The 69,030-nt window shown below is 43.6% G+C and overlaps 2 protein-coding genes across 5 annotated transcripts in view; one reads left to right on the plus strand and one right to left on the minus strand.

Annotated features, from left to right (window-relative positions):
• Window positions 1-8,796, plus strand: part of NUMB (numb homolog (Drosophila)) — a 34,023-nt gene extending 25,227 nt beyond the window's left edge. For 2 of the 4 annotated variants that reach the window (XM_009084322.1, XM_009084323.1), the window contains 5 exons: window positions 1,181-1,382; window positions 3,557-3,859; window positions 5,591-5,740; window positions 6,592-6,735; window positions 7,740-8,796. In XM_009084322.1, coding sequence (XP_009082570.1) covers window positions 1,181-1,382; window positions 3,557-3,859; window positions 5,591-5,740; window positions 6,592-6,735; window positions 7,740-8,455 — 1,515 coding nt within the window. In that variant the 3' untranslated portion in view covers window positions 8,456-8,796. The remainder of the gene's footprint in view (window positions 1-1,180; window positions 1,383-3,556; window positions 3,860-5,590; window positions 5,741-6,591; window positions 6,736-7,739) is intronic. The other 2 variants (XM_009084324.1, XM_009084326.1) reach the window with 1 other exon arrangement.
• A 4,562-nt stretch (window positions 8,797-13,358) lies between these two features.
• PAPLN (papilin, proteoglycan-like sulfated glycoprotein) lies at window positions 13,359-58,498 on the minus strand. The gene is made up of 27 exons (XM_009084327.1): window positions 58,400-58,498; window positions 40,365-40,480; window positions 38,997-39,057; window positions 38,288-38,390; window positions 37,335-37,465; window positions 36,872-36,995; window positions 36,046-36,126; window positions 34,865-35,037; window positions 34,146-34,269; window positions 33,005-33,131; window positions 32,240-32,305; window positions 30,039-30,246; window positions 28,117-28,293; window positions 26,319-26,475; window positions 25,609-25,695; window positions 24,802-25,090; window positions 24,571-24,688; window positions 23,762-23,891; window positions 21,958-22,591; window positions 21,072-21,209; window positions 19,537-19,661; window positions 18,553-18,691; window positions 16,991-17,128; window positions 16,214-16,341; window positions 15,545-15,653; window positions 14,075-14,250; window positions 13,359-13,531 (listed from the first exon to the last, which is right to left on the minus strand). The coding sequence occupies exons 1-27, from the start codon at window positions 58,496-58,498 to the stop codon at window positions 13,359-13,361; spliced, it is 4,131 nt and encodes a 1,376-aa protein (XP_009082575.1).
• Window positions 58,499-69,030: the final 10,532 nt, after the last annotated feature.

Raw genomic sequence — 69,030 nt, forward strand, 5'->3', positions numbered from 1 at the left:
ATAGACTGTTTTCTCATCTGAAAATGTTTACAGCCAAAACCTGAAACCGCAATGACAGTTTTTCCAGGATAAAATCATAGTGAGTAAATACAGACTGGTTACGAATGCAGTCTCTTGTTATCATGAGTGAAAAGTCATCTGAACGTTAAGGGATGGAGCTAAACTGAATTAAATTTGCATTCTGTTTGCTTCTAAGTGATAGAGACGTTTTGAGTGGAAGGTTTAAAGTAAGTTACCTCTATAGGTTTATTGCTTTGTAGACTTAAGTAAGTTATTTTACTCCCTGATCTGGCCTTTTCCTCGATCTGCTTTTTGTTGAATCCTGCTTTATATTACACAAAGTGCTTGAAACCTCATGCAAATTCATTGCGTGAACTCCACATAGCTGCATGTTCAGAGCAATGGTACTTGACAATTTATCATTTTTCTTTAAACAATGTAGTTAGAAATTCCCAGTAAAACTTAGAGCTGGAGCTTTTCTGTTTCCCTCTGTGAATAGCAGGTCAATTCACTTACTGATTATGATAGATGAGTTGAGCTACTGGTCACAATAAATGCTTCTGACTCAACTGTAGCCACTGTATCATCTGGTTGCTGGACTTCCTCCGACTTGAATTTCCTTTCCTTATTGCACTTATTGGATAGTGGATCCTTTTCACCTCACCAGTGAATAATGGAAGTGCTTTTCAGAAGGCACTCTTAACTCTTGTGCATTTGCTCAGGGCCATTAAGAGGTGTAAGTAGTGACTACTGTAGTTTTAATTTTCACACTTGCACACAAGGGTAATGTCTCTCTGGGCCCTCTGTAGACTTTCACCAAGAATAGTATTTATCTGTCCTTCAGGACTTACACCTGCTGAAGATGCCTTCAGGAAAGGGTTTTTGTGCACAGATGTAGCCAGAGGCAGAGGATCTGTGCAAGCACTGGCATTTTAGTCACAATTGAGCTAAACAGATTATCCAACAATCTCATTCATTCCTGGGTGGCTTTGAACATGGCTTGTGCATTAGTAGTTGGGAGTCTTTATGTACCAAGTTTAATTTTAGAGCCATTGGCCAATTATAGTAGTTGTCTTTAATGCCTTAATTAGATTCATCCTGTAAAGGCAGGTTTGCAATGCTTGAAGCACATGTATGTTTCTGTTCCAGTTACTGTATGATGCAATGTTGTCTTGTACAGGGGGAAAGGTTGAGTCATGCCGTGGGCTGTGCATTTGCAGCATGCCTGGAGCGAAAGCAGAAGCGAGAGAAGGAGTGTGGAGTGACTGCCACCTTTGATGCCAGCAGAACCACATTCACTAGAGAGGGGTCATTCAGGGTCACTACAGCTACTGAGCAAGCAGAGAGAGAGGAAATTATGAGACAGATGCCGGATGCTAAAGGTACGGGATGCAACTTAAACAATTATCCATAGCAAGCAAAACCAGCACCGAGGCCTGTCCAAGGGTTGAGGCTTAACATCGTTACAGCTTTCCCTCTTTTGGATCTTACTGTGTTTAAATCATATTCCCAGACACTTGTCACTTCACAAGATGAAAGATAGTCCCAGATTCACTTGTAGCACATTTTCCCACATCTGTTCTAGCAAAGGTGCAAGTGGCCTCATATGTGAAAGCTGCTTCTGCTTTGCTTTGTCAGCATGCTTCATGGCAGAGAACATCATAGGTACCAGACTAAAAGGCCTTACTAGGAAATTGTTATAAAAATAGAATAAGTCTGCCAGACATAAAGTAATCCTTTCTGTAGTCTAAAGCTTATAGTAAACAAACAGAAAATTATATGCATTTTTCTTAGAAAATAATGCATTTTGATTTTTAAGGCAGGTTGCACAATGTCTGTATGGAGTTACACTGCATGAGGGAAGAACAGCTCAATCACAGAGTGATTTCTAAAAAACCAGAACAAAGCAACCACCCCCTCCTGATAAAACACACAACCATTGCACTGTTAATTACATTCAAAACTAGTGACTAACTGATTTCAGAGAATTTAAAGTGTTCTGAAGTTGAAGTGAAGTAGGACTTCTTACTCAAATTTTTATTACAAGTACTGGAGTTGTACAGCTAACACAAAATTAGTATTATGAATGTTGTTCATAGCCCTCTTTACAGTGGAGTCAAACTTTTGTTTCTGAGGATTCCACAGCATGTTTTATGCTGCCCCCAACTGCAAAACTTTAATCTTCATTTTCATCATCCATCTGCTTGTTCCCATACTTTAGTTTTAGAATGTGCTAAATGAAGCTTAAACACAAGGCCTTTGTTACTCGAGGGCATGAGTCAAAGTCTTGACTTAATGAAGGTGTGTGAAATCCTTTCCAAGAAAGACTGATTAGAAAAGTTTCACTTGAACGAGCAGCTGCAACTCATGGGTACTGAAGCTTGCAAGACAACATAATTAGTTCCTCCTACCATTCCAGCTCCTCAGAAATCTCTAGTCTGACTCCTCTCTTTACCAGTCTTCTAGTTGTTCTGCTGAAATGTCAACAAAAAAAAGTAACTGTTTTTTCTAAAACATTTGGAAAATGATATAGGTAAAATAGGAAAAAGTTCACACCAAGGTAGTGAGATTTCTCCTTTTCCTGCTGCATTGATGAGCTGCTTTTATTGCCCCTCAAAGCCAATTCATTTATGAGTGAGAGAGAGGTTTCCTAGAGATGGAAAAATCTCCATTGCTATTCTAATCATAAGTGTCATGATTTAAACAAGACTTAATCCTACATTTCTACCATTTGGCCTGGCTGATGAAAGTATTGTGAAACAAAACCTTGCAAAATGAAGCAGCTGACTTTAAGTTGGAGGAGCTTCCAGTGCAACTGACTAGTGATTGGATGGTAACATTGCAGCTAAATTCAGTTAAAAGAATGGACATGGGAACCCACTGTAAATGTGCCTGGTGTTAGCAAGGCCTGTCAGCTCAGTGGCTGGATCTACCTTGCAGCCTACTTCCATCTACCTGTAATGTATTTCCTGGAGGAGCTGTGGGAGCTGCAGCCTGAGCACTGAGTGCAGCCTAACCTGTTAAGTGCTGCTGCTGCCTTTGGCCTGCTAAAGCTTGTGCAGTGTGTTTGGCTGCTGCTGAAGAATCTGCAGGGCTGGGAAGGTGGCTTTTAAAAAGGGTCCTAGAACTGGTTTCTGTTCCTACTGCTGCTGCTTTATGTCACCCTAAGTTACTTTATTACAGTTCAGAGTAATATTTTGGCCATGGTTCTGTGTGAGGCAAAGTAAAGGTCTCAAACACACATTTTCCAGTCTTAATTGTAAATGAATTGCAAGTATTTGTAGAGCTGGGGTCTCAGGAACAGCTAGAAAGAATACATATGTAAGGCCATTGTTTCTAGGAAGTGGCTAACCTTAGTAAGGTGTGGAGACTTGATGTATGTAAAGGTATGAAAGTATATAGAAATGATGTTTCTGCTGTGCTATTAGAAACTCATTTGGAAGACTACTAGTTATGCAAATTCCTGCAATCTCTCTCTTCAAAACAAATGGGAATAGGGGCAGGCACTTGAATAGTACTTTGCTTTGCTCTTCTAACCTCACCCTGTTTCCTCCAGCAGTTGAAACAGAAGTGAAAACAGTAGCACCAGGTGCTGCACCAAACAATACTGCCCCCTCTTCTGGCTCACCAACCTCTCCTACTGCTGAAGTTGCTGCCTCTCTGGATAAAGAAATGAGCAATCCCCATGCTATTCCACGGAGGCATGCCCCTATAGAACAGCTTGCCAGGCAAGGGTCTTTCAGGGGCTTCCCTGCCCTCAGCCAAAAGATGTCTCCTTTTAAACGCCAGTTGTCTTTGCGAATAAATGAACTGCCTTCAACAGTGCAAAGGAAGACCGATTTCCCCATGAAAAACTCAGGTAAAACCAAATGGTTCCAGTGAAACATTCTTCCTCCTTTCTTTCTCTGTGACTTCAAATAACTCCTTATTTTCTGGTAAATCCTTCTTCCTGCCTCGTGTTGATCATTTATCATGAACAAACATCATCATGTCAGAAAACTTGTGCTTTGGGAATAGGCAAGAATTTCAAATGCACCGCTCACAGGCAGAAGACAAACAGTTCTAAATCACTACCTGAGGTACTGGAGCACAGCTCGAAGTGCTCCAGGAATGGGTGTTGGTGAATTAGTAGGTGTTGGCTCTTCCCTCTGAGTCACTGAACCAGTTCTTCCACTTAATGCCTGGGCATCCCGAGAGACAAATCCCTTCAAGGCCTTAACCATTTGTCATGGGACCATGTGCAGTCTGTCCTTCTGCTTGTCTGAATTCTTTTTTTGAGAGCAATTAAATTTCTTTTCATCTTGCATTATAAGAAACTGTGCTGTTTAACTGGCTGTGCAGTGTTCACATGATGGTAGTGGGCTTTTCTAGAGTCATCCCAACCGAAACAGCTGGGGTGCTCAGTACCTTGCATAGTGTCCTAGACTCCCCTTAGCTAGGTTATCATGCAGGCCAGCTGTACTCTCAGTTGGCAACAGAGCTAGTTTGGGGGTTCTAAGCTTTGAAGTAAAAAATCACTGTGGCAAAGGCAGACCCAACAAAAATACTTAGTCTCACTTCTCTTAGAGTCGTTGTTTAGTGACCTGTACTTGAAGACAAGCACTAGATTGGTCGGTTTACAGTAATAGTGCACTGTTCACTGGTGATACTCACTGAGCACACTACAGTCTGAATTTTTCGTGATTCAGAACATTTCTGATGCATGTTCTCATATATGCCACTGCCAGTGCTGCTTACTGTCACACTACATGCACTGTATTGGAATATCCCTCAAACAAACAATTTTTGGGCATGCATCCCCTTGAATTTTAAATATGGTGCATGTTGTGTCCAGACATCTTATGTTTCTTGCACTGTTTGTGCTTGATTATGCCTGCTCACGCCGGTTCTGTGCAGTGAAGGACTGATGATTGGTACTTTTTGAAAACAATGCAATTGGTAATAATAAGAACATCTGGTAAGCTGACAGCTTTACTCCAGATGTTGCTTTACCCACATGATGCTGATACTTGGTTTAAAACTGAATGTCCATTTTATTTGAGCATTCAGCTTTTGCTTTTATGATTCTAGCACAGGAGCTGGGGATTTCACTACTGCTGAACTGGAACAATCAGCATTCTAACTCTAGACTTAACTTGCCATTGTGCATTGCTGTCAGCACGTTTGAACTTCATCTAGTTACTGTAGAAATGTGTTGTTGGAACACTTAAATCTATCATAAGTATTTTCATTTCACAGAGTGCCAAATCTTAATGCCAAATCCTTGGTATGTTTAGCACTCTAATACTGAAAGATTTAGATCTCTGCTATAAAGCTATAGAAAACCCTTTTATTTTCTGATATAAACATCCTTTAAATCTGGAATGGTGATCTCCTTACCCTCTTGACTTAGTCACGAAATACACTAATGTGGTGTTCTATTTCAGGTCAGGTCTGCAACACTAATTTTAAAAAAAGCTCTTATGCAAATCAGTAGCAAGAACATCTAGGACATAAGGGAACTAATTCTATTTCAGTTTCACATTGGTATTTGTAAATTGTTTCTATATCCTTTAAACTTCCAATTTAATGAATTCTGTTTACATTTTAGTCCCCGAGGTAGAAGGGGAAACAGACAGCATTAGTGCCCTGTGCTCTCAGATCACCAGTGCTTTCAGCACACCATCAGAAGATCCTTTCTCTTCGGCCCCCATGACAAAACCAGTGACAGTAGTCGCACCACAGTCTCCTGCCTTTCAAGGTTTGTGATTTCGTTGCGTACCGTGGTCAGGCTGGATGAGGCTTGAATGCACATAATGTTGCTTTCCAGTGACACATGGTCTTAATTTCTTGTGCAAGTCCTGTTACCAGTATTTTGGGTGAACGCATCCCGCTTTATTCATCTTGTCTGTTTAGTTTGTCTGTGGTTTTGTTTTTAACAAAACGTTTATGCACCTACCACACGATAGTTACCTGTAAGAGGGACTGGCTTTGAGATAAGGGCTAACTTATCATTCTGCCTCCTGAACTACAAAAACCTTACCAACCGTGTGTCATAGGAACCCAGTCTCACAAGGGAAGAGGTTTTGTGTTGCCACGATTACTGTTCTTCACACAAATTCTTAGATAAGTTGTGGAGAGACGCCAACTATAGAACTCATAGCAGCCACTAATCTTCATTTCACTATTCTGCTTTTACACAAGTTGTGTGAAAGAAGAACCTCTCCATGTTAAATGTAGTTATTGTTGCTCTGTATATAAAATATGTTCTTCTTTTGTATCTAAAATTAACCATACAGTAACTTCTGGCAAGCCATTTCTCTTCCTTATAAAAACAATTTTAACTTCAGCTGGTCATCAGAACGCAAGGCCTCTTAAAATAAATAAAAATCCACCATCCCACAATTATGTTAACAAGTGTTGGCTTGGTGAAATGGAATTTACTAGCTTTCTTGACTGTCAGTCCAGTTTGGTTATTTACACAAACTGCTGTCATGTGGAAGTGTCTAAAACAGTTGTGTGTTGATAGGTATGACGTGGCCCACTAATATTCCAGTCACATGCATGCCTTGCATGAATTAATTGCACTGATGTTGTCTGCTCCCATTTTAGTTAATGGCACTGCCTCTGCCTTCTGTGTGCTTGCTGCTAAACCATCCCAAGCTGCTGTAGTGTCCACAGCTATGCCAGTTCGTGAAACCAATCCATGGGCTCATGCTCCTCCTGCTAATACTGGAGCTGCAGCCATGGTCACTGGTAAGATTGGGAGTAGATCCTGGTGCATTGCTGTAAGAACGTGGATCAAAAGCATAATTGAGCCCTTGAGACAATTGTCAGTGCCACTTAATGGCAAGTGGAAGGAACAGTAACAAAAGCCGGAAGTAGTAGCCTTTTGCCTGAGTGGATAGAGGGAAGCGATGAACTCGCTGGTTCTGGGTCTATCATCTGGACTGATTCTTATTTTGGCAGCATTTTAGAAAATTCAGTGCTTAAAAAGGAAGTAATGAAATTGTGTGTGTGTGTAGGTGTGTATGAAGGGCAGAGAATTTCTGTGTACCCAAAATACTTTTTGTGTTCTTTCTACTAACGTACATAAGGAGGGATGAAGTTGGTTATTTAAAAGGCTTTAGAGGTTCATTTCTTTTGTTAAATAAATTTAGTCTGTCTCTCCAGGCCTCATCTGCAGTTATACACTGTGTAAGGGCGAAATGGTGTGAAATGGCTGTCACCCATGTGAACACATATGCTAGAAGGCTACAAACTAGCATAATTTCCTGGTGTAGGCACCACTCAACAAGAGAAACTTTGCTAGTGAAATAATAGGTACTTCTTGGCCTTGTAAGAGTACTAGACTTTGTCTTTAAAACAGGAGCTTTTTGTTCCAAGTCCACCAGTCCTAGCTGTACATCAGAAACTGGTGCTCCCCAGTTAGAGGATTTAGTGGTTATGGACTAGATCATTGCCACCAGGTTACGAGTGCAGGCAGCAGCTTCCTGCATGCTGTAAAGTCTCAGATGTCTGCTATGAAGAAAAAAAAATCTGCTGTTTACCAAAGATGCTCTTCCCTACCCCTTCTTGATGAACTTATTCCTGTAACAGAACAGTACAGTGGATGCATAAAGATGCTTCCAGTGATGGTAGCATCTTTCAGTCATGGAGGAGGAGGCCTGTCTGTTCTTGTGTACACCCTCCAGCCTTTCTAACCGATGAAAGGGCAAGGAGTGGAAATATTAGTGACTTCCCCATGCTTTCCTTCCCAGGCACTGAATGGAGCAGCACTTCCTCAGGTGCGGCCTCGCCAAGCCTCTTCCAAGGAAATCACAGACGTACTCCCTCGGAGGCAGACCGCTGGTTGGAAGAGGTCTCAAAGACTGTCAGAGCTCAGCAGCAGCCAACCTCAGCCCCAGCCCCACAGCCACTGCTCCAGCCTCCTCCAGCAGCTCCAGCCTCCCAGTCAGCACCAGCCTTCCCAGTCAGCACCTTCATTGCGCCTCAGCCTGTGCCGGTGGGCGTGGTACCACCCATGCAGCCAGCTTTCATTCCAGCTCAGCCCTATGCTGTACCAAACGGGATGACCTATGCAGCCCCAAGCGTCCCTGTGGTTGGGATCACACCTTCCCAGATGGTAGCCAACGTCTTTGGTACTGCGAGCCACACTCCAGCAGCCCATGCACATCAGTCCCCCAGTCTCGTCAAACAGCAGTCGCTCCCTCAGTACGAAAGCAGCAGCGCTACCGCCAGCCCGTTCTTCAACCCACCCACCCAGCACAACGGCTCCACGGCGTTCAACGGCGTCGATGGTGGGAAATGGGCTGCCGAGGACAAGCATTCGCAGCCTCCCGCCGCTGCTCCCCAGGTTGACCCGTTCGAAGCACAGTGGGCAGCACTAGAGAGCAAGACGAAGCAGCGCACTAATCCCTCCCCAACTAACCCCTTCTCCAGTGATTTACAGAAGACATTTGAGATTGAACTTTAAGCACTCCCATGGGGAGGGAGTGGATAAATTGTACAATAGGATAGAGGGATAAAGGGAGCAGAGGGGACTGTTCCTGATCAGTTTGCTTTGATAATCCCAAATGTCCCTTCAAGTAAAAATGAGTTAGAAAGAGGGAACAATTATGGGGAGGATATAAACATACAGAGAATTTAATGTGCAGTTCTTAAAAGAAAACCTGGAGCCACCCCAGTCTACATTCCCTCCTCACTTGGAAAGCTGGAAGTCGAATGGAGCAAAGAAAGGCACCCAGTCCCAAAGCCTGTTCTGCAGAAACACCAATCATCTCACAGAAAGGAAGGCAGATCTCGTACCTGAGTCCTTCTGATGCCCTGCGAGTCCTGGATGTTCCCCCTCAGGGAAAAATGGGGTAGGTTGGGGGGGTGAATGTGGGTGGGGTGTTGTCACCTTAGCAAAAGCTAGGTATGTGGAAAAAGTTGAGCTTCCATTTTGAGTAACAAAGTGAATATTATATGTAAAGAATAAAGTAAAGCCAAAATCTTTATTTTTATGCATTTAGAATATTTTAAATAGTTGGATATTAAAATCTGTATGAGTTGTAAGTAATCTTGCCAAAGGTTTAAAACAAAAGGGGGTTGGATGTAAGAAATTGTACATAAGATTGATTTATCTCTGATTCTTATTGTAAGTAATATTGGGGGGGGTGGAAAAAGGGGCTCTAGCTTGTTCTTGTATCTGTTCATTGTAAGTAGCATATTGCAACAACAATCACAACCAATAAGTCATTATATCGTAGTTTTAATTCATGAAAATTGAAGAACAGTATTGTCATGGTTTAAAAACCGTGGGGAAAAATTACTGTTTTTTATTGGAATCAATCTACATATTCTATATAGTATGGATTTTTTTCCTTTCATATATTGCTGCGGTTTCTTTGTCTTAATCTATTGGTTCTAACACTACTGTGACAACTTACTGTAATCATATCTACATCCTGGGGCTGCCTGGGAAACCATTTTATGTTTGTCTGTCAATAGTTCTTAGAGGTTTTTAACTTTGGTTTTATTTTTTTCCCACTGATTTGTGAAACCTTGTGGTTAAGGCTGCAGCTGGTCCAGGTTCTGCCTCTGATGACTTGTGAAAACCATCTCATTTTAACTTTACTTTTAAACTTTGGCCTTACAAGCAAATGTAAGTTATATATATTTGTACTGATGATTTATAATCTGCTTTAACAGAAATAAATGTTGGTGGTAGAAGCAGTGTCTGTGAAAGCTTTATTTCCCACCCCAATTCAGTTTTCACCATTTGCCCTTCTGGGTATCCTCTGTGTTGTTAGGTGAATGCAGATATGCTCTGCTTGCCAACCTACAAGCATAATAATATCTTAACACCTCTCATTTGCTACAAGACATTAGGTTACCTTGAACTTTAACACTGAACTTGCAAAATATCCTTGTGATCCATAACCATTTAAAGCTCAAGGACAGAGGGCTTTACTGAGAACATCAGTCTAGGTTTCTGTTGTTTCGTTTTCTAACACTGATTATTTACAGAGACAAATACGAGGATACTAACATTCAGTAAGGGCAAAAAGGAAAACTTGCCTTGTTTTTCTTTCCCCTACTACTGAAAGGAGCCATATGAGATGCTGGTGTATTTCTCACTCCTTTTCTGTTCTTTCAGTGAGCTGATATCTCCCCTGTTAGTATGACTGGTTCTTACTGCATTCTTACAGGCATCACGTCAGTTTAGACACAAGGAATAGTCAGACTACATAACCTGAAGGGGAAGAAATGCTCTCTTTGTTTGGCCCGAGCATTTGAGTTTGCCAGCAGTTTCCATTTCCAGGGGAGTACAGTGAGTCTCAGTGTGACACAGTCTAGAAAACTCTGACTTTTTACTTTACAGATTTTTACCTGTTTTCAGTATGATATGAATAGTAATGGGAACACTCCCTTATGGTATTTGTGTTGGCATCAATGCTTTGTTCAGCTTTCTAAAAGCAAATAAATATTTGTAGATATTTATAACAGGAAAGAAAGCTACTATAGCTTACTCTGTTAATTTCATATCTTTCACAGTAAGTGCCCCAAGATCAGCTGAAAATAGCCCAGTATAACTACACCCTTCTCCTGTCCTGGAGATAAGAACTTCCTACAATCCATTGTTTAGGGAAGAAAACAACCATCTTGATTCTCAAATAAAAAAATTAAACATGGAGTCAGACAATTAAATGTACTCCAGAGGCAAGAAGCTCTTCTTACCAAATAGAAGAAATGTAAAGACCCTTTAGTTAACTTTTACAGTGATGGCATGTATTAAAAGCAGGGCACTGCATGCCTGCCCATACCACCCTTACTGCCATGGTTATGCAGCTGAAAGGAGGTCAGAATAAACTCTCCCTTAACCAAAGCACGTTGTGTTGAAGTCCTGCCCATCAAAATGCAGGGGGCTGTTACAGCCTTCATGAATCTTGAGCAAGTGCTTCCTGGCCCCATCCTGTATAACCATACAGTTTAAATGATAGCTGACTACACAGAATATTTAAATATTCTAAAAATAGAGCCTCTGACATAATAGAAAGGGATATCATAGAACTGACTACTTATTCTGTGACAAAAGAGTCTGATGCACTCACGATCAACTTCTAACCATGCTCTTGAGAGCAGGTCTGCAGACCTTGACTATCCCTTGGTGCCTGCCATGTATGAACTGAAATGAAACAGCTTCAAGTAAGACTGGAACTTACAGGGTCTGTCATTACTCCCTGGGCTCAAGGGACAAAATCTTACTTTATGCTGAAATACTAAAATATCCTACACACACAGGTAAAATGGTGCTTGTCTCAGATGTTAAACACAAATATATGTACAAACAACTGGAAGTTCTCAGGACCATCTCATTGTTCTTAAATATCCAATGCTTTCTACTTCAAACCTTACACTGTAATGCTTGCCATGCATTACAGCAGGGGGTTTTCCCTAATCAAATTAAAGGGCCTTAACTGCAAAATAAGTGGTTTTGTCTGTTCTAGCAAATAGAATCTTTCAGACCACGGAAAGACTCAGCCCCAGGTACCTATGTGACTGTCACCTCTAGCTCCCTTACTGGATTGCTTCTAGGCTTCTCTGTTCACATCTTAAAGCAGTGTGTCCAATCCTGAAGCCCTACCTGTGCTGACCAGAGTGCAGTCATTAGGTCAGTAATTCTTATTTTTAGGTCCAACTGAACTGATTTACTGGATTTAGGGTACAAACCAGCTTTAGGCTGTCAAGCTGGGGATTCACACCTATGAATTGCTGCTGCCATGATAGTGCTGAGTCTGGACTGAAGGAGAGGAGAGTGGTGTGAGCGCAGTCCTGAATTAGCTGCCTTCTTTAGAAACCTTAAAGTAACATAAGTAGAAGCCAAAAGTAAAAGAAACCCCAATCCTCCACCCCCACAACCAGAATATCAGCATCTACACACCAATCTACTATTTTATAGCTACATCTGTGCAAATAATAATACATGGGAAATGGTGCTAATTAATAGTATCAACCCATCCAAGTCTCAGCAGGGAGTTTGGAATGAGGAAGAAAGGGACTGTCAGGGCTGGTGCTAGGGTAGAACAATACTGTGGAGGCTGTAAAAAAAAAAAAAAAAGCTTTTGCTCAGAAATAATTCCGTTTTGAGATACTGAAGACAGCCAAGGGCCTTAACTGGTTTAACAAATTGTGATATAATCACACTTCTTAATTCCTAAGACTTTCTCTTTCAGAGACTCATATTCATGTTTGCTGCCACTCCATGTTAATCTTGAAACGAAGGATGCTTTTCAGCTACAGCTGCTCTGCATCTGGAAGCCCTAGCTTGTTAGCCCATTGCAACAGGCACAAGCCCAGGCCACATGCAGAGCCAGGCTTTCCTGGGCCGAACAGACTAGAGCAGATCATTGGGAGGTTTATTCTGGCAAGTCAAATGCCCCTAAACATGTATTTCTATGCATGTATTATTTACCCCCCCAAGCTGAAGCTCAGTACAATGCCACCACTGAGCCCAGCCCTGAGATAAATTGAACAGCACAGTTCTGGCTCAGAGAAAAAAATTTACCTGCTGAGCCTTCCTAGAATCAGTGACACTTAAACTGCAGCATCTCAGAACAGATAAGAGTGTGGTATATTCATCTGAATTACCCCTAACATTCAGGAAGGGCTAAAAGTATTTTTCTGTCTTGTCTTAAGCTTTCTGTGAAGCATTGCTTCTGCACGTCCCTCCAAAGCTGATTACAGTCAAGTAGAAACCAAACTGACCCTACTAGAAATTTGTCTTAAGGTCTTCTGGAATAAAATAGCTACAGTAACATGATATTACAGCTGCATCCCTAGAGCTAAGTAATCTCATAGGACCTGAATACTAATTTTATATGCATCAAGCTGTTTCTCATGGCCAGAGTCCTTTGCATGTAGATGGCAAATGCTCCCCAGGATTACAAATGTTCATAGCTCATTTTTGCTTTGGTTAAGATGGTTCAGGCCCACCTTCAGACACTTCAGAGATTTATCTAATTTTAAGAGCACTTCTGTCTCTTGCTTGTATGAAGAATTGGTCTCTCCCTTTCATATTGGTTATCTGCCATCTCTAGTCAACATCATCCTTACATCCCTAATATCATCTTGTTCTGTGAACAACAGCAACTACCCTAAAGAGATGGATTAGGGTACAGCAAAGCATATGAGGGGGAAAGGAGTTTACAATAAATTTGAGGGTAGTGAGTCTCCCACATTTGAATATTTACACCCACTACATGTGGTTCAATTCACCCTCTTGAGCTTTCCAGCAGGGCAGAGCTCCTAGATCAGTTCCATGCAGTAAAAAGACAGAGTTCATATTTCCAGTCTGGCCATGGGTCACTTGGCTCCCATGGCTGTGGCGGTGTCTGTCAGCCGTGGTGCCGTGGCGGGTTGGCCCGCGCTTGGTAGCGAGCGCAGCTAGCGCAGCAGAAGCTGGAGTAGTACTCGTTACCACAGAGCTGGGCCTGCAGGATCAGGTCACAGTTGGCAAGGTGTGGCTGATCCACACACTCTCTGCTCAGGTCCACATGACTCACAGCAGCTGCAGCCAAGCAAAAGGTGAACTCACTGTAAATTTATCCTCAGATTGCTTTTCCTTCCCAAAAAACACAGCAGATTCCTGCTTTCTCCACCCCTCCAGTTCTAAGGGGATTGTTTTAAATTTAGTCCAACATCAAGGATGAGATGATGGCTTTCAAGATGAAACAGACACCTCTAATGAGATATAGGAGGAAAAATAAGTTTCTGGGGCTGATCTTCTGAGAAGAGACCACTCTACCTACACTTGGTATAAAGTCAGCTGGACAGTGTCCAGAGTCCAACTACAAATCATGTGACCAACTATTTGGTCAACCAACTATAGCATTTTGACCTTAGGAAGTGAATTGGGCTCCCAGTGCCCTGGCTGGGGGGCATTTCCACCATCCTGCTTTTCTGCTTTCAGGAAAAGCAGGGCTCATCAGATAGCACCAACCCAGAGGCTCCTGCTGCTCCCCAAGGCCTGACATGGGTGGACTGGGACATGCAATGGGCAGCCAAGAGGCACACAGTGTCAGGAAAAGCAGGAAGACCAGGCTGTACTCACTGCTAGGCCTGCTCCTCAGCACTTTCACCTCCGTGCTGGCACTGACAGAGTTGCTGCTGCTGTAGGCACTGCATATGTAGGATCCCTCATCAGCCTCTTGGACGTTGCTTATGATCAGGCTTCCGTTCTGGGACAGGTGGATGTGGTGGCCATCCCCTCGCATGGGGACTCCATTCCTATGGTGAAAAACATTTTGTATCACTATTCCCACCCGTGGTGGCTGAAGGAGCTCTCTGTGCTCTTTGTAAAATGATGTTCTGTGAAAGGGGTGAATTTTTACAAATTAAGAAGAAATCTTTTGCCACAACCTGGCCCTACAAGTGGGTAGTGACATGAGCCTGAGTGAGTCTGCATCTGTTAGCCCACTGTCTGCGTAGGAGGTAGCTAGCTGTGTGCTCTCTATAAAGACATTGCCCTTTCTGCTATTACACATTTTTGAGGTTTGAGGGACTAAGAGAAAAATCCAATGTGCCTTTCCCTCTCTCCAGGTTGTGGTCTGGCAGTACTTGTTTGGCTGGCATTGATAGCAGCTCATATTGCTTGAGGAGCATATGGGATAGTGAGCAATGCGCCCTCTTTCCTCTCAAAGTTTGTTTAAAAAAATTGTTTCAGTTATCAGCAAGATTGTGTCTGTTCTGTTACTCCTGGAATAATCTGTGCCCAGCAGGAAAACTGCCTGAATTATGAACTCCTAGTTACCAACAAAATGAAATTTGTTTCACTGAAGAGGGTTTCATTCAGACTCTGAAATGTGCATCATTTTGTTGTCTCAAATACCAAACACTTCTGTATGGAAGAGAAGCTCTCTCTGGCCCACTTCAGTCCTAACCCTTGGAGTAGTAGGATTTAAACAGTCACTAGTCCATCCCTCTGGATTCCCTGTAAGAGGGCTCCAAAACAGAACTGATTATTTCAAAAAGGATAAAGCACCACCAAACACTTGCACAAAATAATTTTCCTGGTAAACTATCAAGAGAAAAGGACACAGCTTTTCACTTTAAAATCTCCTTTGCTCCCACTTGACAATATATGGGGAGAACTATTGCAGCAGGAAGCTAGTAGAAGTGTTGCTGCTATTGTAGGACCTAAAATGTTTGTTAGGGTTAGGCAGGGAAGGTTCTATAAAGAGCAACTAAGCACTTTCCTCTGATTACTAATTTTAGTTCTTGCTATTGTCATGTCACCATCTTTCAAGCACAGAGCCCTTCTGAACTCCATGAAATACTGGTTTAATGTCTGCTTTCCTCCTTATTTGGCTGGAAAATGAACTTGATGACCCCCACACCACACAGGGAGCTTGCCCAGGCTTTTTGGGTAACATCCAAGTTTAAGAAAGGGTAGGTGATACTAGTTGGGCTAAGAAATGTGATCCCTGCTCTACCTGGCAGACACCCTGCATTAGTATTTGCAGGGTAAATTATGAGGTTTGAGAAGAGAAGGAAAGGGAAGTTCTGTCTCATTTTTGCTTACCTTGACCACCTTATATTCACGTTGTTGCCAGTCACTGAACAATGAAGCTGAGCAGTCCCTCCCTCAGGTACTGTGACGCTTGGCAGAAGACCAGTGATCCTCAGCTCTCCTAGTCCAGAAGGGAAATCATTGCTAGCAGGAAGACAATGCCATGCTGCCCCAGGAAGTAGGAGCATTCCCTCACGGGAAAGGTCCAACACATCCCATGACAAACTACAAGACCCTAGGCTTTGGAATAGCATGTTTGAGGCTATGCCCCTCTTGCTATGGGAAATGTGGATTTCCTAAGGACTTTGGCCCAAGCAAGGACAAGAAGCAGAGGCCTCAGTGAGCTTTTTTCTCCAGCTGGACACATGCATATCACAAGTACAGAAGAACCATCTCCTTAGTTTCTCTTGCTCCTATACCAATTCCACACCAGTGTCACAGAAACAAGGCTCTGAGTGTCACTCTTCCTGTGCTATCAGTCCCCTTTCCCAGCTGCCTGGAGCACCATGATGCACTAGACATGTATGCTCAACTCTTCGCTTGCCCTGAGGCCACCTGTTAAACATTAGGTGCAAAGCAAAGTGGCATGGACAGCCAAGAAACCCACACTGTCCCTGCACAGCCTTCCCTGTTTCCCCCTTGTGTGCACACATGCCATGCATCTCTCCACCCATCCAGTACCTAGAGGTCGGACCAGGACCTGGCGCTGGTCCTGGTCACGTCCATTTGAGGCAATGCAGGTAAAGAAGCCGCTGTCTTCAGAGCTGAGCCGGCTGATCACCAGGGCCCCATCTGACTGCTGCCTGTATCTGGGGAACAAAACCAGAAAGTCCCTCATCCTGGGCTTGGGTCAGGATGGGACTCAAGCCAGCAGAGCTGAAGCAAAGCCTCATGCACAACTTCCTAGTATCACTGAGCAAAGGTTTAGCAACTCAAACGCTGCAGGGATTGTCATACAACCCCTAGTCCTCAAATCCCAACACTAGTGCTGTAAAGACTGGGAAAGCTTGCTGTTAGAGCAGGTTTCTGGGAGCAGAGTGTGGGGAGCTACAGGAGAGCAGCACCAGTAGCTGTGGAAGTTCTCTGCAGGCACCCTGATCTCTGCTGTGAACCTCTGCTCTTGCTTACAGACCAGCCAGTTTTTGGCAAATTTGGTTGCCTTGTGTTCTTTTTTTCTGTTAACTTTGTAGGTGAACAAGTTTCAGATCTGGCTGACTTGTAGGCCCTGTATCACAGCTCTTCACTCAGGGATTCAACATTCAGACTTTGATCTGTGAGTGATGCTAGGACAGGCAAGCAGTACAGTCTGGCTCTGTCAGAGGAATCTGGCCAGCATAAAGTAGGACAGGCCCTGACTGCATGGCCAGCAGCTCCATTCTTTCAGAAAAGCAACATGGGATGAAAGGCAGGGAGGAGGCTCTTCTCCACATGAATGGCTGGAGCTGCCTGGGAGCTCACCTGGGAGAGGAGAGGGGCTGCCCATCTTTCTGCCACTCAATGGTGAGAACTGGCAATGCTTCCACTTTGCAGGGCAGTCTGACTCTTTCTCCGATGTTGGCCTCCACTACCGTGGGCTCACTCTTATCCATTCTCAACCTGCAAAGTCCACAAGCACAGCAAAAGATGCAGAAACTTCCTCATTCATCATTTGACCTTCAGTACAAGGCTTTTTTAATCGCAAGCCTTATTTTTTGCCTCTAACGGAAAAGGGCGGTCTCTGCACTCCTGTCAGAGCTCTGACGTGTGCCATTACCAACAACCACTCCCAACATTCAGGAAAGAGCAGCCTTCATCAAATCCTCCTCCTGTTCAGCACAGCTTGGTGCTGCACTCCTGCCAGCCAGCTTAACCCATTACAGACAGCAACCCTGGTTCTTATAGCAGCCCTCTGGATAACAGCTGGGGAAGTGTTAACAACTTGAACACATGGCAAATGGCACAAAGTCCTGAACAGGGCACCAAACAAGCTTCCCCTAGGGTGCTTATCAGGCACACAAAAATGAGCTGTTTTGGGGTGTGAGGAGCCCATTGCCATCACCTGACTGCACGCAAGGCCCAGGAGCTGGTCATCCACTTCATGCAAGCAGAAGGGTTGAGATCAGGCTCTCACACCACCCATCTCCTCATGCTCTTTGCTCTCTTTTAACTATAGCTAGACATCATTTTAGAAGGGAATGAAACCATGATATTCACAGAGTAAAGTAAAACATCATCTCCCCCACTCCCATTCTCTGACCTGAATTCTTCATCTCAAGAAACAAAACCAAAGAGCCTTAATTCAATGCTCTTAATTCAATGAATCACTTATTATTGCTTTTAGGCAGAAGCAGCTAAGGGAGTTGCTGGGGAGTTCATCAGGTTGGCTGGGTTTTAGGCTGTAAACTCAAAAAAAAAATAAGGAGGGATCAGATCATAGTCCCATTTAATCTGGAGCCCCAACATGCCACATTTAGGGCAAAAATAATTCGTCCCGTTTTATTTCCGTGGGACCTAGCAGCACCAAAAAACATGCAAGAGGCTACAAAATATGCCAGTACATGAAGAGATAGTTTTGGGTCAAACCAGTTTGTTCACAAAATATGTAAAATAAATGGGTGGAGGTTAAAGGAACTGCAATCTTTTTAATACACACATCTATTTAGTGATAATTAAGCAGTTCCTATTTGCTTTGGGTTTTTTCCAGAACAGGTTTCTCTTTCTGCCTCTTTCTTTGAACAGCTATGTATGCTGCCCCTGGTACATCTTTTGTTTGAACCTAGCTCCTTTGCAGTCAGCTTGCCTGTGCATCTTTGCTCAGAATATGCTTCTTTCAAGAGACCCTTGGGGAGGATAGAAGACAGCTTGCGACTGGGATCTTCTCCCATTCCCTTTGTCAGCAGTTCAGTACTGTTTGCTTCCCAACAGTGCCCCAGAACAGCTGACCCAGGGCCTTTCCAATCTTTGGCTTTTCTACATGAAGAGATGCCATATGGTTCATCAGCTGGGCATGGTGGACAAACTGTTGCTGTACGTGACCTTACCGGTATGTGAATTGGTGCTGCGCAGAGGAACCGGCTGCCTGAACAACCTGCCTGCCTCTGGATAGCTCCCGATGTTGCTGATTTTCCTTGTGAAGGACCCGACCTCTCTCACCCTCTGCCAGAACAGTGCTCTGGTACTCTATTCAAAACAAAATGCCATATGTGAATAAAAGGACACTTCTTATTGTGACCTCTTGCATAGGGTTTCAATGAGCTTGGGAGAGCTTGCTGAACTGGAGCCAAAGAGCCCTTCAGCCATCTGCTTTCTGGCTGACTGGTGCAGTAAACCTGCAGTCTACTAATGAGAGTCACAGACGTGCAGGCAAGCAATTTTAGACTCCTTTCTCTCCTCTGTCAGTGAACGTGTTGCAACATCCTTTAATGCCACAATGCTTTCTGTCCCATGTGCCATTGCTGTGACAAAGCACAATTCAGAGATTGAAGGCTACAGGGTGCCTTGCTGGCCCATCCTTTGAGACTAGTTTTTCGTATTTTTTTTTGGTTTTGTTTCTGAAATAAGGCACCGAGAACCATTTGTTACCCAGCAGGACCTGTTTGAGCAAAACACAAAACATAAATGCACCAGCACTTATGTTTTGGATCAGGAGGTAGCTGGTGGCTCTCAGGAAGGAAGACGTGCTCATTGTGCTCAAAACAGGGCATGTTACAGGCAAGCCACAACTCCAGTTATGGGGTCACACTGCAGGGGAGGAAGTGCTTTAAGGCTAAGGCTTTATCACAAGGCAAGACCAAAAGAGGCCCTGCTGCCTCCACACTCCCTCTTGGCACCCCTACAGCACAGGACCAACTGCTTGGACTAGCTTTTGGAACACCACTGCCATGGAGGGAAGGCAACTCTGCTGGCAGAGTGCGGCAGTGGAGGAAGTTTGCTCCAGCAGCTGACTTTATTGAGCCTGTGCTCAGTAAACATTAACGAGGAGCCCTAAGCTACCTCTCTCTGGTCTAAAGTAGAAGATAAGTCACCTGTGATCTGTAACTGAATCTGTTGGCTCTCTGTCCTCCTGTCAGAAGTGAAGCATGTGTATGTCCCAGCATCTTCGGGCTTGACGTGGCTGATCACTAAGGAGTTGTCAGACTGGTAGGTGTGCCTGCAACAGGTACAAGGATTGACTGCCTCTGCCTGGCCACCAACAGCAACAAGCCAAGGCAGAGCAGCCCTTCATGCTGATGTTACATAAAACCATCACCATGTAGTGTTGTCCCTGGCTTAGAAAAAAACAAAACCCTGTTGACCACAGAAGGGTCACAGGCAGGGGAAATAACTGCGGCAGAAAGGAGGTCAGGAACAGAGAGGAAACTGAGATGGGAAAACAGGGAACTGCTTTCAGTAACCCTCTCCCACGTGGAGGCAAACTGCCCTTCCAGACTGGAGCTTGAGTCCCACAGTCAACTGCAAAATGAAAAGCATAAGTGGGCTTTTCTTAACTGTGATTTTTCATAACACAAAGGGACTGACTGGCTCCAAACTCTTGCTGGAAACAAACTTCCTAGGAAAAACAGGTTTAAAAGTAGTTTTTAAAAAACTTTATGTGCCAGAAACTTCCAGCCAGAGGAACTCTGGGTTACTTGGCTATAAGTTTCACCCCTGACTACAGACTTAGTGCTGCCCCAAGGTGAATTCAACAGAGACAACATTTTTCTGCATCACTACCCACATATCAGCTTCCATCAGTGCCTTGTTATGGGACAGCACTTGGTCTGCCTCGTAACACTAGTCAACACCTCATTACTGGTGCAGACTGTATCTGTTTCTGCTGTGCACAGAGCAGGTGGACAGTTCATGCTCTTAGGTCATTACCTGGGCTTGTTTATTTCTTAAAAAAAAAGAAAAAGGGATGAATAATGTGTGCTGGTTTTGGCTGGGATAGTGTAAATTTTCTTCACAGTAGCTAGTATGTGGATGTGTTTTTGATTTGTACTGAAAACAGTGTTGATGTTCTCTTTACTGCTGAGCAGTATCTACACTAAGTCAAGGCCTTTTCTGCTTCTTGCCCCACCAGCGAGTGAACTGGGTATGCACAAGATGTTGTGAGGAGACACAGCTGGAACAGCTGACCCTGACAGACCAAAGGGATATTCCATGCTACAGGAAATCATGCTTGGCAAGTAAAACTGAGGAAAGAAGAAGAAGCGGAGGATGCTATGTTCAGAGAGATGGCATTTGTCTTCCCAAGTCACTGCTATGTGTGATGAATCCCTGCTTTCCTGGAGGTGGCTGAACACTTGCCTGCCCATGGGAAATGGTGAATGAATTCCCTGTTTCACTTTGCTTTTGCCCACAGCTTTTTGTTCTACCTATTAAACTGTCTTTATCTCAACCCACGAATTTTCTCACTTTTACCCTCTCCCCCATCCCATCAGAGGTGAGTGAATGAGTGGCTGCGTGGGGCTTAGTTGCCAGCTGGTGTGAAACCACAACAGTCCTTTCTGGACTGCATGTTTGGAACTCTGCCCAGCAAGGAGCCCATCTGCTCTACACTGAAGGGAGCTGAGCTCACCTGTCAGAGGAGACCGGTCGGCTGTTCTTCATCCACTCCACTCTGGAGAGGGGGGACATGCCTATCTTGCAGATCAGTTGGATGTTTTGTCCCACAACTGCTGTCACAAGAGAGGGCTTGGCTTCCTCCAGGTTTGTTCTGAAAGAGAAAGGGATTTCACTGGCACTTTTGCTGCCCTCCTCTCCTCTGTGTCCTCTAATGTGACTCTGGATGAGTTACAACCACAAGGCAAAGCAGGGCTGACTCCCTAGTTATCTGAGTAGATGCACCAGGCAACATGTGGGAAGCCCTCTCCTACATGACAAAGGCTGCTCTGGACAGACTGAATGCCACAATATCTCCTGGAAGAGAGTCCTGCAATCTCTCTCTTCTGAAGGAATGACATTCAGCTCAGCAAACAGACAGATCCAGTGCAGACACATTTAGATCTAGCTTTATGCACTCTTGATTTTCAGGGTAACACTGTCTGGATCCTGACCCAAACCCTGCATCTTAAAAGTTTTCCCTAGAACAACCCACTGCTGCTCCATGCAGTGCTGAGATAAAGGCTCTGAAGTCAGAAAATCAGCTGAATTTGTTAGTCAGAGCAAGAGAAACACCTATGGATTCTCATTTACAGTGTAAGAAGGCCTCCCAGACAAAGACCCCAGGATTCTGCAGTCTTTTCACACACTGTAGTTCAGTGCTGTCAGAGAGCAGGGAGAGTGCAAGCAAAAAGACAGCAGGTAACTCCAGGGCCTGTTCAGCCTTAATTTACCAAAGGCCCACATGTATAGCTAATCCATCACATGGTATTCCCAGTTAGCTGGAGAAACACTTTCACTCCAGAGGAAGCTGTATTGATGCCTTATAATGTGCTGGCAGAACAGGGGCGAAAAATCATCACCTGTGCAGAGCCCGTGCTGGGAACAAGTCTGCAGACTCCTGGTGCCCAAATCCCTCCGTCATGGAAACATCTGCTCCAAAAGCCTTATGCCACTGCTTGCCTTCACGGGGCAGCACCTGCTGGGCACTGCTGCTCTGCCTCTCCGAGGGCCGAGGCACTGCTCCTTCCCGCCCGTGCAGCTGGCTCAGGCTGCCCAGTCTGCTTCGCCGCGTGTTCCAGTGCTGGCTCCCCAGCACCCCAGTCCTCCGTGAGGACTCTGGAAGCTCCTCACTTCTCCGGCTGCCCTGTCTGTGGCTGTCTTGCGTGGGGTGTGAAGCCCTTCCTTCTTGGCTGTGACTTGCAGACTGTCTTGTGGGTGATTGCTGCTCACCTCCTGAATCCCCTGTGTGAGAGTGGGAGCTGGTCTGCTGGCGTTGCAGGGCTCCTGTTCCAGAAGAGGGCTGATGACTGACCCCCCCAGAGTTGTGGCACACTCTCATGCACTCCTCCTCCGAGGCAAAGCTGTTTTTATTGCCGTGACAGCCACCATACCAAAACCGGTTGCACTTCCCAACAACACTCACAAAGTACCAGCGAGTGGTCCAGTTTGTGCAGGGGCCATGGGCACTGGGCAGCAGGCACATGACAGGGTATGCTACCAAAAAGAGCAGAACATAGAGAGATGTGAGGGACATGAAGCACAAAGGTCCAGGTGCTTCAAGCCGCCTACCTAGATGATCTGACAGCCCCATGGGCAGAGAGCATGTGGGAAAGTAGGATAACTGGGTTTTGCAAACTGCTCTGGTTTGAAATTGGACAGCTGCTCACATGTTTCTTTTTACCTCAGTTTTGCCTCTGATGGAAGAAGAACCAACCTCAGAGACATTTCTGAGTCTGGATACTAGACAGATGGTTTACAGCCTTGCTCGGGGAATTGTGCAGCTGCAAGGCTGGCACTGGGGCTTCCTCTCCTGCAAGGGGCAGGTGTCTGCCATTTGCACATTTCCAGCCCACAAAGCAAGTGGATTAGACCCAGTTGTGAAGACTCATGCATTACAGAATACCTCCCCACACACTGACAAAGAGGAGCACAGGCCCATGTCTCTACAAACCAAGCACTGTGCTCTGAGAGGAGTCCTTTGCCAAGCTGTGGCTCAGCAGAGAGGATCCAGAGAGCTTTTTCCTTCCCCAAGGCAGCCCCACAGGGGTGGCCACCAAGCTGTCTCTGTGCTGCAGCAACAGGGCAAGGCCATGTGGCAGCAATGTGTCTGCAGAGGGTACAGCTGGGCACAAAAGGAGCAGGAGATGCTCTTGCCCTGCAGCTCAAGTGCCCTCATAGCACAGCAGACACTGGATTGAACCAAAGGCATCCATGCAGCCCTGAGCAGCCCCTTCATCCTCACATAGCTCTTATTCCACCCCTGTCCATGGGTCTATAAGAAGGCTGAGCACAGCCCTGATTCCTCAGAGGGGCCCCACTTCCCCTAAACCTGGGTAAATAATTTGGAGCACTCCAGGCTGCATCAGGATGTCTCCTTGTGGCAAACAACTCCTCAGTAGTCCTACAGATTGACAGAGATCACACAAACACATTTCTGTCCAACCATTAGCAAAGCTCTACAAGAATTTCTGCAGTAGCTGATGGAACTGAACCCTCTGACTGCTTTTCTCCACTCCCTCCAATCTTCTGCTGCCCCAACCACCAGGCAGAGTTTCTTTTCAAAGAGACAATTTGCTACATTTTACACAGGAAGCTTCCATATGCTACCAGATCCCACAGGACTCCTCCTATGTTTCTAAACCAAGAAGCCAAAGCATCACTTACGGTAGTTGGGCCTATTGAGACATCCTTCCCCTCGAGGACCCGAAGCTGAAGCAACATTGTCAAAACAGCAGCCGTACATGGAGCTGCGGCACTCACCCGAAAGATGCTGCTGGGACAAGGCTTGGCTTGCCTTAGAGACAGGGATTGAAAGCCAAAAGTTATCATTCATACATGAGGACAGTAGCACATGCAAGGCACCGCGTCCAAGCTGTCGGCTGCAGAAGACCAGCTGTTAGAGGCACCACTACTTATTTGCCTCCTAGAGGCTTTCATGCTGGGAAGGGGTGGGAAACTTGGCTGTCAGCCATGGAGCTGGGGCTGCACTTCTCTGCAAGACAGACCTAACCAGCCCAGCAGCAGGCTAGTTTTTTTCTGCCGGCTCCAACAAGCACCCCAAGCTATGAGATGGATTACCTCCCTGCCTTCAATTAATCTGCAGAGCTGACAAAAAAAAAGGCAATTAATAGTCATCATGTTTTTCCCATTATTTCTCCTAGAAATTGCATGGCAAGTTTCTGACCAACAGAAATTTGATTACTCAGGATTATTCAATCAGTTCTACACAGGATGGTCTTTTTCTCAGACATCTCCCCACCACCCACTCTGTTCCCTGCTTATAAAGGACAGTAGGTGGATGCTCCAGACTGAACAGGTGGGCCAAAGGGCTTGTTGCCATGCCTGGAGTATTTGTTCTGCAGTGTTACTGGCAGAGATAAAGCCCAGCAGAAACCCACAATGTGAGTCATCAGGGTCAAATCTGAATCATCATATCTGATGAACTCCCAAAATCAAAGAGCTTTTGTACTTACTGTTGGAATGGCTGCACTGGACTGATTTTGGCTCACTTGAACATCACGGTAATATTCTCGGCATCCCATGTTGTTTGGACCCTGGGCAGCTGATACTCCATCAGGGCAGCACCCATACCTACAGACAGAAGGACTGCAGTGATACTTGACCTGCTCGGCCCGAAAAAGCACCTCAGGAAGCCCCCATGAAAGGCAATGCCTCCCTGCTCAGGGCTATTTACTTCCAGCTACCTGTTTCGGTGACAGGTGCTGGAAGGGCAACCTCTCCCCAAAGGGCCTGAAGCTGGAGTGTGCCCATCTGGACAGCAGCCATGTGGGTTCTGATGACAGTCCTGAGAGCCAGTCCCTGCAGAAGGGTCCAGAGAGAAGCCAAGCTGATGGGAACCTGATGAGCGGGACTGGGGCTCCCAGCGAACAGGAAACAAGCTGATGCCATGATCCTTGGTGGATGGAATGTGGTGATTCCCAGAGGCACTGTGTATCATGGTGCTCCCAGGGAGCATCCTTTCATCACCAGAGTCTGGGGAGAGAAGTCATTAAAGCACACAGGTAAGCATCAAAATCTGGTCAGTTTTCCTCATCTCTGCTCTCTTTCGTCTGCTCAAGGCTATGTCACAAACTTTTCTGCATCACCTGGCCCACCCTTCCAGATTTAGTTGCCCTGAGGTTCTTTGCTCACTGCCCTGACAATTCTTTCTGCTGTCCCATGAGAATCCACCTGTCACATTACTGTGGTCCCTTCACATCATCTCTTTTCTTCCTACAATCTGCTTTGGGCATCATTTCTCTCAGCCAGCACTTCAGTCACACTGACAGAACCCAAGATCTATATACTGCACAAGGTCTTCTGCATGGACAGATTCAAATAGTGCTCACTACTGGTGTAAAAGGATTTACATTTTGTTCCTGGAGCCCTGAATTTCTAGAAGCCCATGAAAAGAATGGCAGAAATGAAGAAAAAGAGGAACCTTCCCCCTACCACAGCCTATTCCAAGTCCCTCCTCGTCAAAACCCCAAATTAATAAAATTCCTCCAAACCTGTGGCAGGGCTGTTTGGGTTGTAACGTGTCAGCAAGGATTGGCGAGTGACATCATACCCCATAGTGTCCTGTGTACTGGGGACCTCTGCAAAGACAAATAAACACAAAGTGAGTGCAGTTAGCCCAGCCCTATGCTCTAATAATTACAAATATATCCAGGAGTCAGCAGGAGATGAAAATGCTTCTCTTCTCCTGGAACAGCTGCTGAGCAGCAATTGGATTTGATTGGATTGTCAGGACAAGCAACCTACGATGGGCAGGCAGAGAAAAAGTCAGCATTTCAGCTCTGATGTGAAGACTAGACACAGACAGCAAGCAAAATCTTCTGAAGAGTCCTGACTTCTTTATAGCTGGTCCACAGAGGGATGAGAGTTGGCTATAGTTTTTAGCTACTGAGCCTGCCCAGGTTACCATCCTTCTGAACTGGGAGTCCTGGAGTCATTCTGCAGCAGACACTGGATGAGCCATCACAGAATACTGAATTCCAAATGGACACACACCAATGTTGTTCCCAAGCCTGTTGTGTCCATTTCAAACAGCGCAGGTACTGTGACTCTGAAGATGCTTTGTGCACATAACCATGGCACACTCACAGGATGGAGACAGGTGGGCAAGAAGCCAAGAACATAAGCTGGTACAGAGCTGGGAATTTCTATTCCTGAACTAAAGCAACTTGGGAAAAGCTGGGTGTACAGCAATACCACTCACGTTGTGGCAGATAGCAGGGCTGCACATTGCAGCTACCCAGGGTGGCTGGTTTCTGTGGCTGGATGGCTTTGCATGTCTCAGGACTGTAGAATTTGGAGTTGCCGTCGGCACAGATGACTTGGCGTGTCCGGATGCCTGAATCGCAGCTCTTCGAACACTTGGGCACAGAGACAAGGCAGTGAGCAGGCAGCAGAGGCTGAATGCAGAAACCCCACAGACCAGAAGCATGAACAGCTGCATGATTAGCTGCAGGCTGAGCACAGCTTCCTCCACCAAGGCAAAGCAAACAATATTTCATCTGGATTCATCTGAACAATTAGAAAACCATACTTTAAACCATTTTACCACACATTTCACCCAACCCTGAAACATTAGGCTCTGAGCCATGCTTGGCCTGTAACATCCAGATGAGCTGCTGTTACCCACAGTGGTGTGGCAGAAAGGTGGAATGAATTGTCTCAGCCTGAAGGCACCTCAGATCTCTCGGGATCCTCCAGCTGTGAGGAGGTCAGTTTTGAACTACGCATATAAGAACAACAAACTGGAAAGCAAACTGGTGGCTTTCTTGTAAGCAGCTAACTGGAGCTCCTCTCACTGGAAGCTGTGAATTAAGTGGGAGCAATGAGCAGCAGCTCAGGGGAAGGAATAGAATGAGGTATCTGTGTAATCCACCCAGTTTGTGGCAAGCTCTATAAACACTGGGAAAGTATGTCTCTCTTATTCATAGAATCATAGAATTATAGAATGAAGTGGGTTGGAAAAGACCTCAAGGATCATTGAGTCCAACCCTACTGTCATTACTAAGTGCCACATCCAGTCTCGTCTTGAAAACTTCCAGCGATGGTGAATCCACCCCCTCCCCGGGCAGCCCATTCCAATGCCGGAATTGGAATTAATGGTTCACCCCCTGCCTTCCCACCCCATAAAGGTTGTGTAGGTCTGGTACAGCCTTCCTATTTTAGGACTATCTTGTGTTGTATAAAAATGCTACAACATTGTCGGGATTAAATATTTTCTTCTCCTTTTTTTTTTCCCCATACAGCTGGAATCAGAGTTCTTTTAGGTTTGGTTTCTAAAATATTCCCAGACTAAAACAAAACAGGGGATATTAGAAGGCCAGCAGAGATCAGATTAAGGTATGCAAATTCTTTAGCTGTTATTAAAATTTGCCCCACATCTCATGAAGAACAAGATGTAACATGTTTTAACTCAGAACAAGCTGATCTGGCTAGCACAGAAGTGAAAAAGTGTATTTGGAAGTCACTTGATGCATTGGATCTACCTGTATCTCCACCCCCCGGCACTTTTCCTGGGTTGAACACAGTCTGGCTTCCTCCACAAAGGCAAGACTAATCCAGCTGAGGCACAGTTTATCTGAGTAGTTATAAAAATTCACTTTAAACCATATCACCAAGCACAATGACCTCAAGCCTAGAACTCTAAGCCATACTTGGTCAGAGAGCTGCTCTGCTGGTCACAGCAATGGAGCGAAGAATGGGCATAAGCAGTAGGAGTGGATTGTTTCAGCTTATTGGCTGCATTTTGCCACTGTCACTGAAACTATAATCCCCCCCTCAGAAGGATTTATTTTTGTAGCAGCTGCATACAAAGCAGGCAGCAGATTAACTGGAGCATTACCAGTGCCAGTTACAACATAACTGTGAGCCAAGGGGCTGGTAATGAAGCAGTACATGCTCCCAGCCTCAGCCAACGTGCAGACTGCACGGATCAAAGCTTGTTTGTGAAGAGCACAGCAATATAATCAGTAATTTCCAAACCATGAAAGTGTGGTGCTCACCAGACCCCAGTCTCCAATGTGCCAGCCAATTTCCTGGATGCAATTCTCCTTGAGGCAGGGCTGGGTGGCTGATGGCTTTGGCTCCATTAGGCAAGCAAAGTCCTGAGCTTGAGAGCCCTGCTGTGTTCTGCAGATGACAGTCCGGGTCTGGACTCCTTCCCCACAGCTGGCTGAGCACTGCAGAAAAGGGCCCAACAATTACAGAGAAGCACCTCATTTCCTCTTGCAATTCTAGGCTGTGTTCTCTAACATTAGGGCAGAGCACCATCTGGACACTGCCTAAAACAACCACCTATCATTAAAATTATCTTCTGGGGTGGGACTTAGTAGAGTAGTTGTTTTTGCGTAGAACAGACAGTAGGATATGGGAGCAAGGCATAGGGTCTGGGAGGTCTGGAGCTCACTGGATGATTTTGTCCTAGTCATATTGATTACTCTTGATCTCCTCCCAAAGGAGACATGGAGAATGATTTTGGAAAAATATCAGTAATGCAGAATACATTGAGAACAATACATGGTAGAAAATATCTGGAAACTCATGTTATTTACATGTGATTAAAATCAGTACAAAGCAAAGAATTCTAGAGAAGATAAAAGGACTAGGTTCCTGTATTGTTCATGTCTTTTGCCTGAAGACCTTGTGCTCCATTTTTATGGTATGGAGCTGTGACACAACTTCTATACTAGTAACTCGTTAGTGACATTTTCAACACCCTTGTAAATTCACAGTGGTGTTTCCTGGAATCCAACCTACTTCTCCATGAATTACCAAGGTTTCTTACAGAGAGCAATAACTTGGGGATGGTTTAAATTACTTTAGATGAGCTTCCCAGCTGAGTTTCAGTGATTCATTTACCAGAGTGACCCTTTATCTCTGAAAGTTCAAGAAACACAATTGCTTTTGAGAACCTCACTTGGGAATCAGTTTGTAAGGACATGACCCTTTCAGCACTCTTACTCCACAACCCTGAAGTCACACCTTGCATCATACAAGAGGAAAAATATGTAAGTAAGTAAATAAATAAACAAATAGATAAATGAGTAAGTAAATAAATAGGAGTTTCCAGTTTAGGCTAGGCTGTGATGCCTCAAAGTTGCATTTTGTGCTGCTGCACAACTCAAAGTACCACCACAAGATTGTAAGTCAGATGTTGCAAGCATGCATGTACTTCTTTTAACAGAGGAAATTTTATTTGTGCTTTAGGGACTGAGTAGATACTCCCTTTACTTTCTAAACCCTTGGAATATAAAATGCCTGTTAAAAGCCTGTCTGGCAGCACTGAGCACATACAGTTTGAACTGTTTCCTCTCCTGCAGATATAAATGTACACAGGCATCAAAAATGCACCACGTGGCTGTGTCTGGAGAAGCCCCGTGCAGACACATGGCAAACAGCAGGTTACCAGTGTTTCAGGAGTATCTTGCTTACTGACTGTTGTGACTTTAGTACTGCTGTGCTGGGCTGGTAATGCTGAGGCAGCAATATGCATGGAAATAAACTGCACAGGCAGGAGCCATGAGCTCCTGTTTTACAGAGGAGTGACTGTCACTGCACATCCTCAGCTGACTGGCAGCAGCTCTCCTGCCCTCCCTCCACCTTCACCAGTGCTGGCTCAGAAACCCAGCCAGTGCTGGGTCTGGTGGATCTCATAAAAATGCAGCAGTGGGGAAAGGATTGGCAGACCAAAGGAGAGAACATGCAATGAGAGGAGCAGAGATGCAGGGGTATGCATAGTTTTGAGGAACAGGAATATGTTCATAGGAGGGCATGGGAGGGCTGCAGGGACAAGTCCTACACCTCTGCACACCACCTATCCAGGAACACATGCCTTTTACAGTCCCAGGAAAGGAGCCTGGCTCTTCATCCCCAAGTTTTGGCAGGTCCTCCTCCAGTAGATGCCAAGAGGCTGTTAGCCACTCACCTCTGACCAGGGCCCCGTGCTCCAGGTGGCACACGGCCTCACGTTGCAGGGCTGGCTGCTGTGAGGCTGCTGTGCAAAGGCCATGCACTCAGAGTTATCCACCACCCCTTGGGAGCTCTGGCCGTCGAATGCCATGCAGAAAACGGAGCGAGTCTGGGTGCCCCCACCACAGGTAGCTGAGCAGGGTCCCCATTCCCCTGTTTTCCACCTGCAGGTCACAAAATTAAGCAAAAAACATGTAAGCCCAGCTAAACTGCCTGGAGGCACAAAGGAGATCAGTGCCTTGTCCCTTTTGTAGTCAAACAGGGAAAGTGTCCCTTTGAAGGATAGTCAGAGGCAAGTTCCCATTTGACCAAGCGCTGCCCAGCTTAGTTGGCAATGCAGAGCATGAGTCCCACTCCAGAGACAAATCCCCAGCTACAAAACAGTTGTTTCTCTGGAAGTGCAGAGCTCTCCCAGAGGGAAATGATTTCTCTCCATGGCTTTTGGTCCCTGATGCCTGCAAATATGTCATTCCTGGAATAGAACATCAAACAGAAAGAAAGAAAAACAAAGAAAACAATCCAGAGCAGCTAAAAGAAGGGCAACCCTCACTAGTGTAGTTACACATTACACTCCAGACATCATCAGAAACAGGAAAACCAAGCCAAACCCTCACTCTGCCTGCAAACCATGGCAGACACTCTCAGAAGTGCTTGTGCACTTTTAGCTGACAGCCAGTAGAAAACTGATTTATTCTCCCCATCGGTCAAATTCTCTAACAGCAGCACACATACAAAAAAGCCTCCAAAATGCAAATAGATTTTATCTTGTATTTGATTGCTGAAGCTGCCACAGAAAGGACACAGCCTTGCTAACAGAAGGGGGAATGTCCAAAACAAAATCTGTTTGCGTGATAAAATTCCTGTCCATGTCTACTCCAGTCTCAGGGCTGGAAGCATAGCTTACATAGCCTGGCTTCAGGGACAATATGATGTTTCACCCCTGACTCCAGCGTGCTGTGCAGTCAAAAGGCACCAGCCCTGGAGGGGGAACATCATGGTGAGTAAAGGCTCTTCATGTTTTCTCCCCTAGCATTCCAACTACTTCCCTAGTCTGGCCCTTGCCACCCCTAAACTGAGTTCCAGCCAGCCAATTCACATTCACACCCTAACAGGAACTTCACAGTAGGCTCATCCATGTTCATCTCCTAATAATGCCCTTCTTTATTGCTAAAGATGCAAATATCAGCCCAAAACTGAATGGCCTTCACTATAAAATCAGTTGTTCCCTTTGGAAAGGGAACAAATACAACTAATAGAAGCCACTTACAGCAGTATGGTTGCAGGGCTTATAGCAAATTAATTGATAAAGATTTCAAAAGCTCCAGTGAGAATAACTCCTCACTCCTCCCCCTGTATTCTGCCTCCTGTAAAGCAAATGTACAGTCTTAAAAAGGGCTGTATCAATCAAATAGGCTCACCTACAGCTTCCTTCAATTTTGATTCAAGATTTCTCTGATACTTGTTTCGTTTCCTTTGTAAGACAAGGTCAACCATAATGCTGGGACCTTCATCAGAGCGCAAAATTTGTAAAGTCCTAAACTATTAGCTTGCTGGGGGACAACTGCTTTGCTTTTGATGCTTTTTAACTTTTCATACCTCAGTGTACATTACTGCATCTGTCACATCCTTGTACTCATCACAGTTTATAGACTCTTTTCTGCCTGCTATAGGGCCCACACCAAAGAAAGAAGAGCTTTTAAGAAACTCTGAGACTTTTGCTATGGCATGCTGGCATCCTGGCCAGTGTTTCGGTTGCCCAATCCATCATGCTCTCCCCTTCATTTATGTTCCTTTATTTATCTTGATAAATAAATTTAAAGAAAATCTTCCAGAACATCTTTTCACCTCTTCACTCTTATTCCAGAGAACAAACAACTGTTGCCAGGATAAGCAGTCAAAAGCTATAAAGAAATTGTTCTCTTCTAAGTCCCAGAAGAATCAAGTTCTCAAGAGGCACATGCAACCACCTGCGCAAAGCTACCAGCCAGCACCCTCCACCATCATTTTCATTGGCAAGAATCAAAAGCAAAGCAACACCCACTGCTACCACCAGTGCCAAAGAGGAAAGCCCCCATGGACTGCAGTGGGCAACTAGATGGAGAGCAGAAGAGAGCAGCTGCCTTCCTGTTCTTTCTGTAACTTCCCTCTCCTCGTTACCTCTTGCTCTGAGAGCTCCGTGCTCCACTGTGACTCCAGGCTTGTGGCAGATAGATGTAAGAAGTCCTTTATACACAGAACAAAGCGTTTTAAAGAACTTTAAAAAAGTAGCTACAGGCTAATATATATTCAGAAATGCCCCCAAGTGCCCTCTCAGCCACACGAGTACTCTCAAAGGCCTCCTCTGCACCCATCAGATACACAGAGATACAGCTAAGTCTCTGGTTACAGCTCTGGATGCCCATGTAAGAGCCAAGTGAAGCCAACCGTAAGGCTATGACAGCAAGGGACAAGGAGTAAATGGCTGGTTAAAAGGATTTGAAAATGCTGGAGAATGAAAAGACTCTAGGATTCATCCCTTTCTAAGAGCAAGGACACTGGGAACACAGAAAAGACATAAAATGACACGAGCTATGACCTTCTACTCTGTCTTTGCAGGCTCCATCTCAAGAGGACAAAAGCCAGAGAATCTGTTTCTTATCTCCTACACAGACTAGATGACTGTCTTCCACAATCATACCTTGGAAAGCAAATTTAACTGGTCTATAAAATGACCACAGGATGTATTAAGCCCTTCCCTTGTGCACACAGAAATGCTCATCACAGTGTTACCATCCCCATCATTTGTCTTGGGCTTTATCTAAGTGAAACACTTCCTTGGAGAGAACCATGCTGGAGGGCAGGAGAATTGAGATGAACATTCTTTTTCTCAGATCTAAAAGCACCTCAGGAAGAAGTCAGAGTCTAGAAGGAAAGAAATCCTACCGTTTTGTCTGGGGACAAGTCTGATGACCACATGTCCGATTATTGTCTGGTTGTGGTTTATTCCTGCACATATAGTCTGGATAAATTTCATTGTCAATGGTACAAAACACCGAACGGGATTGGAAACCTAGAGGAGAAGCAAGAGAGTATCTGATCAACAAAAGCTATCCAGGACTAGGTTTGCAATGCACTGGTGTTGGCAAGGCAAGTTTCTAAAATTGTATAGAATCCACACCTGTGCAGGCCAACCTGGAAAACAGACAGGTGCAGTTCTTTTTCTCTCACTATATGTACAAACAGTGCCTCCCTGAAGTAGATGTGTCCACTGGAAGGGCAAGGAAAACAGAATAATTCTGTGTAGCTGAGGGGAATTTTCCTGTTATATTATGGACTGACACTCAGAAGGAAAGTGTCATATTCACTTGTTGCTTATAAAGGAACCCTGCAAGACATGTACAGTATACAGCAGAAGAATTGGGGATCTCCTGTTAGACTTAAAAGGTCAGACTTGCAAAGACTGGATATAGGAGTAAAACTTGCAACCCTTCATGCTTCCTACAGATTATGACTGCCCAGGCAAAGACGATATGAGTCACAATATAGCAAAAGCTACCAAAATAGCTATGAGCACAGAAGCCCAGAACAGAGTTTTTTGGTTTGTTTTTCTTTAAAGCTTAAAATCCACAATTTTGCTCATTGAACATGATGTAAGGCCCCAAGAGATCTGACAGTCCTCCTGGAAGGAGAGAATCTTCCAGGCTGTGGTAGAGGGGAATGATGTGATTCAGTGATGTAGGCCAGGTCAGTTTATAGAGGACCTCTCAAGTGGTTGAAAAGACCCGAAAAGGACATAAAGAGCTGAAGCAAAACAAAACAAAGGCTATCTGTGAAGATTCTTAAGAGGTCCTAGTAATAGGTTTGAGGACTAGGGCATGGAAAATAAGACGGGACAAGGCATGGGGCACAGTCCTGTTGTGACCCCCTTGACAAAGTCTTAGCTGTCCCCTGCAGATACCTGCTCTGCCTTCCAGCAGGAAACTGCTGGGAAGCAGCTGCAGAGGGCAGCACACCGTTACACTGTCTGCAGGGTGTGGATATAAACCCCACACCAGCCGCCAGAGACCAGGTCCTCTCCCCTTACCTCCTCCACATTCAGAGCTGCACTCGCTCCAGGAACCATAGCTCCAGCTGTAACCCGAGGCCTGTCCTCGCAGGGGCAGATAATACTCATACTGTACCCCCATGTTTGGCTCCTGGCTGATGAGCTGTGAAAGCATGGGAAGAAGTTAGAGAAATAACACTTTTCCTCTTCACAGCATTTTCCCTCATATCTGAGAGTTTGAGCTAACTTGCAACCCTCCCATTCAAGAAGCACTAATTCTCTATGCTGTATTTGGTCCTTGTCTTCTATCACACTCTGGAGAGAATTACTTTTCAGAGAAGGGTGCATTCATTCCTTTTGTCTTTAGATCCATCTGCTCCTGTAGCAGTGAATACCTTTCCTGCCCTACAACAAGCAGTGACCTGGAGCCTGTCCATGCCTCAACACCATTTGGTGCTAACTCTTGCCTCTCTTAAAGTCAGAGTCCAAAGGAATATGCAGAAAGCCAACATCAAGCCTTTCCCTGCTCATTTCTGAGCAGCAGAACCAGAGCAGCAGATAGTGCTATTTCTGCGAGATGACCACCTTGGTCTAGCTAGGGGGGCCTACAGCCTTGTAAGATTCCCAGGGGCCCCATCACTACTCCAGTATTTATTTCCCATGAAGTATCCACCAGTGCACTCCCACTGCACAAAGCCAGGGCTGCTACGCAAAGCAAGAGAGCAGAGTATCAGCAAGGGGCAGGCACAGCTTCTTACCTCAATGATGAGGGGTTCTGTGGTGGGACCTCGGGCATGGAGGAGCTCTGGGGCCACGTCACCCTCTGAGCCACGGTCATAGTGCATAACCGTGCTGGCTACCTGCAGCGCCCGGCTGAAGTCGATTGTCCAATGCCCATTCAGGTAATACTCCCCTTGCACATTCTTGACAGCTGGACAAACCCACATGCCAGAGAAAGAGGATCATAAGAACTCCACAGGGCTCTGTTTCCTATTTCCATTCAACATTGTGTCACAAGCAAATGAAGGTGACCATCATCCTCCAACAATGCTGTCCTCCTATATGGCTCCCTTGCCAGTAGCTGGTCATATTCAGACAGCAGCTCTTGACAGCTTTGCTGCAGACCACATACTTTTTTGCTGCACAGACAAATGCCTCCAGCATATTCCTGCCTTGCCTCTGCATTCCCCACTGTTAGATACTGGGGCATGGCCTATGTCAGCCTTTGTCCTGCCTGCCATTAGGATGTGGGATTCACATCCCACTGCCTCTACACAACCAGCCACTTAATCAGATATTCTATTCAGAAAACAAAGATGGGTGCTGCATCCAGTTTTCTACAAAGGAAAACATTTTCTACAAAGGAAAATGTCACCAAACTGATTTGTCCAAACCAGTGGATGATGGAAGAGTCAGAAAGCAGAAGAGTATTTGCTTTCTCTGCTGACATTTCCTCAGCCCTGCCCAGAAATGTAGGTGAGGACTTTTCTTCCTCCTTTTCACCCTCTGCAGCATGACCAGAGTTTGTGGTTGTACATACACCCATAAGAAAACTATGGGGAAAAGAAGCCCACCCCACACTTTTGGATGGCAGGTGTAGTTAGGGTTTACATTCAACAAACAATAGAACTCATAGTCAAATTTTGCTATATCAACAAGATTCCTTGTACATTCCAGGCAGGAAGTCTCAATGTGGTTTGGGTATTTTTATTTCCAACCAACAGCAAGATCTTCCCAGGAGACAAAATGAGCTAAATGTGAAGCCCAGAGCTGTGCATCACTAACAATTCAAGGATACTCAATATTCAGATCCTGATATTTCCACTGCCATATCAAGCCCTCAATGTAAACATCTCAAAGCCCACACCTGAAAACCAAATTTTAACATAATGTCTGGAATCCAAATGGACTTAAACACAGGTTGTGACATCAGTCTTACCTAGGAAGTTCCTGCTGGGCATAACCTCCTTAATTTGAATGCTTGTGGCTCCCACAGGGATGATGAAGATTTGATTGTAACCTGAAAACAATAAAGAGGAGGATTATTCAATATCTGCCTGTGGCTGCCACATGGTCTCTCTTCCATGCCAAATATGTTCACAGTTGCACTGGTGCCTGAACAACTGGATGAGTTTTTTGATGGTAGCTTGGAGCATTTCCATTGTCACTTTTATTGCATTCATAATAGCTTCACCCTACATTATCCACAAGTCAGTCCACGTGTAAAAAATTCTAATTACACCTTAGAGAAGTAAGTGCAGGGATTAGTGCAAAGTCTTTTTTCCTAGATTTTAAAATCTTTGGAATTTCAGCAAGCATCATATTGGAGTTCAACAGAGAGAGATATGACCACAGGTGTAGTTGTTATCTTGAAATTTTTCAAAATTGGCCAAACGCAGAAGTTGCAGTCTCATTTCTAGCCTTGCTAATCCTGGTGAGGCTATCAAGACACAGGACAGGGGGACAGTCTTATGAAGGTGGTATATAGCTATGTTCTTATGGTACACTTAGAGCACCTGCTGGAGAGTGAGCAGGAAAAGGCACCGGCAGCATGGCGAGTACTTCAGTCTCTACAGAGACTAAGGAAGCAATTCCCAGGATAAGACCATCAGTGCATTTTCTGCTGCTAAGGCCACACACTGTACAGACATTTCAAGTGAATATCCAAGAATGTGAGCAGGTGTCTCTGCCAGACCTTGCAGGGGTTGACTTTCAGCCTAACACTCTAGTCCTCACCTGCCCAAACTACCTAGGATCATCAGTACCTTTCGGGAGGCTGGGCACATCAAAAGTGCCCTTCACACCATAGCAGGTGCTGCCATCTCCTCCACACTGCAGGCACTTGTCCTCCTTCTTGGCAGATTCCAGCTTGTTATCACAGCCAACAGCCTGTCAGAGCACAGGAGAATTAATAGGAATAAATTGTAATGACAGGGGAAAGAAAAATTTCGTCAGATGCTGGATGGATCTAATGACAAAGCCTGAATCTAGGGAGTCTGGGAAGTCAGGGCAGGGCAGGGAAGCAGTTGACAGAAAAAGGACAAAGCTGATATCTAATATTTCCCATTCAGAGGCAGATGGATGCTGCCCACATGCTCCTCAAGCGCCTTGGAAACTGAATGATTCACCTTTTCTGATGCTATTATGAAAGGTCAAGTAGAATAAAGGAAAACAACAGAAAGACTGACAGACCCAATGGTGAATGAAGGAAGCAGCAAGATGACTAACCTGACAAACTCCCTCTACACAGATGTCCTTCTTGCCAGGTTCACAGGTGGTCCCATCTACCACTGCTTCCTTGTGCCTATAGTAGAAGTTTTCTCCCTTGGGAATACAGTTTAACTCACACTTATTAGGCGCTGGCAGGAGAGAAAAAACAAATGTTATATGATAGTTTGATAATACATCAGAAGCCTAGTTTTAGATCACAGGAGCAGAAATAGAGAGGTGGACTGACATGAACAGATTTCTGGGTCACAAACTGCTGAAGGCTGGAAAAATACCCTGGTAAAGTCTCACTGTGTGCAACCATTTCCTCAGAGAACATAGGTCCAGGCAGATAGTTGGCTGATTCTTACTAGGACTGTTCTTTTGCTCCCTTGGAGTACAAGACTTCCTAGAATGAGAACAAGTGCTGGTACAGAACTGTTATTTTAACAACCAACAAAAAACCTCAAATTTAAATACATCTTAAAATTCCTCATAATTTGTTAACCAGCTGAGAATGATAACATAGCAACGCTCAGAGCAAGGACCTCTGGTTCCCACACTTGCCTTCTGAGCTGGTTCCTCAAGAATGTGTGGGCCAATTGAAGAGATGTCACATTTTCTGAAACAATCATTAATTATTGGATTTGTTTCTCCTGTGCCCTGCTAATATTCTTTTTCCAATATTGAAAAATATAGCAGAACTTCTACTTCTCTAGTATTTCAGAACCTAGCTGTAATCAGTTCCAGATTTCTTGAGCAATGTTTCTGAAAGTATAGCTGCAATGGGAGCTGTCTCTTGGCCCATGCATCCAGTGTCTTCATGACAGCAATGATTTTTTTCTATGTCACCCCCTGCCACCCACTCCAGCTAAAGAAGCATCCTGTGAGGATACAACAGTCAAAAACATTACAGTCACTTCAGAACATACTGTTGATATGAATGAAGTGCAACCCTCCATATTTATCATTACCTCCGTAATACGGAAGCCACTTGTATTTCTTTCCTTGGAATTCTGTCCCATCAAACTCTGCACACTGCTCTGCCCGGAAATCCCGGGAGCCTTCTGGGCAGCTCTGTTTGGAGGAGGAGATGTTTGTATTGCACCATTGTAAAAACAAGGAAAATTAAGTGTACAACAAAAAATCAGGGTTTATTGTTATTGCTCTCATATAAAATCAGAGACATAATTTCAATATACTTTTGAAGGGTATCATAGAGTATCATAGAGTGTTAAGGGGTTGGAATGGACCATATAGATCATCTAGTCCCAGTCCTCCCTGCCCTGGGCTGGGACACCTCCCACTAGACCAGGTTGCTCAAGGTTTTATCCAACCTGGCTTTGAACACTACCAGGTCTGGGGCATCCACTACCTCCCTGGGCAATCTGTTCCAGTGTCTTAGCATCATTAAAGCAAAAACCTTTTTCCTGACATCTAGCCTAAACTTCTCCTCTTTCAATTTGTACCCATTGCCCCTTGTCCTGTCACTGCAGTTCCTAACAAAGAGTTCCTCTCTGGCTTCCCTGTAGGCACCCTTCAGAGACACTCCTAATGAACAGCATTCACCACTGATGACAGAGAAAAAACCAACTAATAATGACATATTAATTCTGGACATTAATGATAATTGTCTGAGGAAAAAGAGTAACAGGAAGAAAAACCAAAGACAGAGCACTATACCTGAATATTACATGAACGATAACTGCGAGTTGGTCCAACACAACTGGAAGGACCTTCTGTCCTGAAAGACAGAAAAACTACATGAAGGTCTAGGAAGAATCTACATGCAAAAAGTCATCTCATGGCAGACATTATAAATCACCTTCACCTCGAGCATATCACCCTCACACAGTTACCTGAAACAGCAAAACAACTAAAATATTCTCTACCACAAAAGCAAGCTGGCACCTTCCAGTGCTATTTTCTGCCATGGTTTGTGTTCTGGCATGAATGAAACACATGCCATGAAGAATTGTGGTATAACTCTTCAGGGTCATGTTTCAGCTAAATAATGGAAGAAGGGTTTTAGTCCATTATCCACCAGCAGTTGAGGTGTCCATACAAGAAAAAGAAACATGTCATGAGCAGAAGGAGGGCAGTGGCCAATTCAGAGTAGGTACACACATCATCTGTCATGCTTTTTATCTTCACAGTAGGCCTATGAGTAGAAAGCGCTAAACACCCTTATTCCAGTCAAACTACCATATCTGAGAATTACAGAAACTAATAGCTATGGAGGAAATCGATCTGAAAAGCCAACCAATGTCTAATACCTCACTATCTTTAAAATTGAGAGAGAGGTCTCCAGGAATTCTGGCAGGTATATACCATAATGGGCAGCCTACCAAAGAGATTTTTCTCTATGCTGTGTGGGAAGCAGCAGTGCTTCATAACTCTGGATTCTTCTATTACAACCCCCGCTCACATTTCTCTAAACAGAGAGAAGCTATTTTTTTCAGGATATTATTGATACTCTGGCTTTTCCCCCCTCCTTTTATTTCCATGCATAATAGGATGTCTAAGAACCATCATTCCCAACAGCTGCAGTGCCAGTCATCATCCTCACTAGGATGCAGCTAACCCAGCTGCAAATGAGGTGGCACAGTGCTAACACTGCTTGAACCAACTCTACACTTCCATTTCTTCTGAGGCAATTTACCTTCCTGGGAATCATAAGCCTGAGAAGATCTCAGCTCAGTCACTGGCTCTTGGGAGAGAAACCAACTGCTCTGGACTGTTCTCTGCCTCCCCCAGGGCTTGCCACACTAGACCTGATTGAACACCTGCTGCCATGCCTATCACCTGATTGCACAGCCTTAGATCTCACAGAGAAAACAATGTGCTCTATCAAATAGCCAAAGCAAGGAGAGCACTATTCAAAACAGCAGTGACAAGACTGAAGCTGAAGTTGATCTCAAAGTGGACTCATTCCCCTAGGATTGAATACTCGGTCATTTTTGTTCTGAGTGTATATTGGAACATAAGTGCAGAAGCTCAGTAACAGAAAAACACATTTAAAGAAGAAAACCAAAGGAGGTCAGCCCTCACTGTTGGGAATAGCAGCGCCGTTGTCGAAAGCTGACTCCACCGCCACAGCTCCGACTGCACTTGCTCCATTCACCCCAGCTCTCCCAGACATCGACCTGCCGTTTCAGGCGGTGGCCCTGCAAATAATAAAACCCCATGGACATATCAAACAGACATGGCAACACAGAAAAAACAACAATGAAAATGAAGCAGAGGTCCTATGTGTTCTCTTGCAAAAAAGGCTGCCTTGCTGTGCAATATTCCTAGTATGAAAAGTGGCACAGAATAATACATCAAACCACTAATATCTAGAAGTATTAGCTTCCTAAAGACATATAGCACATCCAGCTTTATAATCTCCCTTAACTGTTATTATTTTTCTATTCATAGAACCTCTGCACTTTTGAATAACCATCTAAAAGAGGATAACATCTTCCTCTCAGCAAGGCAGCAAAGGCAAATCATTACTTCAGGGACTATGAGCACTGTCACTTCACACCAGATCAATAGAGCCACTTAATCCCAAATCCTTGGCTCCAAACCAGATACTTAAGAGAAATAAAGGAAGCAGAAAGTAAATCCCCAGAACACATTTTTTACTGCAACCAAATTCCATGCATGGACCTTTTTCCCCCCTTACACAACTGTGTGCTATGATGATGTCAAAGTCTGGGCCATCAGTAGCTAGAACCTTAATAAATTTTCTATTTGGAAAGTCTGAATGGATACTGACATTAGGAGAAATAACTGTGCTAATGTAGAGAAGTGCAACGGAGCCAACCGAAATACATAATTTTTAAAATAAATGAAATATTATATTTTCAGGAAAAAAAGGCTACTACAGCTGATGGGATCCACGGACAGCAGGACATGGGGGGGTTAGTGGGAAGAACAGCAATATCCTGAGGGAAAAAAGTAATAATTGCAAGATGCAGAAGGATTAATTCTGCTTGAGAAAAGAAGGTAAATGCAGGGTTACACAGTGAGAAGCCCTGTATAAACCAGTTTTGCTGTGCAGCTGCACCTATAGGGCAGTTCATGCATATAATCATGCAACTGAGAAGGTAGTGCATGCCATTTGCCACTTAGACATTTGGAGTAGTAAAGAGTGGGCAGACAGAGAAAAAAGACAATCTAATTCGCTTCCATACCCACTGTATCCCACCAAACCTACGTAACGCCTGGGCCTGAGTCCCAATCCATTTCATACAGTCCCTTGTTAACTTAACCACAGCACCCCACAGTCCCATCCTCTACGTTTCCCTGCTCATGCTTTGTTTCCATTCCTTCCTGTTGCCCCCTCTGCATCCTCACGTAAGCTATTTTCTGGTGATCACCCAAGCCAGGAAGGGTCATCATATAGGTTCTCTGCTGGAGTGGAAGAATATCCTAGAAATGGAGATTTCACCATAGCAGGAATATCAACCCTGATCAGCAAGCAATTTCAGCCCACCCAGATCACTTTCCAAGGCCTACAGAGAAGGCACTGAGGAGAAAGCTCCTCCATTTAAGAGCATAACTTTCACTTCTGTTAGCTGATACCTGCTTTTTACACAAGACATCCAAGTCCCTGCTAGAAACAGGGGCTAGTCTAATAAATCATCCAACTCAGACAAGATGTGTGGACTAATCCTCCCTTGTCATTTAGACAGGTTTCGTAATTTTCTACTCACACTTCCTGCCTGACATATATCCAAGTTACAGTCTTGTTTCTTTCAAGGATGCTGCTGCTGGCAGAGCAACAGTCAGAGATATTAGCTAATCATATCTGTGTATTTACCACCAAATTACCCACAACTATCTAGCTGCAGAGTCACCTCAAATTGTTACCTATACTGCTCTAACGTGAAATGCTTTCTTCCTAGCCCACGCTATTTAATTTTCTTCACAGAAGTTCTGTGCAATTCTTTCTAATACCTCTGGTGTTTACTTTTATCCTGCTTCTCAATGGCACTACCCAGGGTACAGCCACTTCTGCATACCTACTTTTGGCCAAGTCAACATCTCCCTGACCCCTTGCCAAACCCTTCTACCATTCTTTCAGTCCAGATATTGAGCTCAGTGTTTGTCTTCCGCATTCTCATTTGCCTTCTGGGAGTAATCCCAACAATAGAGTTTTAGCTTTCAGTAAGGCATTTTATTTTCCTAAATTCTTTCAGTCACCTAATTCCTCCCCTGTAATCCCTCCTCCCTTGCTATATGCTACCACTCTGTTTCTCTGCAGCCTTATTCCTCTGTATCAACTGACTGATTTAGGAGCTGTATTAGCTCACCCTGGAAACAAGAGGCCTTTCAGACAGCATAAGGGAGAAGAAAACATGTAGATAAAAATCCAGAGGAAGAACATTTGAAAGTCAGATTACTGGAAGGCAATTAGGATAGAAAGCCCTTCCTTGACACACACACACACGACTCTGATAAATATTCCAACATCTCTCCTACAGAACTAGCACACTTTATTCCTTCTGTACAGAGCAAAATCTACAAGGACTCTTTGTTGTAAGGCTTGTGCATCCAGAGAGTGCAGAAGGAATCACTTTTCTCAGTATCACTCCATTTAGGTACACACCAAAAGGAGCATCAACCAAAAGAATCCTCCCAAAGCTGTATAGTGTTAGAGAAACATTTTAATAGGGGCCCAACTCCCATACTTGGAAAACTGTGCACTCATTACTTCAGTAACTGCACATGTGTATATGGGCAAATATAAAGCTACATATTTATGATAAATAATAAATATATTATTACATAATCTGACAACAGGATGATTTTTTATGTTGTCAGCTAGTTTCTGTTCCAAAGGCCTCTTTCTGCTCTCCTCAGACTCTGGAATGCTTTTATCTGTTGTCAGCCAGGACAAGTAAATTCCATTCCCTCCTGGATACCAGAACTGAAAATCTCCAATCTTCATCACTATTACCTATTCATTTGGTTCCCTTCCCTCTCTTCAGCCTAGCATGCATACAAGAATGCAGCTTCTTTACCTGCTGTAAGTATATATTTTGGTGTTTCAGAAGAAGCAAGAAAATGCATACGACCACCTTACTCAACTTCTAAAAACTCCAGAAAGAACCATCAGTTAACCCCAACTGCTCTATCTAGTTTAAATGCCAGTTCAGACACCAGAAATGCCTACATTCTTAGGAATATTGACATTGCCTGTGACCCTGAAACCATAGGCTCTCAGTGCTCATTTGTACACAGGCTGCTGTGGTATAAAAGTTTAGAAGGACAGTGATTTTATTTTTATAAACACTGCACTGCTTTCATCAGTTCCTAGACAGATGAACTGCTGATGTAGTTGCAGCATCTCCTGTTACCAAGCCAACTGTATCTGATATAACCAGCAAGTAAAAAAGCTATGCCTCTGAGTCACTAGAGCTCCAGACCTCATCTGCAAAGACAATTCCAGTGTGCATCAGATACAAAAAAAGTATTCTGAAAAAGGGTCCTGGATAGCATATTATATGCCATGTAACATTATTTTTATGTATAGAAATAAATATCGATCCTGCTGGTTGAATGCCACCACCTATAATGGATGTGCAGAGCAAAGCTATGCAACTGCTGAGAACTCCAGCCAGTATGTTGGGTTCATCCAGGGGCTGGCTCAAATGTCTCTACATGAACACACATAGTATGGGCAATAAACCAGAGGAACTAGAGACGAGCATGCGACTGTGTAGATATGACATTGTGGGTATCACAGAGACATGGTGGGATGGCTCCTATGACTGGAGCGTTTGGAATACAAGGGTTTAGGCTTTACAGGAAAGACAAGCTGGGAGACAAGGAGGAGGAGTAGCCCTATATGTCAGTGAACAACTGGAAAGATTGGATGAGGGACCGATAAGGAATTAGTTGAGAGTATGTGGGTCAAGATTAAGGGCAGGATTGGAGCAGGGGATGTTATAGTGGGGGTCTCCTACAGACCACCTGATCAGGAGGAAGGTGTGGATGAAGGCCTCTATAGACAGGTATAATTAGCCTCAAGCTCACAAGCCATGGTCCCCATGGGGAATTTCAATCACCCCAATATCTGTTGGGAGAGAAAGGTGGTGATGCATAAGCAATCCTGGAGGTTCCTTAAATGTGTTAATGATAACTTCCTTACACTGATGATAGAGGAACCAACAAGGAGAGGAGCTGTACCGGACCTTGTGCTCACTAACAGGGAGGAGCTGGTAAGGAACGTGGTGCTCCAAGGCAGCCTTGGCTGTAGCAACCACGGGATGGTGGGGTTTGACACCCTCAGGGGGAAGGTGCACAGCAAGCTCACTGCCTTGGACTTCAGGAGAGCAGACTTTGGCCTCTTCAAAGACCTTCTTGGCAGAGTCCCTTGGGATGAAGTCCTGGAAAGCAGAGAGACCCAAGACTGTTGGCTGGTATTCGAGGATCAGCTACTCCAAGCTCAGGACCAATGCATCCAGACACAGAGGAAATCTGGCAAAAATGCCAGAAGGTCTCTGTGGATGAATAAGGAAGTGCTGAGGAAACTCAAGGGGAAAAAAAGAGACCTTTAGGAGGTGCAAGAGAGGAGAAATGGACTGGGAAAAATACAGAGAAGCTGTGAGAGAAGGGCCTACAAGGGACCTGGAGAGGGACTCTTTGTTAGGAACTGCAATGATAGAACAAGGGGTAATGGGTTCAAACTGAGGGAGGGGAAGTCTGGGTTGGATGTGAGGAAAAGGTTTTTTACTATAAGGGTGCTGAGACACTGGAACATGTTATCCAGGGACGTGGTGGCTGCCCCAATCCTGGCAGTGTTCAAGGCCAGGCTGGATGAGACCTTGTGCAACCTGATCTAGTGAGGAGGTGTCCCTGCCCATGGCAGGGGACTGGGACTAGGGTATCTGTAAGGTCTATTCCAGCCCCTAAGTTCTATGATTTTATGATTCTATGAAACATGCACTGGAAGTTACTCAGAAAGACAGAAAATACTGGCAGTATATAGGAACACTTTAAAAGGGGCCCTTAAAAGACTTTTCAGTCCCTTTGATGAGATAGATAGGAAACTATGCATGGGAAGAGGACTGTGCTTCCCAGACAAATGCATTGTAGGCATGCAGCAATCCACAAAGTACATATAATCAAATGGGGGCTAATGATTCAGTGTGAATAATTTCCAAGCGCCTTGCTGCAACTCGAAGACTAGCAAGCTGTCAAAGCAAATATCAATTTATTATACAGGCCAAAGTGAGCAGTGAGGTTCTGCAGTCACATGTCCAACCAACCTACCAGTCAAGTCCTTACCCCTAGTATTTCCCTTACTCCTTTAAGAGCTTAAAGATAGTCAACCTGAAATATTATGTGATTTTTTTGGTGCTGCCTTTCCAGACTGACAAGCAGCAAAAAAACGTCATGATACACTACTCCAACAGTCGCTGCTCTAAGCACATGGTTACTGATAACCATGCTATGCCTGAGAGGTTCAGGTCTAGGCTAGTCCTTGCTTTTACCCCAGCAGGTCACACAGCTTTGGCCCATTGAGCTGCAACTGAAACACCATTTTGGACACTGAAAAGTTGTTACTGTGACTTCTGGGGCTGTATCACACAGTTACTAGATTCCATTCAGATCTGATATAAATCTCAAAGCCAACAGTAAGAACATAGTGGGAAATACTTGATGTTAGAGGTTGATGACAAGCCTCTGTGCAGCTGTTACCCACTGAAAAGATATTGTTGACAATGATGAAATGAGTAATGTGGTATTTCTGTTATTTTATGTAGTGTTTCTGTGGCATAAAACTACAGTAAAAATCAGGCTCTCTCTCTTTAACTTTTCTTAGTATTTCTGAAATAACACTGCATCCTTTTATTTGATAAATATCTACTTTCTGGGGTTTATAGTTTCTGAAATAAGGTTAATGTTTATTTTGACACACCCTGAACTATAGCCTCGTTGATGAAGTTCTTTAAAAAAGAAAATTATCACCATAGTCATTTCTGTAATGGTTTCATTGCCAAAATCTTGGCAAGTAAGAAGCCCCCAGTGAAAATATGCAGCTTTGTTTAGATTAAATGATAATTGCTTAGAGAAGAGTTAATTGCTTTGAGAAAACTTAAAAAGGGAAGAGGAGAAAGAAAGAAAAGTGTCAAGATGCCCCAAGAGCTGCCTTCTCCATGTGGGCTGGGGATCAGGAGCAGGAGGCTTTCCTGGGGTAGGAGGGCAAGCCAGGGAACAGCACAATCCAGGGCACAGACCCAGAACAGGGAATTTGGAATCTTCAGCCAGCCAGGATGGAATATGGGACTTCAGGTGGGACTGGCTTATCAGGGTCCATGGCTAGGCCAGGCAGGGTTATGCAGAGCCTCACTGCTACATCACTAGGGCAGGAACCAACAGCCCTGGGGAGGCTACAGTGGGATCCTGGGGAGTGGGCAGGGTGGGGGAGTTTGTCCAGGGCCAGTAAAGCCTAGTAGTGCCCTCAAGGCCCTAACAAAAACAACCCACATGGAGCATATTCTTAGACTGTGTGCTCTTCAGGATGTGAGCTATTTCCTTCTCCTTTCTATATCCAGACCACCTGCCCAGTATTACAATGATGACAACCGATAATGTTTCTATACAGCTAAGCTCTGCAAGACATGGCATTCAATGCTCATACTTAATTGAAAGGGAGCTGAAAACATTCAGTATATCTTACATGTTTATAATGTAGATATATGCTAATATTCCAATAGATGCATTGTCAAGATAAATCCATCTGCAGCCAGCTAAGATATTAGCCAAAAATGCAGCCAAAAATAAGCCAATTATTTCAAACCACATCAGCAAAGCATTTTTTATAATTCTGTCTTAACCATTGATCTTGGCTCAGACACAGCAGGCCTGCAAAGAGCTTTGAAGGTGAAGAATGCCAAGTACCATTTTTATGAATAATGAATAAGCAGTCAAAGAATTGTATTTGAGCAAAACAAGAATGAAGGTGAACAAGATGGTGACAGCAGGAAGTGAAATACAAAATGGTACAGAAGAAGAGAGTATCTTTTTAAGACAAGCTGTTTCACAAAGAAGAGGAAAAAAGTCCAGCCTTAGTTAGCTTTAATGGCTTGTTGTTTACACTTACTGTGTATATCTCCTTTCATCCCCCTCAACCACCCTAGCTATAGCTTGTTATATCCCCTCTAACAAATCTACTAAAATCCATCCCTTCCCCTACAGCTTCAATTTCTCAAACACTATTCTCCATACATCATTGAACCCACTTCCTCCTGGTTCCCAACTATTTTCCATGTTCCCTGTGTTCACCTCTCCAACACTCCTCATTCTTCCACCTCTCTCTGGGCTGTCCCACCATACACCTGGCTCCTTCCACATCCCCTGCTTTCCTGTCAGCTGGGCAGGATACGGTGCACGTCTCACCCACTGCACTACCAGGTACATGCTGCCCCACAGGATAGTGGTTTGCTGGCTAGCAGGCAGAGCAGATAATAGTTACCTTTCAGAAATGGAAAGCCTTCGAGAAACTCTGGGTGGCCTGGACATGACTAGGGTATTTAAAGAACTTTCTAGAAAGATACAGCCATTGCAGAGACGTCAAATGAATTCTTGGAATCCTTGTGAAAGAAAAGGAGGACATCAAGAAAACTCTACAAAGAGGATGATTGTGAGAAAACTTTATGACCCCAAACACATTTGGAAAAGTGTACAAAACACACAGTATGAAATCACCAGAAGTTGTTTATCCAAGGGGCCTAACAGGAACTCAAGGTTGAAGTGGACAAACTGTTACATACTAGCAGACAATCCTCTCAGCTAAAGTCATGTGATTATTGGAAAGTGGAAAATCTGATGCCAGTTTACAAAAAGATCCCGGGGGAACCCATGATACTCTGCACTCACATGGTGTAAAACTGACATCAACTGATAAATTAATAGAAATTATAACAAAGAACAGAATTTGCAGGCACCTGCATAAATACAGGATGTTTGGGAAAAAGTCAGTAAAGCTAAGGGCAAATCCTGCTAAGAATATTGCAGTTCTTTGATTCACAAATATGTCAACAAGGATAATCAGTCAGATACACTAAGATTTTTTTTTTAAAAGATGCAAAAAAAAATCTTTCGCCTAAAGCTTTGAAGGAAATTAACCAGCCAGTAGGCCAGTCTTTCAATGGATGGTAGCAGGTGGCCCAAAGACAAAGGTAGAAGCAAAATCTCCATCTACTATGTCACAAGAAGTGACATTAGCAACAGAATTACATAAGGAACCTGAACTGTTCAAATGGTTTATTAGTTATGCCAAAACCACAGAAGTAATGAAAGCAGCTGATAAGGATAATTCAGGGTAATAAAGGACAACAGAGAGCCAGAGACATACTGCAAAGAGCTATGGAAAGACATCATAGTGTGACTTCTTACTATAATGACAGTGGAAATTTTATGTAGGTAACCTAAGTGATGCACAGGAGGAAACACAAATCCTATCCTAACAAATAAAATTATTACATATGAGCTGATCTTTAGCACCCAGGAGCAGGATCTTGGTGTTAGGATAGAAATGTTGCAATGCTAGAAGTCTACATGGCTTCAAGGAGGCATTGACCAAATTCAGGGAAGAGAAACAGAGATATCTCTAGCTCAAAGGGTTCATAAACTACAAATGACTGGAGACTGAAAGTGTATTGTGGAAAATTGTGCTTGCCAATCTTTTTAGGGTTTTTTAAACATATTTGTGACATAGCTGGAGACAGTATAAAGGGCAAAATGAACTGGTCCTAGTACAAATATTCTTGTGCAAACCCCAGTACAATTACTCTTGTGCATGTTTCCTAACTTTTCCTCCATAGGAATATTAATAAAATCTCCTTCTCTTTCTCTCTCTTCAGAGTAATTTTGACTGTTTCTTTATAATCTTAACTTTGAGGTCCTTGTGTATCTTCTGCCCTTCCTGTCAAATCTGGTTAAGGCATTTAGAAGTTTATTCAATAAACTAACATTGTTTAAACAATAACAATGTTGATTTCTTTATAAGATATTAAACCCAGCATTTTAACCTAGAAATGCAGACCCATAGAAAGCAATAGTGTGCAGATTAAATGTATTTGAATGTGAATTTCAGGCAAGCCTCAGGCCAGCCTTCACTTTAAGCACACCTGCAGTACAATCTAGGAGGAAATGTAAATATTGGACATGATCTAGATATCAGCTAATGCCTAAAGTCATAAAAGATGAACTCTTCCTTAGATGAGCAGCTTTTCCTTGAAACTGTCCCATGGTATGAGCAGATAAAGCTCCAAAGAAGGAGTTCCAGATACAAAACTTTGCACTCCAAAGCGTACAATATACACAATTCTTCTGCCCATCCAGCTATAATTTCTAGTGCTATCACAGCTACTAGTAATGGGTCACCTCCTTTTCCAGACTCTTTGCCTAGTGCAAAGGAACAGACATCACAGTTGCTGTATGGTAATACCCTCTCCATATTCTAGCAGGAAAGAAGGAATGAAGAAAACAGCATCCCACAAAGGATGAAGCACTGGGCAGGAAATACCAAGCAGCCAGTGGCTTTGACAAACAGGAGTCCTTCTCTCACTCCTTAATCATGTCTGTGATGTCTGGCAGGTAAACAAGCTACAGTCAGACTGCAAGCAGACAGAAGTTGTAGGCAACTGTCTCAGTTGCTGATAAGGTCTCAGCCCTGTCATTTCAGCCCTTACTCTGCTTGCTGCTTTCCCTAGCCGAACAATAAAGTAAATACAAGTTCAGCTCCTAAAGCAGAAGAGATGAAAACCAGTACATATCAATCTACACCCTTTAACCACAAGCAGATGTGAATCCCTGTGGTCTCATCTTCTTCACCCTTGTGCAAACCTGCAGTTCACATATTTACAGGTTTACTCCTATTAGCATTTTCAGTCTCTGTGTATGCCAGTTCATGCTCTCCTGCGTCTGGGTCAAAAGATGCCCAAGATGGATCTAAGAGGTAATCAGTTCATTCTGGAATAAAACTCACATATGTTAGTCTGTGCTTTCTGCTGGTTTTAGTTCTATGCCCACTCCCCTCTTCTTCATGGGGTATACACCATTCACTGTATAGCTGGAGGTGATCCACCTTTCTACCCATGTGCTGCTATACTGGCAGCTCATTTGATACCAAGATCAAAACAATCGCTGCTGTCTCAGCTGCAAGGCTGCTCTGGATCTAATATCTAATAAAGGGGTAGAGCCTCAATTTCTTAGACATATACTACTATAAATTAAAGGCAGTGTTTCTCCTTCAGTGCAGAGAAATGCACTATGCCACTTGACAACCTCTTATACTTCTGCCACTGGGAATTACAAAAGAACAGCACAGGGAAGGGAGCTTTTCAATGCTATGTGACACAGATTAGCTATTTTTCAATAAATCTGCCATCTCAGGTGAAGTCCTAAAGGAGTGTAGAACAGCAAGCAATTCTCCAACTTATTTTCCCACCATGCAGTATTCCCTGCCTCAGTTTTCAGTCTCACCCTCTGCTTCCCTTCCTTTCTCTAACCACACAAGCATAAAATTTGCACTTATAGCAGCAGGGCTACGACTCCTCTTCTGCAACAGTCAGAAGCATGCAGGCACTGCTTTTTCAGAGTTGTCCCACCTGTAGGAGTTCAGGAAGCTCCACTACTCTTTCGGTGCTTGGCCTGATCTAGCACAGACTTGGGTTGCCGTCGCTACGATAAGTCCCTGCCAGCTCCAGCTCTCACAAGCTGAACATCTCTTTCTTTGGTTCAGCCTGCTTGCAGTAGCAACTTGTAAGGAATGGCACACATGAAACAAACACCATTTCTCTCTTCCCTACTAGAAACACAATGGAGAATTACTACAGCAGAGTGCCTCAGTGCTGCTGGATCTTCCTGCTTTCTCATGACTTGGACAGATCCAGCATTTCAACAGAACTGTAATCAAGTGGTGGCCAAGGAAAAGCTTCTCCCTTCATTCAGCATGGCTTCAAGAGGTGCTACTGATTGAATGCAGAGGATAGAGTCTAATGCGACAGAGAAATGTCAGCCTTCACAGTTGCAGGGGTTTTAGTCACTACCCTTCCAAAAAATCGCCAGGTTGAAGATAGGCACGTGAGCAGATGAACTGAATACAGTATATTCCATTTCTGGTTCTTTTAACATACAGTATGATCTTTTACCAGATGTGAGATAGCAAGAGCTCATTTAAGCATATTTCCCTCTGTAAGACAGAAAATAAGACAACTAACAAACTCAGCTTGATTTCTGGTCTCTCATCTCTGATCTTCAAAGGTGGCCTAGAAAGCAAAACACTTACTCTGGGTGATAATTGCCTCTTCCTCCTCCCTCCCTCCTGCCCCCCAGTTCCTTTACACCTAACAAACATATAATGTCTTCCTCTGCTAACACTTCCACTCTGCTCAGCAGGTCATCTTTTACCTTAGATGTCCAACTGACTAATAAAGTTGAATTTAAATTCAGAAAACTGTTCTCAAGCTGCATTTACTTCAAAAAGTTCCTACTTCTCACTCAGAAAGGAAGAGGAATCCCAGTTCTTAATAGCTGCATTCTTTCTCTGATAATATCAAATTGGATTAAGACAAACATTACTTCTCCCAGTAAAGCTAAACCACATGGCTGAGACTTTTAAGGCCAAAGAAAAGAGTAAAACAAGCTAACCAAACATTAATTCACTTCAAGTGACAACTCTTTCTAGCTTTGAAGCAAGATACAGCAATTACTGCTTTGCAGATAACATTCCTAGAGCCAAAGGCTCTTCCAGAATTCTGTTACTTAATCACCCTGTTAAACTTTTCGCAAGATGTACCACAATAGGCCTGATGACTTGAACCCATGAGATTTTTCAGAAATATGTTCTGCAAAACACTTGGGTTACAGACATTGACAGTTCCTAAGAGAACTATCTTTCATTTCTACTAACAGTGTTCAGAAGAGCTTTTACTTACTGAAAATATAGAAGATGGCATCATTGTTAGCATGATCAGAAGGAACAAGTTCTTCATCTCTGCCTGTGGGAACAGAAAGATTACTGATCAGAATTGCTTGCTTCTTTGCTGCTTGTTTGGCAGAAAAGCTAAGATACCATACAGTAAAAATGGAGGTGGAACTAAAATCAAGGTGGGAGAAGAAAGGCAGTTTTATCATTACACTCCCCCTGGATAGATGAAGGCAACTGTAAAGAGTGAAATCACCCTGCACAGAAAGCCAGAATGTAATTACGGAGTGTAAATATTTCCCTGAACTTTCCTCTGGTATTATGAGAGCACCAGCCCCAGGCACACTGGAAGGTGCATGCTGTTGCATGTCTGCCCTCCCGCCCCTTTACATATATCCATGATAAAATGCTTGAAGATTGCAATGACTTCAACCAACCCAAGGTATGAAATTCGACAGTTAACATTTCTGTACCCTATATCCATCTTCTGTGGCTTGGTGAAGCATCATGTCTGTCTTTGTGTGCTCGTGCTTGTTTAAAATCCTACAGTTCATCATGAACAGCTATAGCTAGAATCAGCTGGGAGTAGTTATATCCCTTCTGCAGAGCTGGAAAGGAGATCAGGCTACACAGATTGGTATGGCAGCACACAACAGTTCCTAAATTTGGGGCACTATGCACTTTTGGGACCACAGTACTTCATTGGTACATTGCCTATTGCTACTTAATCCTTTCCTTTCCTATTGGCAGCAACCAAGCCCACTCCAACCACCACTCACCAGCATTCACAGCTGTGACCACGGACACTTCAGCTACTAGAGAGTGACTCTTTCTCATGGCCTCATGGCCAGTTAGTTAAGCCCAGAAAAAAAGAGACAGACTGGGTATTCCTAGCATAGTTTTGTCTAGTTTGAGCTTCTTTCTTACTTAGGAAAGGAAAGGTAAAAGGACAGATGGATAAATCTTTCTTTCACGGTGCATGAAAGCATCAAGAAGGAATGGCTACCTCACCTGTCACTGCAATGAAATCTGTTTTAGTATTAAAACTCCATATATAGCTCCTTGAGCCTGGCCTATTCCAGAAAAAATACAGAATGTGTATCACTGTTAACAATGATAACATTGATACAAAATCATTGTTGTGTGAGAATATCAAATCAGAGCTAAGACATACTCAAAATGAAACCTGCTCGGCCTAGCATTTGCATATTTCAGGTTACTTTATGATGGGCAACCATTTTTCTCACAGTCCCAGGCCCAACTGAATCACAGCTCATTGCAACTCTCCAAGTCCATATATGCCGTGGATTTTGACACTCCCTACATTCACAGTGCTGGTGATAAAAAGTTTGTTCTTAAATACTATTCCTTTGAGATGGGAAAGCTGGCTAGGTGCTGAAAAATCCAGTGACACCAATTTCTGTGTGCAAAAAATCAACTAATAGGGAAAGTGCAATTGATAATACAAGTACTGATAGACTTCTATCCCTAAATACTGAGTGCCAATCATAAGACTGAGAAGAAAGTGAAGCCATAGGAGCTTTTTATATCAATAGACTTTCATTAATCTTGGATTAGTTGTTCTTAAAAACTGAGGGAAGACTATGTACCCTCTATCACCCAATCACAGTACTTCAACTTGTCCCATTCAAGTCAAGGAAGAAACAACCTGGAGATATTCTCCACAAGAGGTCAAGTATGCTCTCTGTGCTGTAGAGACCAATAACCAAAATATAGGCTTGATCTCTGTCAGAGCCCTATCCAACTGCCAAATTCTTTCCCAGAGGAAGGACAGGCAAGAAGAGACTCATTTGCTACAAGCTCCATGCAAACAGCAGAGCTCTCCTGAAAGGGCTTATAATATCCCCACACCACCAGCAAAGGCCATGATGAAAGCAGCATCTTCCTTGAATGCTGTTGGTATCAGAGGTAAATACTTGAGATCAGCTGTTCTTCCTACTGACCCAGAGGGGAAAAAAATAAAATCTTTTGTGGCATTCCTCTCTCGCATAATCCATTCCAGGCACCTCTGAGGTTCACAGAGCTACTTGAAAATCAAATCCTTGTTCTGCTGCTAATGGACTGCCCACTCAGCTCTTTCTGGTGTCTGAGCCAAGAGGCAGACAGAGAGCTGGGACCAAACTACATGATGCTTCTGGAGAAGAGACTAGAGGCATAGCTTACCATGGCTAGCAATGCTCCCCCTTCCCAAGTAGTTAGCATCTTGGAAGCTTTTAGCAAGACAGGATAAAAAGATTCTTTGAGAAGACAGCTTGGGTCAGAACCCAATGTTTGGGGCAATCCTGGGCATCAAAGCAACAAAAGGTTGCAGCTTTGGCGCTTGCTTGTTTTTTCGTGCCATTGCACTTGCATGGAAATTGCTATCATATGTCCCAAATTTAGCATTAAAAAGTTTAGACCATCCAACCCTATTAAACTAGTCAACAGATTCCAGGAAGAATCATCAGAAGTAAGAATAGGGCTGTCTGTATCCTATTAAACCCTCCACAGTAAAATGAATCTCGTGTTTGATTCTCTGAGTTTCAAGGCTGTTGTTTTAAAAGCTTCCTCAGATGTAGAATTCAGCATTGATACCTTTCACCTTAGTTTCAGCCTAAAAAAGCCAGAGATGGGACAGGGGAATCTGTTATAAACCTTAAAAAAAAAGTCAAGTTCTGTTTCCAGATTTAATGGCTCTTTTACTCCTTGTAGGACCTAGGGTACAGCAGCATATGTTTGTTCTGCTTGTTTGTCATTCTTCTCACTGAAGGCTGGGTATGCAGGGGAAGGAATGAAAAGGATAGTGTTTTGCAGTGTTTTCACTTGTAACAATAGCAGCTGCTGCTCCATGTGCCTCCTGTCCTTCTCCAATTCTCTGCAACGCTCCTCAGCTCCCTTTTCCCACTGTGTGCTAGAGCAGCATGTCCACCCCTCCTCCACCCAGAAACAGCAGCAGGCCCTGAGGGGAAACGGTGACTTTATGCTCAAGATATGGAACAGCTGCTGAAAAGCTCACATAGAGGAATTCCTGCCATAATGCTAAAATATGAAGTTTTCTCAGGAAGAGGGTTTATGAGAATGAGTTCACAAATAATGAGGAACAACCAGAATCTTCTAACAGAACTAGAGGTGTGCCCAGCTGAAACCTCTGTCCCATACACCAGAAGAGACTCAAATTGTCTAGTCTAGCCAACCACCTCTGACATTAATTGCCCAGGTTAGATGTATAAAAGTGTTGAAGTGATGACTGGTTCCAGCCATCTCTAAGCTTGGTCAAAAAGAACCAGCTTCATAGTTTCAGCTCTGGACTGTTTTCAACAAGAGATGCTGACCCAAGATCCTCCAAACACTGGGGAATTTAATTCATTAATCTGACTTTAGCAGCTCAGGAACCTTATTTCTATTCCAAAACAAGACAGCAAGAGGGCCACAAAGGAGATGGCTTGAATTCATTTGCCTTGACAATTGAGAAGCACCTTTTAAGTTATTGCTTGAAGAATTAGAAAGGGAAAATACCTATGTACAGCAAAAAGATGAGATGAAGGTGGGGAGAGAAAGGGGTCCACATGGAGCAGGGATCAAGGATGGCAAAAAAACTTCCTTATACTTAGGGTGGGAGCTGAGTTGTGAGAGCATGAGGACATCACACAGCCCAGAGGAATCAGGAAACAAGTCAGCACTTCAGGCAGAGGCTATCACATTCAAGATACTCCTTAACATGCCTGTTTTCTTCCCTGACTGTGGCAAACCATCAGGTTTTTTTGACAGTTTTCCAAAGAAAATCCTGGGCCTGGTGTCTTTTGAGTTAGGGCAGCTTATGCCAGTTAATGAGTATGTGCCAGTTAAAGCAGGAGGATGCTGAATTTCCTTTGCCTTGACCACACCATGAGCCACATTCATAAAGAGCTGTTTGTATACAAAGCAAGGCATAAATGTTTATAAACGTGTTTAAATACAAGACTGTTTGAAAGGGCTTAGTGGGAAAGGAGGGAGATTAAAGAAAAACAACACAAGTTATCTGAGTGAAACGGAGATATCTTTGCATTGGTATACAGATGTAGCAAATCATTCTAAATACATGCTAGGAGTTGAAGAATGCTCATCAAGAAAGTAATCCCAGTGAGATATACTTTTGGCCATGTTATGCATGTTATGAAAGATAAACTTTCAGCCAGAGTAACTTTCAAATTCACCTTGTTAAATGAAAGGAAGAAAAAAAGTTACAAAAACTTATGAACGAGCACAGTAGCAAAGCACCAGCTGGCTGGAGAACTGAGTAGCAGTTACAGAAGCCTCTTCTAGCCTGCTCTATCACTAGGCTTTCAATGCCACCTGATACATAACAGGCACATAAATCTGCACCAGGCCATCACTTCATGATGCTGACACAGGCTGACAGTGTTTTTATAGAGAACTTCTACAGCAATGTCAAGAGCAGCTACACTCAGGGAAGCTACAGCAGCCACTGACATGCAGTTTTAATCTGAATACTGAAATCACACAAAACAGTAGCTGAAAGATCATCAGGCACAAGAGTAAGGTCAACACACAGGTTCTAGAAAGGCCTCACGCCATACCCTATCAGTGGGTGGGGAAGAGGCAGACCAGCTTCTTTACCACATTCCAAAATCCACAATGAAGTATCTAAGGCTTAGGTCAGTGAACAGGATCTTGGAAGTAAATGTGATCACTATGCTAGCCCTTTAAGGAGCTAATACAGTATTTCATGAGGGCAATTTTCTGTCTACCTATTAATATCAGCTGAGATTCAATTTTATGCAACTAGCCTCCCACTATCAGGTTTGCAGCAAGAGATTTATTATAAGGAGTAAAGATAGGATTCTGCCTTCTATTTTTGTAGTCTCACTGTGCTTAGCTGTTAATTAAATCTGGGAGCACATAGGGATAACGACAAGCACACAGACTGATTTAGACATTGCAACAAGAAGTAACACACTGCCTATGGAAAATACATGACAAAGATATAATATCACAAACACTAGCATAATTGAAGAGGAATGGCTAACAATCTTTTACATTTACTACTGTCATGTTACAGCTTAAGCTTCATTTCTACGAGTTATTTAGCCTGACCTGAAATGTTACCCAACACTGAGCACTGCAGCTGTTTATAAATAATAGAATGGTTTGGGCTGGAAGGGACGTTAAAGATCAACTAGTTCCAACCCCCCTGCCATGGGCAGGGACATCTTCCACTAGACCAGGTTACTCAAAGCCCCATCCAACCTGGACTTGAACAATTCCAGGAATGGGGCAACCACAGCTTCTCTGGGCAACCTGTTCCTGTGCCTCACCACTTCCTGAGTAAAGAATTTCCTCCTAATCTCTAATCTGAATCTCCTCTCTTTTAGTTATCATCACTGCCCCTTGCTTTAGCACTACCTGTCCATATAAAAAATAGCTCTCCACCTTTTTTCTAAGTCCCCTTTAAATACTGGAAGGTTGCAATGAGGTCTACCTGGAGCCTTCTGTTCTCCAGACTGAACAACCCCAACTCTCTCAACCTGTCTTCATAAAATAAGTACTCCAGCCCTCTCATCATCTTTGTGGACCTCTTCTCCAGCCTTCCCACATCTTTCTTGTGCTGAGGACCCCAGAGCTGGATGCAGTACTCCGGGTAGGGCCTCACCAGGGCAGAGTAGAGGGGCAGAATCACCTCCCTCCATCTGCTGGCCACACTGCTTTTGATGCAGCCCAGGACGCGGTTGGTTTCCTGGACTGCAAGCGCACACTGTCCAGCTTTTTGTCCACAAGAACTGCCAAGTCCTCCTCTGCAGGGCTGCTCCCACTGAGTTCTTCTCCCAGCCTGTACGATGCAGCCCGCGGTTGGTTTCCTGGACTGCAAGCGCACACTGTCCAGCTTTTTGTCCACAAGAACTGCCAAGTCCTCCTCTGCAGGGCTGCTCCCACTGAGTTCTTCTCCCAGCCTGTACTCTCATCTGGAATTTCCCCAATCCAGGTGGCTCAACCTTACACTTGGACTTCTTGAACTTGATGATGTTCCTATGGGCCCTCTCCTCAAATGGTTGGTTTCCTGGACTGCAAGCGCACACTGTCCAGCTTTTTGTCCACAAGAACTGCCAAGTCCTCCTCTGCAGGGCTGCTCCCACTGAGTTCTTCTCCCAGCCTGTACTCTCATCTGGAATTTCCCCAATCCAGGTGGCTCAACCTTACACTTGGACTTCTTGAACTTGATGATGTTCCTATGGGCCCTCTCCTCAAATTTGTCCATGTCCCCCTCTGGATGGCATCCTGTCCTTCTGCTGTGTCAACTGCACTGCTCAGCTTCACATCATCTGCAAACTTGCTGAGGGTGCACTCAATCTTGCTGTCTATGTCATTGATAAGCAAGAGCACCAGCGCCAGGGCAGAGCCCTGAGGGACATCAGTTGACACCAGCCTCCACGTGGACATAGAGCCATTGACCACAACTCTCTGGCTGTGTTCATCCAGCCAGTTCCTTACTCACTGAATAGTCCACCCTTCAAATCCACCTCTTCAATTTAGAGATAAGGATGTCACATGGACTGTGCCAAAGGCCTTATAGAAGTCTAGGTAGATGTTATCAGTCAGCCTTCCCTTGTCAATAATTGCAGTCACTCCATCATAGAAAACCGTCAGATTGGCCAGGCTCAATCTGCCCTTAGTGAAGCCATATTGGCTGTGTGGGATCATCTCCTTGTCTTGTATGTGCCTTAACACTGTTTCCATGAGAATCTTCTCCATGATTGTCCCAGGCACAGTCTTTAGTTCCCTGGGTCTTCCCTTCTCCCCTTTTTAAAAATAGGAGTGATGTTTCCCTTTTTCCAGTCACCAGAGACTTTGCCTTACTGCTGTGACTTTTCAAACATCATGGACAGTGACTTGGAAACCACATCAGCCAGTTCCCTCAGGACCCTGGGATGCACCTAATCAGGCCCCATACACATAGGAATTGGACTAGATGATCCTCAAGGGTCCCTTCCAGATCTGATTATTCTGTGATTCTGTGACACTTGTGCCTTTTCAGTTTCATCAGGTGATCTGGAACTTGCTCTTTGCTAATACTGGGTGGGACTTTGCTCCTCAACTCCCACCTAAGCATGTTACCCAGCTGAGACAGACCCCTTACAATTCAAGACTCGGAGAATTCCCTAGGAAAATTTTAATGCTAGGAAATTGCAACAAAATTTATTTAATTTCACTCTATCCTACATATAAATATGGCAATTTCTCACTGTGCAATGGGTTAAAAAGAAAAATGAGCATTATCTCAAGAGATTTTAAAACAATGCAATTTTTTGCTTCCTCTTTGCAAGATCTATATCTCTGTTCACTGAGAGGATGCTAGCACTACATTCTCATGCTCATAGTATATATACATAGGGAACATCTGTATTAACCTTTAAATAAATTTGCCTGGGGACTAATAACAGGCATGAGAGTATTTACACTGAACCTCTACATCTCTGCTGTCTCTACATTGTTTCTGGCACCTAAGATATCTTTTTTTAAAAATCTAATTCAGTTTTCTATGTATATGTATATGCAAACATGTCAAACACACCACACTTGTACAGGTACGTCTCTTCCCTAAGGAATCACCCTTACTGCAGACATACCTTCATATGAGGCAGGAATTCCCCCAGAGTAGTGTGTGGGCTTGCTTACATTATGGTGCAAGGGAAAGATAGCTAACATGAGGTGAACTAAAAGAAATAAAAATGGAAAAAACCCCACCTGAACCAGAACTTTATGCTAAAAAACTTAGGAGGCAGAATTTGTGGTAGTGGAATTAGGACTGGCCCTAGCATCTTTCATCTGTCACTAAAATTTAACTTCATAAAAATTATCTTAGGAGGGTGCGATCACACTGCAATGCCTGGAGAGATCTCAAAGGAAGCACATGCTCAGCGGTGTGATCACAGCAAAATGACAACAGTGTGATCTAAAAATAAATTGGCTCTTTTCTCTGGAGCTGGTTTCTCCCACAGATGCCCAAACTAGAACTTCCAATTACTGCTTTAAGGGCTAGGCAGAGAAATAAACAATCCATTGATGGTGCTTGTTTTCTATACATCATGCCTGTATGTCAAGAAGGTGAGCTTGTTGCTGTGTGAGAAATCATGAACAAGTGATTTAAGCATAGGCTATGCATATGAGTAGACACCCACTCAAATACTTTAATATAAAATCTCTTCTCAAACATCTAACAACCATTATTATTCATTGTCCAAGACAAGACTGGACCACAACAAATCACAGTTCAGATCCAAGCATGCTAAAAAATGAGACAGTGAAACTATCCAGCAGAGTATCATTTCAAGTGAGGTAAGTTCTTTTGACATGTCCATCATACCATGAGCATAACTGCAAATGACTGTACTGAATCCGAGCAGTCATCCATCACTGTCTGTGCTCAGTAGCTGTGCTGGGTACACTGTGGGGTTGACATCGCTGTGGTGTAATCCTTCCCACAGACCTAAGAGCAAAGCAACCTGTCTCCTTTGGAGTTCTCTGAGTATCAGTATGCCACTAGGAAAACATTTCCCCCTTCATTCAGCTAATGATGAGCCTATAAGACTAATTGTGAGGACTACTGTAAATGCACCCTGTGTATTCTAGGTGCTGTTCTCATACGAAACAGCAGCTCCCATCCTCTTATAAAAAGAAGGCTATTTGTTTGCTGTGTATTATGAGTCACAAGGTACATACACAAACTAATAAAATGGTTAACATTTTATTAACATTTAAAGTCCCCCCCTGAACAAAGAGAACACCTTCTGGCAGCCAAAGCCCTACCTGCTCTGAGGCACAGAACAGTATTTTGCCTTATTTACATTGCATTCAGAAGAAGGAGCCCACAATCAAGACTGGAGGGTTTTGTTTGTTTGTTTTTAAACTCAGGTTTCCTATTTTAACAGAACAAATAGAATAAAATTTTCTTCTTTAACTCAAACTCAAATACAACCAAGAAAACCAGTTGCAACAACATAACTGTTCTCCTCTTCCCTAAACCCTTTTAGCAAGTCAGGGCACAGCCATTAACACAGACTCCAACTGAATCTTGGTGCCTAATCTGAGAGGCAAATAATTCATGAAGCAAATAGATCAGGTGAGATCTATCAGCACTCTCTTTTACCAAACTGGTAAGTAGCTGAATCTGAGCAAGAGTCCATCCCAAAGCCAAAGTCAAATGATTTGCATCACAAGCTACTACAGTTACTGAACAGCAACTTTTGAGAGCATCCATTCTCTAAATTCTCTAAAGCATAGTGGTTGCTACTTCCCCTTGAAATTGAGCCAATTTACTTTTATACTTAATATTCTTTTTAACATGTATACATAGAGAGACCAGCAAACAAATCTCTACACCCTTGCTTGAAAATCATCTCAAATTGTTCATCACACATCTTTTATCAAATGCTACATTCAGAGTGTTTACTAGTGAACAGATTTCCAAAGAAACCACCCCAGCTCCAGCATTTCTGTGATGCCATCAAGCACTTACACTCACGAAGATAAAAACTGAACACCTCTGAGGTGTCAGGATACTTTGCAGTACATTAGAACCTGAAAATAGGCCTGAAAAAGAAGTCTCAATTATCTCACACTGGACAGGAAGAAAAACCAAAACTTCCAGAGATAACAAATTTGCCCTGTTTTAATTTTTTGCATTGTATTAATAATTTCATTCACTGTCATGAACAATATTAGCTTAAGTTAGTGCTGTACCAAAGACATGTAATCCTATCCTTGTTGCACTTCACAAAAACCTCCCCTTGCTCCCTGTAACAGCAGAGCATTTGTCCTGGAAGTCCAGAATGAGTTTGCCCAAGGCATATGTGGCTGTCTAGCACATTGGCTCAGTCCCATGCTGCACCTCAGAAAGAAAGGCTCTATCTACAGAGATGGGAAATGCTCTGGCATTAAGGATGGTGGTACATCTGAAGCCAGGATAGAAACATATAAGCTGCAAGCCAAGCTACAGAGAAGCTGTTGAAGGGCCTCATGACTACAGTGCAGAAGGGATTAACCAAACAGGTGTTGTGAAGACACTTTCCAAAGTAAAAAGCAAAGGTGTTTACAAATTCTCTTTAAGGTCTCTGCAGACAAACCTAAAGAAACATACCATCTCACTAAGCTCCTGTAACAACACTAGTTATTTCTAGTGCAAGGGACTCCACTCAAAACTGACATTATCTTCACCAAAGCTTTGAAACTCAGTTTTAAATCAACTTCTCCTCTATCTCCACCTGACCACCCACAAGGAACACCAGTGCACCAGACAAACCTACATTGCTACCAGCCCATTACCTCCATGCCAGGACAGGTCCCTGAAGCTGCCACATTGTCCTGCTTCACACATCAGCCTTCCTCAGAGATGGGAGATCCACCCTGCAAACCTCTACTTTCACAAACAGGTCTGTTGGCTCTAACAGCACCATTTGGCTGCCCTTCCCATATGGATCCTGTCTCACACAGCTGAAAGCAACACCAGACTTATCCAGAGACACTCCCTCCCTTTAGCACCTGCTGGCACACAAACAGAAGCAGCTGAGCTGATAGTGAGGGGGTACAAGAGTCTTAGCATATAGGCAGGGTTTAATTCCTACGTGCAAAAATTATGTCCCTCCAGCCAATATCCCTTTATTTGCATTCTGTGTCCTTTCTAGCAGAACATGTATGTCTGACCCCAGTAGGGTTGTCCAGCATCTCATCAAACAGGTACCTTCCCCTTCCACCTCCCTACTCCCCCCAGCCACAACGTCAGGAGCAGCAGTTTTGATTACATGAAGTCTCAGTGTGATTAACTGCATGTGAAAGGGTTCACCAAATACATAGAGTTATCTTCTCTTCTCCCTTCTAGGAATTAAATTTTTGCAGTCATAAGGATACTGGTCTCTCCTCTCTCCTGTACTCTTTTAACCAAAAGGAAAAAAAAGGGTGGAAAACAAAAAAATAGTTTAATGAGCACAAACAGCACTGAAAAGACTAATAGAGAATAGATATCAGGTAGAGAGATCAGGAGATAGCCCAGAACACAAAGTCAGCTCTTACCTTCTGCATGTACCTGTGATAGGTGAGTGCACAAGTTGGAGACACTTGCACCACTCTGCAGCCAAGCTCCAAAAAACACTTTCCTGTTCTTGTTTAAACAGTGGCACTTAAGCTCTCTTCTCTCCAGCTTCTGTTTGGTTACTAATCCTTACTGCACAGGAAAAGGAGAGTTGTATTTCATTTAACCCCTTCAGCCTCAGTTTCTTCACAAGAGTTTTCACTTTTGCTTGGGAAAGCCAGAGCCATAAGCAAGCATGCAGGCACGCCTGCCTTGCAGTTGTTTCTAGCTTCTGTAGTCTGTGTGTGAGTGCACACACAAGCTCTAAACTGTGCTTTAAGTTGTTGCAGGGGTGGAGCCCTTCATAACTAGCTTTATTTTAGCTGTAGGCAGCATATCAAAAGAGAGACAGTTACCCATGGACCCCTTTGGTATTAATTTTCATTAAGCTCCGAACTCGGAAACAGAAAATAAAAATGAATCTTACTTTATAAACTACAGCCTGAATCATGGTTCGTAGATATGCTTTCAGCCAAAGAAAGTTCGAAGTTAAATGCAATTCACAGCCAGATTTGGGTCTAGGCAAAATTAAGTAGATCCCTAAGGTCTCAAAATAGCAGCACTTTGGATACAGATCTGAATTTACCGAAAGACGATGGGAGCTCAGGTTTCCCTAATGTTTCCTCTTATAAATGCCATGCAATTCAGCAACTCTCTGAAAACTCCCATGGAGGAACGATTTAACAAGAGAAAAACTGTTAAAAGAAAAGGAATCTAGTTGGATGCATTACAAGGAAAAACTTATGTTATTAATCATGCGGATACTAGAGGAATCATTGCATAACAACATGCGTTTGCTGTTGTTGTTTTATTTTGTCAAGAGATTATTCTGCCCTCCCTTGATTTTGTCCTCTGCTTAGTATAAAACAAATAAATAATGAATACAGAGACCACAGAACTACAAAAATAGATTCTGGTCCAGCAATTATAACAGCTACCACCATTTCAACCCTACTTAATATTAGGACCAAGGTCTCCAAGATTATGAGAATAGCTTTTAAGGCTTAAGTTTGGGTTAAGTCTTCTCTGCTTGTCTTCCAGTTTTAGAGTCCTTTTTCATCACTAGTTCATTAGTAAATATGAGAAACAGAACCTTGCTTTCAAATGGCAAGATGAAACTTCTGCCTTCAGGTAACTCCACGTTGGATCTTCCAAGAAGACACTAAGATTTGCAGTGACATCTCCAGACTGTCTTCTTGGCCATGCTACAGCTTTAGATGATTAAAGGAGAAAATATCCTTGGCAACTGTTAACAAACCTAGCTGCACACAGCTCCAAACAGAAAAGAAAGTTTCTAGCAGACTCATAAATGCATCAAGTGACAAAAGCAGCAATTTTATTCTGGGGCTACAGCTCATTTCATCCCTACTGTTCAATTCCTATCTGTCAGCTACCCACAAAAGGTACACAGCACTAAAATTATACATCCCACAAGGGACAGAGTACAAATAAAAGTCACATATTTTCCACAAGCAAAAGCTATCCTGTACTTTCCTGTCAAAACTAACTCTGCCACAATAAACAAGGATAAGCCCTAACAGGAAACCCAACACAAAATGACAACACCTCCAACAAACAGCAGGGGAACCTCAAGAGGTTGAAAGACACAACACACTCCAGAAGAATGTCTAATGGTGGTGCAGATGCATGGCTACTTATGTTCCCCTTGTCAGGAGAGACAACAGTTGGACATTGTTAATGCCTAATTAAGAAAATAGAAATTATTAGATTCAAATTTTCTTCTAAGAATAATCAACTTAGGCCTTGGGCCAAGCTGTGGCCCCTTCTTTTCCATCAGAAGGAAGTTTTATCAGCACCTGTTTTTCCTTTATCCACTTGTACTCTCAACTGGCCATTGGCTAATGTCATCTTGCCAGCTGACACCTTATATCCTAAGCTTCATGATATTTGAACAAACCAAAGCCTGAACCCCTGGCCTTCTATGAATAAACCAAACTTTCCAGTCAGATTAAAGCTTTTAGCCTGTACCATTAGCAAGAAGAGGACTGAAATTCAATCCTGAAAGTTCAAAAACTAGAAGGCAAACCCCACACAACTTCAGATGTATTTATAAATATGCAATTATTGTAAGGTATTTCGCAGCAGCAGGACCATCAATGAATGTTGTTTTGAAATACTGAGCTTAGTAATGTTCTTGTAGTTCTTGTTGATAGTTTAAACTACAAGGGAGCTCAGAGACAGGGAAAATGTGACTGCTCATGTTGGAACCTAGCCAGGATAAATCCAAAAAACAGCTGTGCCTACTGCATTAAAGCAGATATTGTGCAAACACATCTGGGTTCATTTTTAACCCCATAGAGAATTAATAGATAAGCTCCTGAGATGCTGAAATAAAACAAAATGTGACCAGACTCTTACCACAACTAAGCAACATGAAACATTGATTAAACTCCTTTTATTCAAAAAAAGGAAAGAAAAATCTGCTCATACTTCCTGGTTCCAGTAAAGATGTGATAAAATCAGAAGCTGTTAGTGTAGGATTTGGACTCCAGGCTAGTTCTTACCAGGAAAAATGCAATGTAAATATGAAGTAAACCTTTGCCCTGGGTTTCCAGGGAAAGTTTTGTGTATGTACTTTTTCTCTGGGAGAAAGGACATGATCTCTGAGTTGAAATTGCTTTCAACACCTACTGTTTAGTCAAAGCAAGGTATTCCACTGATTCAAGACCATTGTCATCTCTTGATAAGATCCTGATGGATCCCTATGGAATGAATGCAGTCAGGACAACAGGCATCTGCCTCTTGTCACTAGCTCTATCTAGTGTCTAGCCTAGAGGCAATGACATCTGAGTGTCACAGATGTGATCAAGAAGAAACAGTGGAGGTGAAAACATAGTGAATGGATACTGTCAAACAAGATATCACCCGTCAGTGAAGGGCTTCTGGCAAGAAGCAACCTCTACAGGAGTAGTGGCGCTGAGATTTCAAGTTACATGGACAGAGGTCAGTAGCAAGGCTTCTGCTTTCTCTTTTGCTATACTCCAGAAGTATCTTTCACAGGAACAAACTGTCAGCATGCCTTACCTGCCAGAGGTTGTTTCCAAAGACTAGCAAAAGATTTGCATGCTTTACTGGACACAGCTCCAGTCTAACTAGTTAGGCTGTCTAACACAGCATTGTAGAGGGTTGACCTCAGCTGTTTGTCAGATGCCCACCAAGATGCTCCATCACTCCTTATCCTCAGCACAACAGAGGAAGAAAAACTGATGGAAAAGCTTGTCAAACATGATAAAGGCATGAAGATTACTCACCAGTTACTGTCATGGGCAAAACAGACTTGATTTCAGGGAAATTAGTTAGTAAAAAATAGAACCAAAACACCCCTGCTTCTTCCTGGGGGAAACTTAACTCCTAACTCTTCTACTTCTTCTCCTCTCTCCCTGAGCAGCAACCAAGAAATTCAGACAAGACTCACAAAGCCTCCAGAAGAGAAGCTGGTCTCAGTAGCCCGAGCATTCAGCCAAGGAAGAGAAGAATCTGTGTTCAGTTTGGTTTCAAAATCTGAACCTCCCAGGGGACTACTGTGATCAGAAAACCATGGCATAGAGTCACATTACAAACCGGTGTTCTTAATTGCTCACCTTGTCATTTAGCCAAAGAGCAAAGATCTGGGTTGTTGTGATTATGGTTGTGTCACAAGCTTAAAAAGGGCATGGTCGCTTCTCTTTTCTTTCCTGCACTTATCTAAGGAACTTTTCTTTCAGTTCCTTAGATAAGTGCAGTGGCCTAATCAAGGGAAAAGGACAGCCATTCACGTACTTTAGCCTGCTACTTGGGGTATTTATGCAGGGGATATGCTCAAATATTTCTGAGCACAGGATAATACAGAACAGTAATGTGACATCCCAGGTAAGTGTGTTGATGGCTGAGTGACAAGGTAAAGATATAAGGGTCTCTGGGATGTCAAAGCAAGTCCACTGCTACTAGGGACATCAGAGCACGTAACTCATTCCATCAGCCGCACAAGGGTCTGAAAACAGGAGGTTTCAGCTTACTCTGAAAAGAATTAATCTTTTGACATATTGGGGATTTTTTTCTTATCATTTTTTAAAGAAATGACAGTAAAGTAAAATTTGATTCAACCTGAACCGAGCTTTTCTCAGACTTGAATAGTGCACCAATAACTCCATTCTTCCCAGACTCTCACTCACTATCACAGGATAGACATGTCTAGTGCTCTGAATCACAGCCTCTCATATATAAAATGAATCCTTGTCAACCCCTCAGGAAAAGCAGCTCAATTTCACATCCAGGGGACATTACAAAGTCCTGAGAGAAAAGTGGAAAGTGGCACACACTGATGAGCTCTGCAGTACAACTTAACTGCATCAAAGCCTGTTATCCTCTTGCAGGAACTCTTGCACTGGTTTATATCTGCCCTGGGGACTTTTCCACCCATGTGTCTGAAGACTGTTGCAGAGGAGTTGACCCTGTACAACTTTCGTATAGGTACTGTCACTAGCAGAGACAGGTTTATTGTGGTTTGCCAGCATGCAGCCACTGGAGTCAGCAATGGAAGAGAGCAAAGAGGTATCAGCTTCATTCCTACCTGGTCTCCCTTGCACACTTCCATATAGTGCAGTTCAGAACAGTGGAAGACAATACAGTCAACAATATTTTGCTATAATCTGCTCCAGGAACAGACCAACTCACAGGTGCTTAGTCTAGCAGGGTCCTCTTCTCTTAGTCCCTTCTTGACAACGGAGCCAATTCCTGTGCTGTGCTCCCCAAGAGAGCTCTCAAATAAATTTGCTGTTTGTATTCAAAGAATTAGCTACCTCTCTTCATCCATTTCCAAGATGAGGAAAACAGCAAGCCTGTCACTTCATATTTATTTTGATTCTCACCCAAATCAGGCGAGACTTTTATTCAGACCAACTTTCTAAACAAGCTGATAATGCTACACCAAGTTTCAGCTCTTCATCCATAGGCCGTTTAAAGAAGAAAAGCAGCACGTACTGATAATGTTGGTGTTCAGAAAGCAAAAACAACTTCAAAGTGCTGTGACTAATTCCATGCAAACTTTGTTGTGAAAGGCACTCCAATACACTGCACCTCAGGATGCAAGTGAAGGCACTATTCCATTGCTAAGGCTATACTTGGATACACACAGGTTAGCCTATAAAAAACCAGAGGCCCTACATGGAATGGCATATACATAATTTTTAAACCAGACCAACTGCTCCTGAGTTTAACCTGTGTTGGTAAAAAAAGGCCACAACCGAGTCTATTAGGAGGGAAGGGATGTTAGATTGATTTTTTCCAGCATTGGATAGCACATTCAGTTTTTCCCATGTCCCACCCCAATCTTAGGCTATTTACATGAAATCTTTCTCACAGCTTTCCTTAAAATTAGACCCTTTGAATCCTGCTAATTATTAAGAAACTGATCATAAGGATACTGCAATCCCATTTTCTTTTTCTGTATCTGGATTTAAATATTGCGTAGGGTAAACTTGGCAGCCACACAGAGGATCTCATTTAGAGAGATTAACCTGGGAACACAGAGATCTGGAGGGTCTCCATTAGTCCATTCCTTCATGCACAGGATTTCAACAGGAATAATTATATTCAGCAAGCATACACACACACACACAAAATAACATATACATGCATTAAATGAAGCAATGCCTTAGACACTCTTT

Source organism: Acanthisitta chloris, unplaced genomic scaffold (genome assembly GCF_000695815.1).
Source record: "Acanthisitta chloris isolate BGI_N310 unplaced genomic scaffold, ASM69581v1 scaffold8121, whole genome shotgun sequence".
Classification (NCBI taxonomy): domain Eukaryota; kingdom Metazoa; phylum Chordata; class Aves; order Passeriformes; family Acanthisittidae; genus Acanthisitta; species Acanthisitta chloris.

Coding starts and splice junctions, on each gene's coding strand:
- PAPLN (XM_009084327.1), bottom strand. CDS start 58,498: ATGGACAAATTTGAGGAGAGGGCCCATAGGAACATCATCAAGTTCAAG. Junction 28,294..30,038: donor GCACGGGGCCCTGGTCAGAG/GTGAGTGGCTAA, acceptor CCTTTTCTGCAG/TGCTCAGCCAGCTGTGGGGA. Junction 25,696..26,318: donor GCCCTGCTATCTGCCACAAC/GTGAGTGGTATT, acceptor TTGTCTTTGCAG/AGGTCCCCAGTACACAGGAC.